At 49.4% G+C, this 71,705-nt stretch overlaps 2 long non-coding RNA genes across 3 annotated transcripts; one reads left to right on the top strand and one right to left on the bottom strand.

Moving 5' to 3' along the window:
• Positions 1-34,117: 34,117 nt before the first annotated feature.
• Positions 34,118-44,886, bottom strand: LOC120393407. Of its 2 annotated transcripts, XR_005592026.1 has the most exons (4): positions 44,765-44,886; positions 38,298-38,380; positions 34,597-34,686; positions 34,118-34,180 (listed from the first exon to the last, which is right to left on the bottom strand). It is a non-coding gene; the product is annotated as an uncharacterized LOC120393407 (long non-coding RNA). The 2 variants fall into 2 exon arrangements; XR_005592025.1 differs by lacking the exon at positions 44,765-44,886 and having other exon boundaries at positions 38,298-38,651.
• Positions 44,887-45,586: 700 nt separating this feature from the next.
• On the top strand, positions 45,587-50,559 carry LOC120393467. The gene is made up of 3 exons (XR_005592048.1): positions 45,587-45,673; positions 49,735-49,844; positions 50,506-50,559. It is a non-coding gene; the product is annotated as an uncharacterized LOC120393467 (long non-coding RNA).
• The last annotated feature ends 21,146 nt before the right edge of the window (positions 50,560-71,705 follow it).

Below are 71,705 nucleotides of genomic sequence, written 5' to 3'. Positions count from 1 at the left end.
TCCTTAGTCGCTCCATTAATAAAAAATTAAAGGAGGGTAATATAATTAATGCCAGTCACCATTGAGAATAAAATTAGAATAATCAAAAATTATTTATGGAAAACAGATCCTGTCCAGTGTGGCTGATAAAGGGATTAGTGTTGATGTAAGACTTAGATTTTTGTAAGATGTTTGACGTGGTACCACACAAAATTTGGTGAAAAAACGAGAGTGATACAAACTGAACATGGCACACATTAAATGGATTAAAAGCTGGCTAAGTGATGGGTTTCCAAATAGAATTGTAAACAGGGAATCGGAACCAAGTGGTGTGTTTCTAGATGTGTTTATAAAAATATAAAATAACTTACAGACCAGGAGTATTCCTAATGGCACAGGTGTGCCTGCTTCTCCTGGCACGTTTTTTCCAGCTGGGGACATACGTTAGAAAGACTCAACCTGATCTCGTCTTCAATTTTCAGCCTTTCAGCCAGCTGTGCATCATCGGTGGACAAAAGACTTGGTTGATTGCTCCCACCCACACACACACACACAGGCAGCGCACGCACAGCTCATCAGCACAGTTAACAATGCTGTCTCCTGAGAATCGAAAAAGAGCCCCAGCATGGACCGCTCGGGAGGTAATGGATCTGATCACTATATGGGGAGATGATTCAGTGCTAACAGAACTGCGTTCCAAAAGACGAAATGAAAAAGTATTTGAAAGAATTTCTAAGGCGATGACGGATAAAGGCCACAGCAGGGACTCCGTGCAGTGCAGAGTGAAAGTTAAGGAGCTCAGACAAGCCTACCAGAAAACCAAAGAAGCAAACGGAAGGTCCGGGGCAGGTCGAAAAACATGCCGCTTCTATGCTGAGCTGCACGCAATTTTAGGGGGCTGCGCCACAAGTACCCCACCCCTGACCGTGGATTCCGAGGTGGGGGTTGTAATCTCTGCCATGTCTGAGGATTATGCAGACGGGGAAGATGAAGAGGAAGAAGAAGAGGAAGACCTCGCAGAGAGCACAGCACTCCGTGAACCCCAGCAGCCAGGAGCTTTTTATCACCCTGACGGAATTACCCTGCTCCCAGCCCTCACAAGCAACTATTCCAGAGAATGACGCCCTGGAAGGGAGCTCTGGTGAGTGTACCTTTGCAAATAGCAAACAGTGTTTTTTAAGCAAGCCTTTTTTAATGATTGATTTGCCCAGAGGACTTGGGATGCATTCGCAGACAGTATAGTTACTTAGAAAAGTTTGTTAACATGTCCGGGATTGAGAGGAAATCCTCCAGGGACATCTCGATGAAGCGCTCCTGTAGGTACTCCAGAAGCCTTTGCAGAAGGTTTCTGGGCAAGGCATCCTTGTTCCGCCCACCATGGTAGGACACTTTACCATGCCATGCATGTAGCAAGTAATCAGGTATCATTGCGTGGCAAAGCATCGCAGTGTATGGTCCCAGGGACTGCTGGCATTCAAGAAGCATCCGCTCTTTATCTTGTTCTGTTATCCTCAGCAAAGTGATATCGTTCAGGATAACCTGGTTAAAAATCAGGAATTTAAGTAAGGGGTGGCCATTTTTCTACTGGTTTTGTGGAATGCAGCAGCTTAAAAAGACACTTTCCTGCACGTAGCGAAGCGGGGAGGAGGAGTGAAATGCCGATGATCTTTTCTGTTTGGTCACCGGTGGGTGGGGAGGGGAAGGTTGTTGATTAGCAGGGAGCTAGCGTGGTATTAGCCATGCGTGGGGGGGGAGGGGTACATCACTGAGACAGTGGCTTACCAGGGCCGCATGCAAGCTGACTTCTGATGCCTGGACCTGATGTGTCTGTGAGATCTGTAAACCCAGAGCTGCAAGCGGTCACTATTAAGATGAAAAATGCGACCTTGTAGGGAAATCACATGTGCTAGGTGAATAGTGATGTTCACTGTGAAACAGTATAACCATTGTTCTGTAAAATGTATCTTTCTAAATATTTATCTCCCTCATGCAGCTGCAAATTTTTCAACCATCCCTCCTCCATCCCAAAGGCTAGCACAGATAAGGCGGAGGAAAAAGAAGACGCGAGATGAGATGTTCTCGGATATTATGGAAGTTACACGCAATGAAAGAGCTCATCTGAATGAATGGAAGGACGTGGTTTCAAATTACAGGAAAGAGGCCAGTGAACGTGAGGACATAAGTAAGCTGTACTCGAAGGGGGAGGGGGAGTTGCTTACAGGGACTGAGTCAATCAAGGGGGTTGGGTGTTCATCAACAAACACAGCAGTCACACTGTACCCTGGCCATTGATGAAGCTCGTTTTCAAAGCTTCTCTGATGCGCACCGCTTCCTGGTGTGCTCTTCTAATCTCCCTGGTGTCTGGCTGCGCGTAATCAGCGGCCAGGTGATTTGCCTCAGCCTCCCACCCCGCCATAAAGGTCTCCCCCTTACTCTCACAGAGATTATGGAGAATACAGCAAGCAGCAATAACATAGGGGACATTGGTTTGGCTGAGGTCTGAGCGAGTCAGTAATGTGCGCCAGCGAGCCTTTAAACGGCCAAATGCACATTCCACCACCATTCTGCACTTGCTCAGCCTGTAATTGAACAGATCCTGACCACTGTCCAGGCTGCCTGTGTATGGCTTCATGAGCCATGGCATCAAGGGGTAGGCTGGGTCCCCCAGGATAACGACAGGCATTTCAACATCCCCAACTGTTATTTTCTGGTCTGGGAAGTAAGTCCCTTGCTGCAGCCGTTTAAACAGAGTAGTGCTTCTGAATACGCGAGCGTCATGAACCCTCCCTGGCCATCCCACATGGATGTTTGTGAAACGTCCCTTGTGATCCACCAGTGCTTGCAGCACCATTGAAAAGTACCCCTTCCGGTTTACGTACTGGGTGCCCTGGTGCTGCGGTGCCAAGATAGGGATATGGGTTCCATCTATCGCCCCCCCACAGTTAGGGAATCCCATTGCAGCAAAGCCATCCACTATGGCCTGCACGTTTCCCAGAGTCACAACCTTTTGTAGCAGCAGCTTAGTGATTGCTTTGGCTACTTGCATCACAGCAGCCCCCACAGTAGATTTTCCAACTCCAAATTGATTCCCGACTGACCGGTAGCTGTCTGGCGTTGCAAGCTTCCACAGGGCTATCGCCACTCGCTTCTCTACTGTGAGGGCTGCTCTCATCTTGGTATTATGGCGTTTCAGGGCAGGGGCAAGCAAGTCACAAAGTTCCATGAAAGTGCCCTTACGCATGCGAAAGTTTCGCAGCCACTGGGAATCGTCCCACACCTGCAACACAATGCGGTCCCACCAGTCAGTGCTTGTTTCCCGGGCCCAAAATCGGCGTTCAATGGATAGAATCTGCCCCATTACCATCAGGATCTCCAAAGCGCAGGGGCCGTGGTTTGAGAGAATTCTGTGTCCACGTCCTCATCACTGTCATCGCCGCTCGTCCGTATCCGCCTCTTACTCGCCTCGGTTCGAAGGTCCTGGTTCAGCATATACTGCACGAGAGTGCGCGAGGTGTTTAAAACATCCACGATTGCGGTATGGAGCTGAGCAGGGTCCATGCTTGCTGTGCTATGGCGTCTGCACGGTTCACCAAGCAAAGCAAAAAAGGCGCGAAACGGTTGTCTGCCGCTGTCAGGGAGGGAGGGAGGGGTGAGGCTGTACCCAGAACCACCCGCGACAATGATTTTTGCCCCATCAGGCACTGGGATCTCAACCCGGAAATGCCAAGGGGCGGGGGAGGCTGCGGGAACTATGGGATAGCTACGGGATAGCTACCCACAGTGCAACGCTCCAGAAATCGACGCTAGCCTCGGACCATGGACGCACACCACCGATTTAATGTGTTTAGTGTGGCCGCGCGCACTCGATTTTATAAAATCTGTTTTACAAAACCGGTTTATGCAAATTCGGAATAGTCCCGTAGTGTAGACGTACCCTGGTACTGGGGACCTGTCTGCAACCTCCTCGAAGCTCTCATTTTAAGACGGGTCTGGACTGCAGAGTATGTAGCTGTCTCCCATAAACTGTGAAGAAATAGCTTTACACTCTAATGCTCTAGGTAAGGTCAGTTCGGTGATGGGGTTAGTGAGGGGTTCAATGCCATTTAACTAACCCACTTTCAAGGCACACATTTTGCTAATCAAAATTCATTTTGCTGACTGTCCCTCTGTAGGCAAGCCCTGAATTCTATGCTCTGATCCGTCTCTTCAGTGCCCGGGGGTTGTGGTACAGAAAGGGCAGCAGGCCAGAGCCCGGGCAGTGTCTGCCGCGGGCTAAGCAGGCACTTCTAGGCAGTGGGGCTCTCTCACTTTTTATAGCAGGGGTGCTGAAAGCCTGTGAACTGTATCCAGGTGTGTTCACAAGCAATGTGAAAACGTGCAATTCCCGCTCACACTACACAGGGGCAGCACAGCTCCGGGGTTCTCCGGAATCATACAATAATAATGTTGGCTTTGTTCCCACAGCACCTGGAGCTTTTCACAGTGAGACATGGGGGTGCTGCAGCACCCGCCGCACCCCTCGTTCCCGCACCTCTGCTTCTCTGCAGGGAACTTGTTATGCCACGAGGGGGTGCAGGGAGACTGTACAGGAGACCCAGGCCCACACCCCGAGCACTGCAGCTCCAGTGCTGTGTTCGGGATTCATTTCTGCTCTCTGATAAAACTGCCCCAGGTTCCTCTGTCCAACTAATATTCGTCCAGGCTTCCCGGCGCTGTTAGTATCTGTCCAGAGCTTTCGCCAGCCCTGCCCCAGGAGAGCTGGGCACTCGCCCTGCTCTAGGAGAGCCAGGCAGGCCCTGAGCGGGGCGGCAAAGGGCACTAGAAGGTGACCCTAAGCCAATGGTGCCAGAACAATCTGTATAGTGGGGGGGAGGGGTGCTGAGCCACTGAACCAACTGTAACCCCTGGGTGTGATGGAAACCATGTCAAGCCAGGGGCTGCTACAGCACCCCCAGTTCCAGCCCCTCTGCCCAGGCAGCTCCCCCAGCCTGACACACACACACAGCCCCTGCACCCGCCCTGCCCCAGGTCTCTTCAGCCCAGAGGTGAGCCCACCGGCTGAGTGGGGAATCAGAACCCCCTGAAATTACCCTGGGACCTGCATGATCTGCCTCCGCCCTGCCCTGCTCCACATGTATTTGGAGTGAGTCAGTTTCCCTGTCCCAACATGTGTCCTGCCATGTGTCTCTTCTCTTCCCCAGTTCCTTCCAAACCACCCCATTTCCCCTGCACCCCGGGCTGGGTCTCTGCCAACCCCCCTTCTCTGCTCCTGCCCCCAATATCTCCCTACCCCTACAGGTCTATAGGGCTGGATCCCTCCCCCTTCTCCCCTCATTTCCTGCCTCTGGGGGTCTATGGAGATGGGTGTCTCCTCTGCCATCCCCTCTCCTGCCCCCACATATCCCACTGCCTCTAGGGGTCTATGAGGCTGGGTCTCTCCTCCCTCCATCCCCTCCGCTGCCCCCAATACCCCTCTGGGGCTCTGTGGGGCTGGGTCTCTCTCCTTGCCCCTGTGCTCGCCCCTGCACAGCATGTCCTGGGAGTGACTCAGATTCCCTGGACCATTTCACAACCCTCACCCCCCCACACACATGTCTCTTCTCTCCCCCAGCTCCCTCCACCCCACCCCATTTCCCCTGCACCCCAGGCTGGGTCTCTGCCAACCCCCTCTCCTCTCTTCCTGAGCCCAATATCTCCCTGCCCCAGGCTGTCTATGGGGCTGGGTCTCTCCCTGAAGCCCCGCCCCCAGCACGATGCTCACAGACAATCCCCGCCCAGCGGCTGTGTGCTGGGGCTGTGACGTGCGCTGGGGTTGTGACGTGTGGTGACGTGCACACTCCCCGCAGGCAATTCATTCACTTGAGACCAAAATGACAGAAGGTGTCGTGTGTCCATGGGCGGGGCTATGCAGATGAGCAGTGTCTGGTGGCAGTACGGAGAGCAGCGAGATGAACCAAAGGAGCCTGGCAGAGAGAATTCTCTGAATGTGGACAGAATCCGGTGTGGGGAGTTTGTGCTGTGAGTGCCTGCACTGGAGTCACTTCAGGGCAGTGATTGCCACTGAGCTACATATTGACCAAAGGCATGTGAATGGGGTGTGGTGCCTGGTGGGGAGTAGCTCATGGTGATAAGGAAAGCAGTGGGAGCAGCAGATCCTGTCCTAGCAGGGGCTTGTGGGGGTGAGGTTTCTTTGAAACCATGGGTGGGTGTCTTGTGGGTGCAACTAGACCCCCCTTCTCTGGTGGGGTGGTGCTTCTACTGTCTGCCTTGGGGAGGTTCTGTGATGTCACAGCCCATGGGGGAGAGGTATGAAACATGACTCTGAAGTGGGAGAGCAACTTCCCTGCTCCCACTCACTCTCCACTAGGGGGCTGGGCAGGGCTCTCTAGGGAGGGAAGCACAGGAAAAAACAGTCTCCCCTATGGAACCCAGGAGTCCTGGCTCCTGCTCCCCCTGCTCTAGACCCCCTCCAGTCCCAGAGCCAGGGATAGAACTCAGGGGTCCTGGTGCCTAGCCATCTCCTGCTCTGACCACTAGACACCACCCTCCCAGGGTGGTGCAGGGGTCACTGGGTCTGTGTCCCAGCTCTGCTAAGGGACTTGACTGATTTTCCCAAAGTGCTTCCTTCTGAATCCAGCACCTCTGCCCCCCCACATCCGGTCACTGCCCACCCCCATGTGGGGGCATCAGCACTGTGCCGGGTCGTGATGGGAAATTGTCCAAGCTGGCCCAGGAGAGACGTGTGTGTCCCTGCTGCCCCCTGCTGGTGGGGCTGAGCCCCACTCTGTGTGTGTGTGTGTGTGTGTTGGCTTTGCAGGATTTTGTATCCTGCAGCAAGTGACACACACACACTCAAAGGGACTCACACAATCCCAAGAACACTCACACACAACACACCCAGCGGGGCATGCTAGCCCAACCCCCAAAGAGAGAAACTATCACACACCCCCAGCCACACTCACAATCACACACATCAGAATATTTGCAATTGTGCTCAGAGACACAACCGCATACAGTTCACTCCCACTGCTCCCAACACAAGGCCCTCCTGCTCCACACAGCATGTGCCGGGGCCTGTGGAACTCACTGCCACTGGACAGCTACCAATGAGAATGGACCTTTCCAGGAGACCAATAGACATAGCTGTGGTGACAGAGGGGGCTGGGCTCCCAGGGTCTGACCCGGGCTGAGACTGGTTCTGACCTAGAGGGGTCTAACCAGCAGGGGGCAGCGTGACCCACACAGAAAACCACCAGAAGTGCCTTTCTTAGCGGGTCTCCCAGACCATCCCCCACCCTGCCCCGGGTTGGGTAAGAAAGGGGCAGTATGGGACTCTGGGCCGTGTCGCAACCCGGCCCCAGCCCCTCGCTCCCACATGCTGGCGAATTGGATAACTGCTGAGGGATTGCATGAGAGAGTGAGAGCCAGGGAGAGAACCCAGGAGTCCTGGCTCTCCCGCCAACACGCACTCTAACCACTGGACCCCACTCCCCTCCCAGGACTGGAGATAGAACCCAGGAATTCTGTCCACTAAACCCACCGCCCCCTGACCACTAGACCCCACACTTCCCTGTTAGATTTTAGGCTCGCTGCCTCTTCTATCCACGCACCCCACCTGTCCATCCCTTTGCTGCAGATTTTTGGGGTGTCACCCCTGCTCTGCACTCCCCCAGTGCAGCCCAAGGCTTTTCCTCCACCCAACCACATATCCTCTCCCCCTCGTGCTGGATCGTTTGCTTGGTCCCCTGCCCCCTCTCGGGGTGCGCTGTGCAGCATGGCTGGGGATTGTGCAATGGCCCAGCACCAGGCAATGCGGAACGGACACCACACGCCCTGCCCCACCTCATCTGAGCTGCTCTCCAGGTGCATCGGAGCCCAGTGCCCCGCACTTGGGCTCTCCTGCCCCACAGGGGGTGAGCTGCAGCCCCGCCACACTCCGCAGAGGGGAGAAGGGTCAGGCCAGCCAGCCCTTGTAAGATGGGGAAATCACCACCAGGGTTGATGGTATGGGGGCTGTGACATACAGAGAAACTGTTGTTGCGCCGGCAGAGGGCAGCAGAGCATGCACAGACACACACACACACACACACACACACAATTGCAAATATAGAGAAACACCTGCAGAAATCCAGCCAACATCGATACAACTGCTAAGAGATGCAAACATATGAACAAATCCAGCCACATGAATACACACACTTGCACAGCCACAAACACAACCCCCACAGCTGTAATAACACCCCTCCACACACACAAAACCCTTGCAGAACCCCACCCTGTGCACACACTTTGGGTCACTGTGACACTGAATACTTCAATTGGATGGGGAGCCCAGCACCATGGCTATTCCCTGCCCCACAGGGCTTGCAGCGGGGCAGAATGGGAGCACAGGGGCACAATCCAGTGCCAGCCAAGGGGGTGTCAGAGGTGAGGATGGGGCTGTGGTTTCTGTACCACCCAGTTCCTGGCACAGGCTCCTTCAAGGATTTGCATTTCTTGGTAGTTTTTAAACCCCATCACCGCTTCAGGCCCAGCCCCCTCCTGCTGTGCAAGATGGTTCAGCAGGGGATGGGAAGAACCCAGGAGTCCTGGCTCCCAGCCCCACCTGTGCTAATATACAAGACTCCACTCTCACCTCAGTGCTGGGACTGGAACCTAGGAGTCCTGACACCGAGCTTCCTTTCCTCTAACCACTAGACCCCACTCCTGCCCTTTTGGGGAGCCAGGACTCCTGGGTTCTACTCTCAGTGGAGATATACCAATCTCCTAGAGCTAGAAGGGACCTTGAAAGGTCATTGAGTCCAGCCCCCTGCCTTCTCTAGCAGGACCAATTTTTGCCCTAGATCCCTAAGTGGCCCCCTCAAGGATTGAACTCACAATGCTGGGTTTAGCAGGCCAATGCTCAAACCACTGAGCTATCCCTCACCCCCTGTGCTGCTGTGTGACACTGGGCCTCTAAAAGGCGTGGCAGTGCGTGAGTGCACCACCATTGCCATGCAAGGGCTAAATGTGATTCTTATCCCTGTGACCTCCCATGCACCCTTTCCCCCCCCCCCGATTCTCCACCCTGAGCCCCTTGTGCCGCTGCCCTCATCAATGGCAGTGCAGAAAGCCACCCAGCCCTAGCCCTAAAACAAGAAGATGACAAAAAAAAAAAAAGCAGCAGCTCACACCAACAGGAAACCAGCCCCAGCAGTTTGTGACTTCACTTCCCAAAATTAGACGCGCACACACACATAGCCCCGCTCAAGCAGCCCCCTTTGCCAATGCACCACCTCACCTCATCCAGGGAGGTCTAGGTGGGAAGCTCTGTGTGGGAGCAGCAACGGATGGCACCATCAAGGTAGGTTCTGGAGATGGTCCTCCAGGTATGGGCATCTCGGCTCCAACTGGCACTGGGCTGCGTTCACTTCCTCTCTCTGGTGTGTGCCCCAGCTCCACAAACGCCCCCGCCCCCTGCTCTTTCCTTCTGGTACAAAAAATATCCTCGTCCTTTGCTCCAAAGAGAGAAACCCACGGTGCTCAGCACACGCCTTCCCCCACATTCCCAGGAGAGTGCGTGAAGGGGATCAGGATTGGGGAGAGCCCGTGTCCCAAGGGGAGGGTATGGGGGAGGCTTGCCCCCTCCTCAGAGCATGGTGGTGCCAATAGGCACCTATGGATGGTCCCCCCAAGCAGGACCAGGATGGAAATGGGGGGCCTGTTCCCCCAACATGGAGAATCTGGGATGCAACCTTGCTTAACGGGTCAGTCTGTCCTTTCTCTGACTCTCCCATTCCAGCTTTAACTAGAGCTGTGGTTCATTCGTTCTTTTTCATTCCTTTCCTTCTCTAGCTTGTATGTTCTTGCTTTCTTTTTTCCCCTCTACCTTTCCTTCTTTTTTCTCTCCCTTTATTTCTTTCTCTGCCTTTCACATTCTTTTCGCTTGCTCTCTAACAAGTTATTTTTTTCACTTGCTCTTTTTCCTCGCTCCTTCCGAGCCAAGCGGGTTCTCCTCACAAACACATTTTGACAGGTTTTCCTCCTGATCAGCAAGTGGATTAAGCACCTCTTCAGTGGGTGTTTACCATGCCAGGGAGCAGGGTGGCTGGGTGTCTTTGTGACCATCTGCTGGCCACACATAGGCATGGTTCTCCCCTCCTCTGGCCCTGACCTCGGTTGCTCTGTAGCTTTTAAGCCTTCCCTTGGAGCTGTCAGCACCAGCCGCCTCTGCTCTAGGTGCCCAGAGGAGAGGTGTGCTGGGCTCCAGCCTGGGACTCTGCCTCCCTCCTGCCTATCAAGCCTGACCCTGGCACTGCTTTCTTCAAGCACCATGTGGGCAAGAGGAAAAGCACAGCAGCAAACACAAGGGCCAAACTTATGGGCAACAGGTGAAGCAGTGAGAACCCCAACCACCAGGTTAAACCACAGACATCAGCAACCAGGGTAGCAAGTTCTAGAGCCCTAACCCATTGTGGCCATCCTGACCAAAGACCTGGCCTCAGTGGGTGAGTCACCCAACAGGAAGGGAAAGATTCACTCTTGCACAGCTGGAGACAGGAAAGTTGAGCACTTTTAGCTCCAGGGCTTTACCACAAGGCCCCCCTAAGATTTGAACTCAGATTGCAGGATTTAGAGTCTTGAGTGCTGCCCATTACACCATGGGACCAGCTCAGGCTGCCTTCTCTGGACATCGGTGACCCCCACGGGGCTGGCTCGTATAATGGACTGTTGGCCCCTTACTGAAACTTAGTGGGGTTTTTGGTTGGCTAGAAGGGGGAAGGGTCAATGGGAAATCAGGACTCTGAGACTGACAGTCCCCAGGGGCAATGGGGAGAGGCCAAAGCTCCAAGTTAGCCGCACTGACAGGCCAGGCAGTGTAATGAGGGATGTGACGATGCGGTTCTGGCGGGACCTAACTGAGAGTGCCAATTCAGGACCAATTGCTCAAACAGGGCAGTTAAAGCCCTAGGCTGGGGTTTTTCCACCTCTAAGGCAAACCAAACCAGCCAGACAAAAAGGACTTCGGTCTCACCCCACGGGCAAACCACAAGTCACACAAGCAATTTCCTTAGACACTCCAGTTTCCCAGTATCGCCACCAGTCTCACTCGTCCTGGGGATGAATGGTTATGAAAACCAACACCCCAATAAAAGAAAACGGTTCTCTCGATCCCAAAGAATCAAGCCCCAGACCCAGGTCAATATACACATCAGATCTTACCCACAAATCACGCTGTTGCCAATCCTTTAAAATCTAAAATCTAAAGGTTTATTCATAAAAGGAAAAAGATATAGATGAGAGCTAGAATTGGTTAAATGGAATCAATTACATACAGTAATGGCAAAGTTCTTAGTTCAGGCTTGTAGCAGTGATGGAGTAAACTGCAGGTTCAAATCAAGTCTCTGGAGAACATCCCCCGCTGGGATGGGTCATCAGTCCTTTGTGCAGAGCTTCAGTTTATAGCAAAGTCCCTCCAGAGGTATGAAGCAGAATTGAAGACAAGATGGAGATGAGGCATCAGCCTTATATAGGCTTTCCCAGGTGTAAGAACCTCTTTGTTCATACTGTGGAAAATTACAGCCAAATGGAGTCTGCAGCCACATGGGCAAGTTCCTGCATACCCTGCTGAGTTACAAGGCGTATCTGCCTCCTCTCAATGGGTCAGTTGTGTAGCTGATGGTCCTTAATGGGCCATCAAGCAGGCTAGGCAGAGCTAACACCAACTTGTCTGGGATGTCTCCCAGAATCACAGCACAAAGTTGAAATACAGACAGTATAGCGCTAATACTCATAACTTCAACTACAAAATGATACATACATATAGAAAGCCTAATCATAACCAGCAACCCATAACCTGATCTTAGACACCTTATATGACCCCCTTTACATAAGATTTGGTGCCACTACAGGACCTTGGTTGCAAATCATGTTCTATATGGTCCCAGTTTATATCAATAACGTCACACCCCCAATGCAAAATTGATGCAGGAAGGGATGACACAAACATCACTGACTGCATCCCAAGAGCTCCTCATCCTTGGGTCTGTCTCACTACAGCTAGTGTTGGGCTAGAGGCCGTACCAGTGTATAACAGAAAGGGTTTCTCAAAGTCATGTTCAATAACATGATTGAATCTCTCTACAAACTCAAGGTAAAACTTGGTTTGAACAACAGTGGATTGGATCTGCTTTTGCCTAACAGAAGTCACTGGCTGATGGGGTGGGCTCTCTGTGCTAACAGCTATTAGCAAGTCTTTCTTTTCCCAGCCAGGCAGGTAATTTGCATTAACACAAACACTAGCTTTTAACTTCTTAGCTGCTACCAATTCCAATGATGGACTCTGTCTTACAGAGATACCACACAAATCCAAAGAGTCTGAGGGTGAGCATTTGGTTGCTCTCCCCTGCATCCTCAAGTGTTCATCCATAAAACTATTCTGCTCTGAAACACCAGTAACCGAATCTGTCCTCAGACCCTGAAGCACAGACTGCTCACTCACAGAATCAGCATGGAGACATTCCTGTTTTAACACCATTGTCTTCCCAACAAGCTGGCCACACACAGCCATTTGGTTATAGGGTTGCTCCACTTTCTTAACAGCTTCTACTCCATTTGAGACCTTTTCAAAGCTACCCACACTGGATCTTTCAAAAGGAAAGTCAGTGGATCCATTTACAACAGAAAATTTCTGGCTGTTAGGAACTGAAACTTCCTTGATTAAATCACTTTCACACCCTTCAGTTGCAGTAAACTGCTTGCACAGATTACCATGAGGATTCCTTTCCCTGGCTTGGCTACACTGGAGAGTTGCAGCGCTGGTGGTGGGTTTACAGTAGGGTGACCAGATCACCCAAGTCAAATATCGGGACGCGGGGGGGCGGGGTGGGGGCAGAGCAAAAAAAAAAATCCCCCACCCCCGATTCCTTCTCCCTCCGCAAGCGCTGGAGGGAGGCCTGGGAGACTCAGTGGAGCACAGGGCCGGGGTGAGTGTGAGTCAAGCCTGGCCCCGAGCAGGCAGGACTCAGGCACGGTATCTGGAGGGAGAGTACGGGGTGGCCTGCGGGGCCAGGCAGCTGCTGTTCTCCCCACCTGGGCAGCAGGACTCGGGAGCAGCTGCTGCTGCAGCTCTCACTGCCGCGGGGGGAGGAAGCGGCCACTGGCCAAGCTCGGCAGCTGCAGCTCTGGCGCCCATGAACCCCCCGAGCCCGGGCCCGCTGCGGGGACCCAGCGCGCACGCTGCGCGTACCCAGCCCCTGGCCACTCGCGTCTGGGCTGGCTGCCCAGCTGGTGCAATCCTGCAGGTGGCCTCGGAGTGGGGGCAGCAGGCCCCAGCCCCCCGCATCCCGCTCGGGTCCTGCAGGGGAACGAACGGGACTGGGCTGCCGATGCCTCCACCACGGGATTGCACCAGCCGGGCAGCCAGCCCAGACGCGACTGGCCAGGGGCTGAGCGCAGTGTGCACGCTGCTGGGTCCCTGCAGCAGGCCCGGGCTCGGGGGGTTCGGGCCCGGGCACCAAAGCCGCAGCCGCTGAGCGCCATGTGCTTGGCCGCTTCCTCCCCCCGCGGCAGTGGGAGCTGCAGCAGCGGCTGCTCCCGAGTCCCCTGCCCAGGTGGGGAGAACAGCCGCCGCCTGGCCCCGCGGGCCGCCCCCCTACTCTCCCTCCAGGTACCGCGCCCGAGTCCTGCCTGCTCGGGGCCAGGCCAGACTCACACTCACCCCGGCCCCGCACTCCCCTGAGTCTCCTGGGCATGGCATGCTTGGAAAGAGGCGGGGATTTGGGAAGGATCCAATGGGGAAGGAGGGGCGGAGTCGGGCAGGGAGGCGCGAGCCCTTCGGGCTCCGGAGCCTTTGCTTGTTTGTCCAGTGTCCCGACCTAACATTGGTCGGGACGCGGGACAAACAAGCAAATATCGGGACAGTCCCGATAAAATCGGGACGTCTGGTCACCCTAGTTTACAGCGCTGCAACTTAGTCACCGTCCACACTTGCAAGCCACATACAGCGCTGCATCTCCCTGGCTGCAGCGCTGGCTGTACTCCTGCTCTGCCTGGGGTATAAGGATTGCAGCGCTGGTGATGCAGCGCTGCTCCGCAAGTGTGGCCACCAAAAGTGCTGTAATTGGCCTCCGAGGTATTAGGAGGTATCTCAGAATGCCTGTTCAGCCACTCTGCTGTTTTGTTGTGAACTCCAGGCTCCCGGAGCTGCTTATCTAAAAAACAAACACAGCCACTGTTTGCTCCAGCAGAGGCAGGCAGGGGGATTCTTTTGGAATGTTCACAGCTAGTGTTTGCTTGAGGAGAGAAGCAACACGGTGAGGGGGGGAGGGAGGAGTCCGTTTTGGAGCAGCTGCTTATCTGGTCTGAAGGCTATTTGCATTTAGTGAATAAGAGAGGGTGGGGAAGCGGGCCAAACTTTTAAAATGATTGAAGGTTGGTGCTGTGTATCTTCCAGTCCTTAGAACTTGCAAGGCAGGGAGCTCACACAGTGTCAGCTCCAAAAATCCACCCTCTCTGTCTCCCCCACGCTCCCTGTCACACTCCACCCCACCCCCCGGTTTTGAAAAGCACGTTGCAGCCACTTGAATGCTGGGATAGCTGCCCATAATGCACCACTCCCAACAGTGCTGCAAATGCTGCAAATGTGGCCACACTGCAGCGCTGGTAGCTGTCAGTGTGGCCACACTCCAGCTTTCCTACACAGCTGTACGAAGACAGCTGTAACTCCCAGCGCTGCACATCTGCAAGTGTAGCCAAGCCTAAGCAGGAATTCACTCCTCTCAGAAATTCTGCCCGTACCCACTTCACCTAGGGCTTGCTCTAAAGGAACATTTTCCTGAGTGACCACAGACTCTTTCTGGGTCTCATTTACATTCATAATCACCTCAGGCCCATCAAGCAGATCTCTACACAATCCCCTTTCAGGCAAACTTACAGACTTTCTAGATAACAGGTTAGAAGCATTGTCCTTCCCTTGGCCATGAACAAGTTTAGGAATCTTTTCCTTCTTGCTACAAGATATCAAACTGTCAGTAGGCAACACAATTAAACCACCTTTCTGCTCTCTTTGTGCCCTGGCTAGGGTATCACCCTGATCAGACAGAGTTGCTACACCCTTTTCCAACCACACATTAGCAACTGGCAAACTACAAGCACCAGAATTGTCTGATCTCTGGGATTTTGCTACGACACTAACTAGATGCAACCTAGTTACAGTGCCATTCTCCCCAGCAGACACAAACTTAGGACCATTCCCTTCCTGGGCTTTAGCTGTATTTACAACCAACTCTGAGACAACTGCACTATTCTCAACCATCACAGGCTGAAAGGCACCTTCTGTCTGCTCCACAGACAAAGAAAAGGCGGAGACACCTTCTCCTTTACCAGACACACAGCTTAGAATCTCATTTCCCTTGTCCCAGCACACAGGGCTTTTCACAGACAACTGCTTGGAGGCCGAGGTAGCTTCCTCCATAGGCAAGTCAATACCCTTGACAGACACAGGCACATTCCCTTCACTGTCACATTTCTCCACACAGGAAACAGGTAAGGGACAGGGACACTCATCTTCCACTATCCTTGTCTACCCAAACTGCTGACTAGACAAAGCCATCAGCTCACAAGGCTGCCTAGGCTCCTCCAAACTTTTCCTACCAGGCACATTGCCACTCCCAACAGATAAGCTGCTGCTTTTTTCACTACACTGAGCTACTTCCAGCAAATCACAGTTACCCATTTCAGGTTCACTTTTACAAGCTGAACTAGCCAACAATCCATCACCCATCACAAATTTACCCTCTCCTTCCTCAGTTAGGGCTTCTACCTGACCATTTACTTTAATTTGCTTCTGAGAAGCATTTTCCTCACCAGTGAGATCTTTCTGCTCTTGATCTAACTCCAGATTCACCTCTGAGATATTAGACAGACATTCAGAAACTCCATTCACAGACACACTGCTATTACCCACCAGGTTAGAATCCCCCTCTCCATGGCCATAGCAAAACTGGTTAAACACAGAAAACAGCCCAGAGTAACACCATATAGCAACATAGTTATAAACTGGATTTTCAAGAGGATACAGTTTTTGCTGATCTTCCCTTGTTTTTTTGACTTGGAGCTGGAGTCTAGCAGTTTCTTGTTGCATCTGTCGAGTTTTCTCCTCAGCAGCCAGCAGCTCCTTATGTGTTTTTACTTCTCTCTTAGCAGCTTCTTTCTTTCTTTCTCTTAGCAGCTTCTTTCTCTCTCTCAGCAGCCTCTTTCTTTCTTTCTCTTAGCAGCTTCTTTCTCTCTCTCAGCAGCCTCTTTCTTTCTTTCAGCAGCCTCTTTCTCCAGCTGGGCCAAGGCTTGCTTCTTTTCCATTCGAATTTCTGCAAGTTTTTGCTCATGTTCAAACCACAGGCTGTCCATCGGGGCTTGCAGTTTCATTGCTTTTGCTGATGCTTTCTGACTCATGGTCAATGATCTTTAACCAACCAAACTCTCTACCCTAAATTTCAAATTTGGATAGCGTGGGGTTCTGACCCAAAGCTTAATTGACCTGGTTCTGTGGATCCTGCCAACTACGCCACTGTGACAATGTGGTTCTGGCGGGACCTAACCGAGAGTGCCAATTCAGGACCAATTGCTTAAACAGGGCAGTTACAGCCCTAGGCTGGGGTTTTTCCACCTCTAAGGCAAACCAAACCAGCCAGACTTTGGTTTCACCACACTGGCTAACCACAAGTCACGCAAGCAATTTCCTTAGACACTCCAGTCTCCCAGTATCACCACCAGTCCCACTCGTCCTGGGGATGAATGGTTATGAAAACCAACACCCCAATAAAAGAAAAAGGGTATCTTGATTCCAAAGAATCAAGCCCCAGACCTAGGTCAATATACACAACAGATCTTACCCACAAATCACGCTGTTGCCAATCCTTTAAAATCTAAAATCTAAAGGTTTATTCATAAAAGGAAAAAGATATAGATGAGAGCTAGAATTGGTTAAATGGAATCAATTACATACAGTAATGGCAAAGTTCTTAGTTCAGGCTTGTAGCAGTGACGGAGTAAACTGCAGGTTTAAATCAAGTCTCTGGAGTACATCCCCCGTTGGGATGGGTCATCAGTCCTTTGTGCAGAGCTTCAGTTTATAGCAAAGTCCCTCCAGAGGTACAAAGCAGGATTGAAGACAAGATGGAGATGAGGCATTAGCCTTATATAGGCTCTTCCTCTTTGTTCTTACTGTGGAAAGTTACAGCAAAATGGAGTCTGCAGCCACATGGGCAAGTTCCTGCACACCCTGCTGAGTTACAAGGCATATCTGCCTCCTCTCAATGGGTCAGTTGTGTAGCTGATGGTCTTTAATGGGCCATCAAGCAGGCTAGGCAGAGCTAACACCAACTTGTCTGGGATGTCTCCCAGAATCACAGCACAAAGTTGAAATACAGACAGTATAGAGCTAATACTCATAACTTCAACTACAAAATGATACTTACATATAGACAGCCTAATCATAACCAGCAACCCATAACCTGATCTTAGACATCTTATATGACCCCCTTTACATAAAATTTGGTGCCACTATAGGACCTTGGTTGCAACCATGTTCTATATGGTCCCAGATTATATCAACAACGTCACAGAGGTACAACCATATCTGTTCCAACCCCTCAGACAGAGACCAACACCTACAAGATATTCACCAAGCATTCTCAAAACTACGATACCCACAAGACGAAATAAGGAAACAAATCAACAGAGCCAGAAGTGTTCCCAGAAGCCTCCTGCTGCAAGACAAGCCCAAGAAAGAAACCAGCAGAACTCCACTGGCCATCACATACAGTCTCCAGCTAAAACCTCTCCAACGCATCATAAGTTATCTACAACCCATCTTGGACAATGATCCTTCACTTTCACAGGCCTTGGGAGGCAGGCCAGTCCTCGCCCACAGACAACCCTCCTACCTTAAGCATATTGTTACCAGCAACCACACATCGCACCATAATAATTCTAACTCAGGAACCAATCCATGCAACAAACCTCAATGCCAACACTGCCCACATATCTACACCAGCGACACATAGTGAATGGCTAGCCAATTACAAAAGCAGGTTCTCCTCCCTTGGTATTCACACCTCAACTGCTAGAAGAGGGCCTCATCCTCCCTGATTGAACTAACCTTGTTATCTCTAGACTGATTCTTGCCTGCATATTTATACCTGCCTCTGGAAATTTTACTACATGCATCTGACGAAGTGAGTATTCACCCACGAAAGCTTATTCTCCAAAACATGTCAGTCTATAAGGTGCCACAGGACTCTTTGTCGCTTTTACAGATCCAGATTAATACAGCTACCCCTCTGATATATGATCAGAGCGGCTGGTGGGAGAAGTGTATGTTAGAAGCCCTCTGTCAACTAAGCTGTGGTTTTATAAGAACATAAGAATGGCCGTACCGGGTCAGACCAAAGGTCCATCTAGCCCAGTATCTGTCTACCGACAGTGGCCAATGCCAGGTGCCCCAGAGGGAGTGAACCTAACAGGCAATGATCAAGTGATCTCTCTCCTGCCATCCATCTCCATCCTCTGACGAACAGAGGCTAGGGACACCATTCTTTACCCATCCTGGCTAATAGCCATTTATGGACTTCACCACCATGAATTTATCCAGTTCCCTTTTAAACGCTGTTATAGTCCCAGCCTTCACAACCTCCTCAGGTAAGGAGTTCTACAAGTTGACTGTGCACTGTGTGAAGAAGAACTTCCTTTTATTTGTTTTAAACCTGCTGCCTATTAATTTCATTTGGTGACCCCTAGTTCTTGTATTATGGGAATAAGTAAATAACTTTTCCTTATCCACTTTTTCCACATCACGCATGATTTTATATACCTCTATCATATCCCCCCTTAGTCTCCTCTTTTCCAAGATGAAGAGACCTAGCCTCTTTAATCTTTCCTCATATGGGACCCTCTCCAAACCCCTAATCATTTTAGTTGCCCTTTTCTGAACCTTTCCTAGTGCTAGAATATCTTTTTTTGAGGTGAGGAGACTACATTTGTACACAGTATTCAAGATGTGGGCATACCATGGATTTATATAAGGGCAATAATATATTCTCAGTCTTATTCTCTATCCACTTTTTAATGATTCCTAACATCCTGTTTGCTTTTTTGACCGCCTCTGCACACTGCATGGACATCTTCAGAGACCGATCCACGGTGACTCCAAGATCTTTTTCCTGACTCGTTGTAGCTAAATTAGCTCCCATCATATTTTATGTATAGTTGGGGTTATTTTTTCCAATGTGCATTACTTTACATTTATCCACATTAAATTTCATTTGCCATTTTGTTGCCTAATCACTTAGTTTTGTGAGATCTTTTTGAAGTTCTTCACAATCTGCTTTGGTCTTAAATATCTTGAGCAGTTTAGTATCATCTGCAAACTTTGCCACCTCACTGTTTACCCCTTTCTCCAGATCATTTATGAATAAATTGAATAGGATTGGTCCTAGGACTGACGCTTGGGGAACTCTACTAGTTACCCCTCTCCATTCTGAGAATTTACCATTAATTCCTACCCTTTGTTCCCTGTCCTTTAACCAGTTCTCAATCCATGAAAGGACCTTCCCTTTTATCCCATGACAGCTTAATTTACGTAAGAGCCTTTGGTGAGGGACCTTGTCAAAGGCTTTCTGGAAATCTAAGTACACTATGTCTACCGGATCCCCCTTGTCCACATGTTTGTTGACCCCTTCAAAGAACTCTAATAGATTAGTAAGACACGATTTCCCTTTACAGAAACCATGTTGACTATTGCTCAAGAGTTTATGTTTTTCTATGTGTCTGACAATTTTATTCTTAACTATTGTTTCGACTAATTTGCCCATTACCGACCTTAGACTTACCGGTCTGTAATTGCTGGGATCACCTCTAGAGCCCTTTTTAAATATTGGCGTTATATTAGCTAACTTCCAGTCAGTGGGTACCGAAGCCGATTTAAAGGTCAGGTTACAAACCTTAGTTAATAGTTCCGCAACTTCACATTTGAGTTCTTTCAGAACTCTTGGGTGAATGCCATCTGGTCCCGGTGATGACTTGTTAATGTTGAGTTTATCAATTAATTCCAAAACCTCCTCTAGTGACACTTCAATCTGTGACAGTTCCTCAGATTTGTCACCTACAAAAGCCAGCTCAGGTTTGGGAATCTCCCTAACATCCGCAGCCGTGAAGACTGAAGCAAAGAATCCATTTAGTTTCTCCGCAATGACTTTGTCGTCTTTAAGCACTCCTTTTGTATTTCGATTGTCAAGGGGCCCCACTGGTTATTTAGCAGGCTTCCTGCTTCTGATGTACTTAAAAAACATTTTGTTATTACCTTTGGAGTTTTTGGATAGCCATTCTTTAAACTCCTCTTTGGCTTTTCTTATTACACTCTTACACTTAAGTTGGCAGTGTTTATGCTCCTTTCTATTTGCCTCACTAGGATTTGACTTCCACTTTTTAAAGGAGGTCTTTTTATCTCTCACTGCTTCTTTTACATCGTTGCTAAGCCACGGTGGCTCTTTTTTAGATCTTTTACTCTGTTTCTGAATTTGAGGTATACATTGAAGTTGGGCCTCTATTATGGTGTCTTTAAAAAGCACCCATGCAGCTTGCAGGGATTTCACTTTAGTCACTGTACCTTTAACTTTTGTTTAACTAATCCCCTCATTTTTGTATAGTTCCCCCTTTTGAAATTGTTGGGCTGTTGAGATGTTCTTCCCACCACAGGGATGTTAAATGTTATTATATTATGGTCACTATTTGGAAGCAGTCCTGCTATAGTTACCTCTTGGACCAGCTCCTGCACTCCACTCAGGATTAAATCTAGAGTTGCCTCTCCCCTTGTGGGTTCCCGTACCAGCTGCTCCATGAAGCAATCATTTAAAGTATCAAGAAATTTTATCTCTGCATTTCGTCCTGAAGTGAAATGTTCCCAGTCAATATGAGGATAATTGAAATCCCCCACTATTATTGGGTTCTTAATTTTGATAGCCTCTCTAATTTCCCTTAGCATTTCATCATCACTATTACTCTCCTGGTCAGGTGGTCGATAATAGATCCCTAATGTTATATTTTTATTAGAGCATGACATTTCTATCCATAGAGATTCTCTGGAACATGTGGATTCGCTTAAGATTTTTATTTCATTTGAATCTACATTTTCTTTCACGTATAGTGCCACTCCTCCCCCTGCATGACCTGTTCTATCCTTCCGATATATTTTGTACCCCGGAATGATAGTGTCCCATTGATTGCTCTCAGTCCACCAAGTTTCTGTGATGCCTATTATATCAATATCCTCCTTTATCACAAGGTACTCTAGATCACCCATCTTATTATTTAGACTTCTAGCATTTGTGTACAAGCACTTTAAAAACTTGTCCCCTGTTTATTTGTCTGCCATTTTCTGATGTGCCAGATTCTTTTTTATGTGACTGTTTATCATCTGATCTGGCCCTTACATTATCCTCTTCCGTCCTCTGCTCCCGACTATAACCTGGAGATTCTCTATCATCAGACTCTCCCCTAAGAGAAGTCTGTCTCCGATCCACATGCTCCTCTGCAGCAGTCGGCTTTCCCCCATCTCCTAGTTTAAAAACTGCTCTACAATCTTTTTAATGTTTAGCGCCAACAGTCTGGTTCCACTTTGGTTTAGGTGGAGCCCATCTCTCCTGTATAGGCTCCCCCATTTCAAAAGTTTCCCCACTTGCTAATGTTTTCTGTACACGGAGAGCCAGACACTTCAAGGTCTGCAAGTCTTGAGGGAAATGGGGAACATCTGTACTTTGGAATTTGAAGGTGTTGTCTTAGACCATCAAGTGGCACAATTGCACCTAAAAACTTGCAGCAGGCACTATGGCTAAAGCACCTGTCTAGTAAACAGAAGATCCTGGGTTCAACTCCCAGTAGTGCCTGTGTCACTTCTGTCTCCTCCGCTCACATTTTCCTCTGTCTTTCTAGGAGACAGAAGAGACTTCTCTTGGCAATCCAAATAATTGCTTGCTAAGGAAAAGGCTCTTTGGAGAGGAGCATTGGAAAGAATCAAATCACAAGCCTGGAGCTGATGAAAAGGCTGCTGTGATGGGCATTGCCAAGATAGTTGCTTTGAGTACAACTGCTGCAACACGAGCCTGGGCCACAGATCTTTGCAATTTGCTGGGGATGCCTGCACGATCTCTGCAGGTTGTGCAGGAAATGGAGAGTTACTCTCCTGTTACCTTCCTTTTGATTGTCACTGATGAAAAATTGAGCAGTTAGGAGAAAAGTCCCAGAGATCAGTATCGGATTTACCATGGCACTAATGGCTCCATAGCACCGGGCCCACGCTCAGAAGGGGCCCATAGCACTCACTTCCTCCCCTCTCGCAGCACTGCAGGAGCAGAGCCTCAGGGATCCAGCTGAAAACCCAAGGGGCCCTGGGAGCTGTAGTTCCTTGGCCAGATCCCTGCCTATAGAGCCGGCCCTGGAGCAGGGAAGGAACTACATTTCCCAGCATTCCCTGGCAGCTATCCACAGGGAAAGGGGGGGGGGCACTGAGACCCCATGCACCGCAGCTTGCTGTGGATGAGGAGCTGGCTGCTAGAAGGAGGTGGCAGTGTGAATGGGGAACAAGTGTGCCCAAGGAGTGGGCGGCTTTGGCCCAGATATCACCCTCAGGAGACTTCGCCAGGCTGGATTAGGGATGCTGGTGTGACCCCAGCTGGTAGCCCCCAAAGACGGAATTGGGTGGACTAAATGGACAGTACCCCCTCCCTATCTGAAGCCTAGTGAGGGAGGTACATGGATCCCACCAGAAGTGAAAATGAAAAGTAAAGGAGGGGAGGCTCTACTACAGGGGTGGACAAACTTTTTGGCCTGAGGGCCACATTGGGGTTGCAAAACTGTAGGGAGGGCTGGGTTGGGAAGGCTGTGCCTCCCCAAACAGCCTGGCATCCACCCCCTCCCACTTCCCATCCCCTGACTGCCCCCCTCAGAACACTTGACCCATCCAAACCCCTCTGCTCCTTGTCCCCTGACTGCCCCCTCCCAGGCCCCCCTGTCACTAACTGCCCCCAGGACCTCACCCTCTATCCAAACCCCCTCCTCCCAGTCCCCTGACTGCCCTGACCCCTATCCACACTCCCACCTCCTGACAGGCCCCCTGGGACTCCCAGGCTTATCCAACCCCATCCTCCGACCCCTATCCACACCCCCACCCCGACAGGCCCCTCGGGACTCCCAGGCTTATCCAACCCCTCCGTTCCCGGACCGCCCCCCAGAACCGCCACCCCATCCAGCCGTCCCCTGCTCCCTGTCCCTTGACTGCCCCCCAGGACTCCCCAGCCCTTATCCAACCCCCCGGCCCCAGACCCCTTACCATGCCGCTCAGAGCAGCATGTCTGGCAGCCGCGCCACCTGGCCAGAGCTGCTTGGCAGGAGTGCATAACCTCACCACCCAGAGCGCTGCCCGCGCAGCGGTGTAGCTGCAGGGGAGGGGCCAGTGGCTAGCCTCCCTGGCCAGGAGCTCAAGGGCCAGGCAGGACGGTCCCGTGGGCCGAATGTGGCCCGCGGGCCATAGTTTGCCCACCTCTGCTCTACTAGAGGACCTGGGCAGCTTTAGATACAGTACCGGCACGTAGGAGGATTTCCACATCTGAGGCATGGAAGCAGAAATTGGCTTTTCCTTTCCAGATTTATCCAATATTCAGAAAGGGAATCTAGCACGTGCCTTCCAGATTTGAACACCTCAACATTCAGAAGTGCTCAAGCTCAATTTGGGCAGCTGGTACTTCATTTCTCCCAAATCAAATATGCTGATTCACTGTAACTTGCTGTAGAAAAAGTAGGATAAAATTGAGCAACAAATGCTGGGGTCTCCCCGGTGCTAACTAGGACTGGAATTGCTATTTTCAACAGCCATTGCCATTTTGTTTTAGTTTGGTTTGTTGAAAAGGAAGACAGTGATATTGCATTGGCCAGTTCTCCACAGAAATGAAGAGTGGAACAAAAGAATAACAATTGCACCTCAACTTTTCCTCATTTATGAGGATAGTCTTATAATATGGATCCAGATACCCTCCAATCACACAAGCTGAACATTGTTCCACTTCATTGCAGTTCTGTAGCCATGTGGGAACCAGTCCTGTCTGTGTTCTGTGCACATCCAAAACTCCTACTGAGCTCAGAAGTGCCTTGCTTTTGTGACCATCCCACCTAATATGTTCAGCCCTTGTAAGTGAAACAGATTCATATTTAGTAATTGGGTGGGAAGCCTCTCAGAAAGCGTTAGGTGCTGTAGGAGGTGTTGCTTATTCACTAGGTAATGTGAGACCTTCCTGTTATGCTAGTAAACCAGTGCCACACAGAATGCACTTTGCTCCTAGAGTCTAGAATGGGGCCTTTGCTTCTTTACACAGCCCAGTAAAGACAATGAAAAGACTCCCACTCACTTCAACAGGCTTTGGACAGAACTGGTTATACACAGGGTAACTCCACTGTCTTCAGAGGGTCCTGGTCCCACAGCAGAGGCGGGGCATGTGAGCTTGTTGAAGAGCTGCTGCTCAGGGATGGGAGCCTCCTGGCACCCTGTGACGATGCGGTTCTGGCAGGACCCAACTGAGAGTGCCAATTCAGGACCAATTGCTCAAACAGGGCAGTCACAGCCCTAGGCTGGGGTTTTTCCACCTCTAAGGCAAACCAAACCAGCCAGGCAAAAAGGACTTTGGTTTCACCCCACTGGCTAACCACAAGTCACACGAGCAATTTCCTTAGACACTCCAGTCTTCCAGTATCACCACCAGTGCACTCGTCCTGGGGATGAATGGTTATGAAAACCAACACCCCAATAAAAGAAAAAGGTTATCTCGATCCCAAAGGACCAAGCCCCAGACCTAGGTCAATATACACAACAGATCTTACCCACAAATCACGCTGTTGCCAATCCCTTAGAATCTAAAATCTAAAGGTTTATTCATAGAGGGGAAAAGGTAGAGATGAGAGCTAGAATTGGTTAAATGGAATCAATTACATACAGTAATGGCAAGGTCTTAGTTCAGGCTTGTAGCAGTGATGGCATAAACTGCAGGTTCAAATCAAGTCTCTGGAGTACATCCCCCGCTGGGATGGGTCATCAGTCCTTTGTGCAGAGCTTCAGTTTGTAGCAAAGTCCCTCCAGAGGTAAGAAGCAGGACTGAAGACAAGATGGAGATGAGGCATCAGCCTTTTATAGGCTTTTCCAGGTGTAAGAACCTCTTTGTCCTTACTGTGGAAAATTACAGCAAAATGGAGTCTGGAGTCACATGAACAAGTCCCTGCATACTTTGCTGAGTCACAAGGCGTGTCTGCCTTCTCTCCATGGGTCAATTGTGTAACTGATGGTCCTTAATGGGCCATCAAGCAGGCTAGGCAGAGCTAACACCAACTTGTCTGGGACATCACCCAGAAGCACAGCATAAGTTTGAAGTACAGACAGTATAGAGCCAATACCTATAACTTCAACTACAAAATGATACATACACACAGACAGCATAATCACAACCAGCAACTCATAACCTGGTCTTAGACACCTTATATGACCCCCTTTACCTAAGATTTGGTGCCACTACAGGACCTTGGTTGCAACCCATGTTCTATATGGTCCCAATTTATATCAATAACGTCACACACCCCAGCCTCCAAAATCATTCAGGCTGCACTTTCGGCATCACTATGTGCTAGCTGAGGGGTGCGTGGGAATTGGTGGCCTCTGCTGCAGGTGATGGGCATCTCAGGTACTTAAAGCCATGGCCTAGAGGAGGGAAGTGCCTAACTGCAGAGTCTGCAACTGCCCAGGGCCAGGGCTGAGGATTTAGAGTCCCTAGTGTTGCAGTTGCAAGGTTCAAGCATGCTAAGCCTTGGCATTGCCACCCCTCCTGCGGCTAGTAGCTGCAGCTGTCTAAGGCTTGCCTCTGGCAATTGGCCCCATGGCTATAGCCAGGGAAGCTACAAGTGGTTCTGTAACTACTGGGGGCCATTAAGCTAGAGCAGCTAAAGACACTGGAGTTAACCTCAAGGAACAGAGGTCACCAGCAGGAAAGGAATGTCAAGGGGAGCAGGGAAAGAGGGAGCAGGTCAGGCTTGCAGAGGGAGCTTCCAGCTGGTTGGGGAGCATGTCCAAAGTAGAAAGGAAACAAGCATGGGGAGAGGTGGTGGTGACCAGGTAGCAGACTAGCATGTAGGTGGGAGCAGAGGGAGAAAGGCTGGTGTCTTCAGATTCCCAAGGGCTAAGTCCTCACTTTGGGGAAATGGTGTTTGCAGGTGGCTTGCTCACATGGCAGGATGAGGGCTGAGGGAGGGATCTGTCAGAACTGATCAGGTATCTGCTGGCTTTAGAACTCTGAGCTGAGACTAGGACCACATGCCGTGACTGGTGACATAGGGAGGTACTGGAGACATGGCTAGAGAGGGTCTGAATGAGGAAGGAGATAAATCTGTGGAGAGTTTCCTTGGTCACTGTGAAAGTTCTTCTCCCTGTGGACACCGGTAAACCCACATGGGTGTACAGCTCAATAAGAAAACCCGGGGGCTGAGGGAGCTGTGTATGGCAATGCATATAGTCATATAGGGGTGTGTGATCAAAATGAAAAATGTCTCTGAGGTTCAGTACCGTCTATACTATGGCACCAATGGCACTGCCCCACCAGGCCCACACTCGGAGCCCACAGTGACTATATGAGGGCCCACAAATACGTTTGGTGCCGGGGCCCACAAAAGGTTAATCCGGCCCTGACTGCCCGAGCACTATTTCAGCCCCACATTTTTGGGTGGACCTCCCACAGTGGAAGCTGCAGAGCACTCCTCCATCACACACACACACACACACACACACACACACACAGCTCCTAGTGTTGGGAGGGGAACAGGGGAAAGGACAGAAGAAGCAAGAGACAAAGAGAAAGGAGGGAGGGATGGAGGAAGAGGTGAAACAAAAAGGACAAACCCTAATGTCCCCAGTGATTCTAAGGGACAAAATCCCAAGTGCGGAATAAAATTCTGCCTCTTTAAAATCGTGTTTTCCATGCCTAGAATTCAACTGTCACCAAATGGATCAGACTGAACAGGTTTCAAACCTCGAGGAGGCTCTTACCTTCTAAACAGGGACGGCTCTTTTCTAGTAAAATCACTAAAAGGGAAGGAGAAAACTCAAAAGAGGTTCCTCCTGGCGCTCACGTATGTGAACCCGAATACTCTCTCAGTCCTCAAAGAGAGACCTGGAGAAGGAGACTTGCTGAAGCAAAGCCACAGGGGTCTCTGAGGTTTCTCTGGGCCCTTGCCCCTCTCCTGCCTGGCTGATGTCAGCATCTCTCTGTGAGGTCACCACCTCCCCACCACCTTTGACCAATAGTCTGAGGTCCTGCAAAAGGCCTTTGTGATGTCACTGCCACACCCCTCCCTTGCTGTGCCAATGTCCTGACCCTGGCCAGGACCTTTGGAGGTTTGAGCTACTCCCTGTGGATCACCCTACTCAAGGAGCGTTCGTTCTAGGAAGCAAGCCGGCTAGACAGGAAAACATCAGACGCTGCTCCTAATGCTACACTCAGTTTTTCAGAAATTAGTTGACTTTATGGCCAGAAGAGACCATTAGAGCATCTAATCAGACCCCCTGCATATCACAGGCCTCCTGTATGACATAATAGCTACTTTTGGGGAAAACACATTCCAGAAAGGCATCTAGTCTTCATTAAATGACATCAGGAGATGGAGAATCCACCACTTTCTTTGGTAGCTTGTTCCTGTGGTGAATCATCCTCGCTGTTGAATATTTGTGTCTTATTTGTAATATGAATTTGTCTCTTTTCACCTTCCAGCCATTGGGTCTTGTTATGCCTTTTTCTGCTAGATTAAAGAGCCCTTTAATAGCCAATCTTTTCTCTCCATTAAGGCACTTCAACACTTCAATGAAGTCACCTTTCAATCTTCTTTTGATAAGCTAAACAGGTTGAGTTCTTTCAATAGCTCACTAGAAGGCATTTTTCTCCAGCCCTCTGAACATTTGCTGGCTCTTTGCTGCCCCAGCTCCAATTTCACAACATCTTGTTCAAATGAGGACACCAAAACTGGAGGCAGTATTCCAATATCAGTCTCATTGATGCCGTGTCACCTCCTGTGACGTTAGTGACATAATCTGTAACTGTATAGATCACCGTTGTGACCACTGTTCTATATTTGCAGCCAATATTGTAGAAAGGTTGTCGTGTAAGGGGTCTATGGAGAGGTTCTGACTTGCTGATTATAATGATGCTATCTCTAGATGTGTATTATTTTTGTAGCTGACGTTATGAATATTGGCTCTATGCTGTCTGTTTTTCAAACTTGTGCTATGCTTCCGGGGAACAGCCCAGCCAGACAAGTTGGTGTCAGTTCTGCCTAACCTGCTTGATGGCCCATTAAGAACCATCAGCTATACAATCGACCCATTGAGAGAAGGCAGATATGCCTTGTGACTCAGCAAGCTACGCAGAGACCTGCCTATGGACAGAACTCTAAGGTTTTTCTATGCCATGTACTTAGGGAGATGTATTATCCATGCTCTGGTTCCTCGCTGACCCGGAGAGAACAAAGGAACACGAGAACAAAAACGTTCCCCCACAGATTTGAAAGTATTTTCTTCCCTTATTAGTCCTTTTGGTCATGTGCCAACTAGGTTATCTGAGCTTTTTAACCCTTTACAGGGTATTTTATGCTACCTGTAGCTATATGTTTATGACACCCTGTAAATAGCAATCTGCGGAATCTGATTCTGAGTAAGGGCAGGGGGAAGGGAAGTGGCTTCAGCAGATTTACTGAGTATTTTCAGTTAATGTGAGCATGCTCAGTTCACCATAAGTAGCAAATTCCTACAGATAGCAGTTTCTCACACTACACCTGAGGCAGCATGAGGCAGGGGCTCCATCGCTGTCCACACCCCACCCAGGAGCAGATTCCCAGGGGCTGCGAGACCCTCAGCTTCTGGAACCTTTGTGTGGAGTCTCTCTTCTGCCCATCCAGGGCTGCCCCAGCAGCCAGGGACTTTCTGAGGTGGGAACTAGCCCCATCTCTGCTCCTTCTCCTGCATCTGTGTGTCCCAGAGCCACTGCAGGGACTGTCCCACACCCAGGATCTCGATCCTATTAGCACTCACAGGGGCCAATCCAGCTACAGGAGAGTGAGCACCCCTGGGAGCAGGGAAGTGACCAAGTCTCCCTGCCAGAGGGTGGGGGAAGAAAGGGAAACAGGTGAGATTGAAAGGGGATAAGGAGAAATAAGTGGGGAAAGCAGCACCCAGCTCTTTTCTACTGCATCACCCCTGAGTAGATTCCTCATGAGCTCTGGGTACATAGCCCCTAGTGTCCAGGGTTTCCCAGATCCCCCTGCCTCCCTAGGGAATGCACGTAGACATCACCTTCCTGCCAGGCATGATTACAAGGAGCTACCTGTATGTGTCACCCTTTTGCCATGATTTGAGAAAGACAGCAAACCTTGGGAACATGCATTTGTATTTACAGTCCAGTGTGCAGGGCCGGCTCTAGACCCCAGCGCGCCAAGCGCGTGCGTGGGGTGGCATTTTGCCGGCACGGCGGCAGGCGGCTCCGGCGGACCTTCTGCAGTCATGCCTGCGGAAGCTCTACCGGAGCCGCGGACCAGCTGCAAGAGGTCCCGCGGAGCCGCAGGACCGGCGCCCGGCAGCGCGCCCCCTGTGGCGTGCTGCCCTGCTTGGGGCGGCCAAATTCTTAGAGCCGCCCCTGCCAGTGTGACAATCCCTGCTCCAGGAGGAGTTTGTTCTCTACTCCTGCTGGATGGGCACAGAATGGGGCAGCAAAAGGCTTGTGTCAGTTTTTGTTGCTGCACATTCCTTAACTTAGAACAGTAATGAAATGAAGAAAATGGAGATTGAATTAAATATACAAATAAAAGTTCCAGCCGCTGTTGCTAAACAATACAATGATAAAGTTCAGGCCATATCAGGAAATCAATGAGTTAACAAGGATATTGCGTTGGAATCAAGTCGTCAATTTAGTCCAACCATCAGATTAATACAGCTATAAATACAACCCCTATAAATCCTAAAAGAGCAACCCAAGAAGGCAGGTGCATAATTAGTGATGTCGAAACCCCAATCAGAGATTTTTACCAAGGCAGTGCATCCCAGATTAGGCCAGCTGAATATTTCAATACCGAAACCAAATTATTGCTTACATTTAGCCCACAATCTCAAAGCCAATTACAATTTCTCCTTAGATTTCACTCTTGTGTAGCTAATATTTCTTCTCGCCCCAAAACACGTACAGACCTTATAAAGACATTAGCAAAAGAAGTTCAAACAGCTCTCGTTGAACAATGTATATCTGACAGCTCAATTCCTTGCAATGCTTGCACAGGTGAGGATCGTGCATTCTGTCATTTCATGGGGCAGAGTTTTAAGGCTATTAAGATTTGGGGAACTATTCTTCCTAACATCTTCCCTTTGTAGATTTCAGAGGTGTTCACACTCTCACCCTCATTGAGCCGCACAGTTACACCGCAATCTAATAGAAAGTCTGGGAGGTCTCCAAGTTCATAAAAAGAAACAGACAAAAATTAGAAAAAGGAACAAAATGTTTCTAAGATTATAAGGGGTTGGATCTCTGCACCTCTCGGGCTTTGGTTCACATGGGGTAGGACCTGTAGCTCCAGTTTAGGAACCAGGTAATGGCACAGATGCTCCAGCATGTCGGGCTTTGCAGGTACAGGGAGACTAGTGAAGGCTGCACAGCCTGTCGCCATTGTGCTTCATTCCCCACAGGGGATCAGGCCAGGGATCCTGGCAGTCCGTTTCTCTGAGGCTATGTCTACACTGGCAGAGTTACAGCGCCGGGAGTTACAGTGCTGCTCAGAGAGTGCTGAAGGGAAACCGCTATTGTGTGTTCACACTGTCAGCTACCTGTGCAATAGTGTGTTCACATTGCGGCACTTGCAGTAGTATTCAGAGCGGTGCACTCTGGGTAGCTATCCCACTGAACATCTCTTCCTCTTCTGCTCCTAAGAGTTGTGGGAAGGCGGAGGGGGTCGTGGGGCATCCTGGGTCCTGTCCCAATCCAGCGTGATGCATTGTTTTGCATCCCAGAAATCTCTGTGCTTCTGTCCGCATTTGGTGCTATCTTTCAATGGCTGGTGTACTGCACATTCTGCCTCTTTGGGCTGCAGGAATGGATCCTGCACTATTGATCAATATGCTGCTCGCTCTTACTAGTAACGTTACAAATGGCAGTGGAGTTATTCCTTAAACTACAAAGGCAAGAGGAGTTCATTATTGATCTCGCCACATATAGTAGCTATGACACGAGATCGCTTGTGGCATTCATGGAGGTGCTGACCACAGTGGAACAAGTGGGCTTCCCTAACTGCGGAGGGGCGATAGATGGCACACATATTCCAATTCTGGCACCAGACCACCTAGTCATGGCATACATTAATCAGAAGGGGGTACTTCTCTATGGTTCTCCATGCACTTGTGGATCACCGTGGGCATTTCACAGACATTAATGCACGCTGGCCTGGTAAGACACACGCATCTTTTGGAACACTGGCCTGTTCAGGAAACTGGAAGCAGAGACTTTCTTCCCAGACCAGAAGATCACCGTAGGGGAAGTCAAAATGCCCACTGGGATCCTGAGAGACCCTGCCTACCCCTTAGTGCCGTGGCTTATGAAGCCATTCATGGAGCACCTTGACAGCAGCAAGGAGCAATTCAACAACAGGCTGAGCAAGGGCAGAATGACTCTTGAGTGTGCTTTTGGCCATTTATTTGTGAAGGGAAGAGTAAAAGCTTCACTCAGGGCTGGACCACTGAGGCTCAGCACCTGGAGGCTGAATTTGAACAGCCAGAGACCAGGGCTATTAGAGGGGCGGAGCGCAGGGCCATAAGGATCAGAGATACCTTGAGGCAGCAATTTGAAGCTGAAAGCCACTAATATTTGTTGCTATGCATGGGAGTGCAGTGCTTGTAATGCTAGGAGGTGATTGTTATTGGTGCAGACAAAGCACTATGAAGGCTTAAGAAAATTGCCTGTTGCTTTGCAGGGCTCTGTTTGCTTTCAATTAATGGAATAAAGATTGCTTTCAAACCAAAATGATTCTTTTATTAAAAAGCAACCACCGGAGGAGAGACAGACAAACCAACAAACAAAAACATATCAGTACTGTACAGGATGGGTAAAAGGTTGCACATCTTGTCTCAAGTAATTTTCTTCTTAACAGAAGATTTATTTTAAAATTTATCAAAATAAATTCCATTTTAAATAGAAATAATTACAGGCCGTACTGGGTCTCTCTTCTCGTGCATGCTATTTCTCTCACATATTCCCCCACTCTAATTCCTTTGCAGTGAGGTTTTAATTTCAGGATTAGCCACCATTTCCAATAGAGTAGGAGGGGGCAGGGAGAGAACTAGAAGAATACCTGAATCATACTGTAACACTGAAAGTTATCACAGAATCAGCCTCTTACGTTACACTAATTAACTTCACATTTAATTTCATTGTCACTGATGACTAACAATTGCTTTGAAATGGGGGGACAGTGTAACCGTGATGCTCAGGGTTTGTTTAGACTAGGAAAGGTGATGGAGTTTAGGTCAGGTCAAGGGGAAAGCTAATACCAACCACTGCACCTGGGCTGCAGCTTCTCTACAACTATAATTATCTGTTTACACCAAGATCACTAACTTGAGCAGCCAACGCCATGTGCAGCCCTAGTGGATGTAAGGCCCAGGTAGTTTTTACCTCAGTGTAGCTTGTTGGGATCCAACCTCTCTCCCCCACCTCTTCTCCCTGTGAAGAACATTCCTGGCTGGAGGGATACACACTCCTACAACTCAAAAGGAAAAGAGTTGACAGGAAAAAAAAATCACAGGACGGATCCCAAAGAACGGGGAGCTGCAAAAGGCAGAAGCAGGCAATTCATCTAGGGGAGCTGAGAGACCACGCTGAACATGGTGCAAAGGTCGCTCTGTGGGAATTCGCATTTGTGATCTTTTTAAAAACAATCTTTGGCCAGCCGGAATCAAGGCATTTATTACAGTTATCTCACATGTGGATTTTCTGATGTCTAATAAGGCTGGAGCTCCGACTGAAGCTTTTCCCACACTCAGAGCACGTGTAGGATGTCTCTCCTGTGGATTCTCTGATGTGAGACGAGGGCTGAGCTATAACTAAAGCGTTCCCCACACTCAGAGCACGTGTAGGGCACCTCCCTGTGTGGATTCTCTGATGTGTGATCAGGGCAGAGCTCTGCATAAAACTCTTCCCACACTCAGCGCATGTGTAGGGCGTCTCTCCTCTGTGGATTGTCCGATGTCTGATAAGGTTTGAGCTCTGATTGAAGCTTTTCCCACACTCAGAGCACATGTAGGGTCTCTCTCCTGTGTGGATTCTCTCATGTGTGATGAGGGCTGAACGATCCATGAAGCGTTTCCCACACTCAGAGCATCCATAGGGTCTGTCACCTGTGTGAATTCTCTGATGTAAGCGAAGGGCTGATCTATAACTGAAGCATTTCCCGCACTCCGAGCATGTGTAGGGTGTCCATCCAGTATGGATTTGCTGATGTCTAATAAGGCTTGAGCCCTGGTTGAAGCTTTTCCCACACACAGAGCACGTGTAGGGTGTCTCTCCTGTGTGGATTCGCTGATGTGAGATGAGGACTGAGTTATAACTGAAGCGTTTCCCACACTCAGAGCACGTGTAGGGTTTTTCTCCTGTGTGGGTTTTCTGATGTCTAATAAGGCTTGAGTTCCGATTGAAGCTTTTCCTGCACTCAGAGCACGTGTACGCGTCTCTCTCCTGTGTGGATGCTCCTATGTCTGATAAGGTGTGAGCTCCGATTGAAGCTGTTCCCACATTCAGAGCACATGTAGGGCTTCTCTCCTCTGTGGATTCTCTGATGTGTGAGAAGGTCTGAGCTCCCACTGAAGCTTTTCCCACACTCATGGCATGTGTAGCGTGTCTCTTCCAAGTTGATGCTCTTGCACGTAATAAGGTCTGAGTGGCTACTGAAGTTTTCCTCTGGCCTGTGCTTAATCTCACAGGCATTTGTTCTTTCTGGGAGTGCACAACTCCCGGAAACATTCCTTTGGGTCTTCCTGATAACGTCCCATGTGGTTCTACTTGCTCAGCATCTTCCTGCTGGGGTGTCTCCTCGTTCTCACTCACCATCCTATCACCTGATGGGAGACAGAGAGAATCCAGACATAGGTCACTCCCTGCACCACAAAGAAAGGAAATCTCAGACAGAGGAATGGAAAAAGGTGTGAACAAACCAAAATAGTGCGGGAGAGATCAAACCTATCAGGAGCTGATTTTCCCCAAACCCTTCCCCAAAGGAGAGAGAGGAAGGGATCCGTTCTAGGTGTGCATCTCACCAGAACTCTCAGGGGAAAGTGAGATTGGGGAGGGACCTGCTGCCAACTGTCAGTCAGGAAAGGTGGGAAGCCATGAATGACATCTGCCTAATGATTCCACATCTGCAGGGAACAATCCTGAACTTGGAGTGCTTACAACTTGGAGAGTCTTTGTAGGGCATCCCAAATGTTTCCTGTATTCACGGACAGTTTTTGAGAGGGTTCACCCAATTCCTCACCTGTGCAGACAGCTCTCGGGAGATCTGAGACCCACAGCTGTTCCCCTTATTCCAGGTGCAAGATCACATCAGGTTTGGAAACTGGAAACCCTGGGAAGGGAAAGAAAACAAGGAAGGTCCATGGAATTTGTGGGATACTTGTCACAAGGAATATTCCATGGTTTTAACCCCAGCTCATTTTTAAGACGTAACATCCCAAGGCCGGCCTCCTTGGCTCAAAGTGGCAGAAAAGATTATTATTATTATAAATCATATTAATTACCTTAGTGCCTAAGAGCCAACGAACCGTGGGCCCCTGCTGTGCTAGGCACAGCACAAACCCAGAATAGAAGATGGCCTATGCCCTGAAGAATTTACAATCTAAATAGACAAGACAGACACAGATGGGGGAAGAGGTGGAACCCACCAGCAAAGTGAACTATGTGAAGGCAGAGGGACAGATCTGATGAACACAGGTATAGATCTTGAGACTACTCTATTTAATGTTATGACTAGGGCCAGTGTTTTCCAGAAATTGCTGCTATTCCTCTGGCTTCAACACTCCTATTTCAACCTGTGAGCTCTGACAACAGGCCCAGCTGAATGACACTCCTGTTCAGAGACAGTTCCTCATTCAACGCACAGAGCAAGTTCGTGCTGTGACACTGGGCAGACTTTTAAAACATAGCAGGGTTTATTAGTCAACTGAAACACAGCATGGAAAGTCTTTAGATTAGCATAGAGAAGCAAAGACGACAATGTAGTCCATAATGGCCAATGCCCTTGAGCCATGCTGCTGTAGAAAGTAGTTTGGTTTCCTTTCACCGTACCTGTCCATTTGTCTTCTCTCCAATAGAGCTTCCTGCATCTGGGAGCCCAGTTCTTCCTACTCCCAAAAACATAACGAGTTCATGTATGCTTCACTCAGCCAAGGGGAGATCCTCCCGTGGACAGGTGACAATTATTCCCTTGTCTCTGTCGGGTATTCCACTGATGTAGGTTGGTCCCAGCCAGTCCTTAATGACCCATTCATATCACCCCATGACAGCTACGTGATGAAACACCTCATGTCTCCTGCTCTTTCTAATCATAGCAATACGAATCACAGAGGGAAACTGAGGTGTGTATTGGCATCATAGAAATATCACCAAAATTCCCACCTCTATCACACACACACTGCTCACAGCCCTTGGAGAGACAGCAAAGCACAGGAACTGGAGGTTAGTCCAGTGAACACAGTGTAGGAGAAGCTGCAATCCTCAAACCTGGTCAAAAAGGAGAGACATGTGGGTCCCTACCCACAGAGAAGGGCTGGCTAGAGGCCTGATACCCGAGAGACCATTCCTTGAGCACGTCATGGAGGCAGGTCAGAGGCTTAGCTGTCCCAGAACTGTGATATTGCAAAAGCACATTCTGGGGAATTAGGAAATCTAGTGATTCAGGTGTAATGGGAGGGAGAATTAAACTCCCCCAGTGTGTGGAGAAGGCTGGGGAATTAAACACTGAAATTCAGGAGCAACAGCCTCTAATTCTTCCAGAAAAGGAGAATGTAAGAAACAAGAACTGGGCCACGCAACCTCAGGAGGGACAGACTCGAAGATCCCAGGACCCCGGAGGGAAGACAGCTTGTGGCTGCTGCCGATGGGGAGTGGGGGGCCAAGAGTCTCTCCAAACTCTCACCCCTGTTGACCCCGACCTGATTTTATGACCTTTGACCTAGTCTCACGTCTCATGGGAAATTTTATACTCGCTAGAGATAAAATGTCATTATCAGAGAATTCCTTATTAGCTTGGAACATGAATGGAGGGGCAAGGAGGTGAACATAGATAAATGGGCTATTAAGGGCAGGTCTACACTACAGCCAGGATCGACGCTCTGAGATCTAATTCAGACCCGCCAAATCAACTGCAGACTGACTGCAGATGGCTCTCCAGTCAACCCCTGTACTCTACCCGACTCTACCCCCGATGCTCTCCCGTCGACCCCCCGCAGTGCACACCCGGCAGTAACTCAACCTAAGTTATGTTCACTCCGGCTACATTATTCACGCAGCTGGAGTTGCGCAGCGTAGGTCAGCTGGCCACGGTACTGTAAACACAGCCTGAGCTTGCTACAGTTAAGGGCTTTATATTAGGTTGAGGCTTTGTGGGAGTGATTCTGCTGAAGTCTGGGATTTACCTGAATAGGCCTCAGGATAAGGAGAGAATCCCAGGTGAGATATTTTGACTCCACATTTTGAAAAACTAACAAGTAATCACCAAGAGGTGCAATACCCCACAGGATTCTGAACGAAGGGGTGGGCTTTAGCAGTTAGGTTGCTATGCAGTATCTCAGCAGTTGGGCCGCATTCATATATTAGAATTATTAATAAATAAGTGATGTAAATCATGAGTATTAATCCTTGATGCTTAATTATGGACTTCCCAAAGGCCACATATGTGTTGGGGCAGCTATTGACATTGCTGTAATCAGAGTAAAGGAGCAGATATGGTATGTAGCCATCCTATTACCATAAGGAAGTGGATAAAACACCTCTGTTAGTTACCATTTTTCCATTTTGTCAGGTCACCGAGACAGTGTAAACTGAAGGAGGCCTTCTTCTGATGGGCTCCCTTGCCCCTCGATCTTTGTTTCCAGTGGTGTCCATAACTTGTAAGTATGCACAGTGCAAGACTCTCTTTACTATACTATGGTGACCAGACCACATGACACTGAATTCCATTTTGTTACCTGTATTTTTCCACAAACTGGACTGGGACTTGAGTTTGGAACAAAGGGTTCCTGCCATATGGAAAAGCTACGTAAGGTGGGGTGTGACATCATCTCTTGGCCTCATTCCCCACACAAGAGAACTGGAAACACCTAAGGAACAAAGACTGAACTGGGGGAAGTGCTGGTCCCAGGGTAAACAAATTTCTAGCTTGTGTATGGAAACTTGGTGGACTGCTTGTATCATCAGTCAGGGTGAGAAATTACTAATTCAAATTCTATCCATCTAGTATGTTAGGCTTAGTTTGAGTTTCTGGTTATTTGCTAAGTAATCTGCTTTGATCTGTTTGCTATCAGTTATAATCACTTAAAATCTATCTTTCTGTAGTCAATAAACTTCTTTTATGCTTTATCTTAAGCAGTGTATTTTGAATGAAGTGTCCAGGGAAAATCTCAGCTTGGTTTGCACAAGCTTGTTGTGCATATCTTTCCCATATTGAGGGGAAGGTGAACTATATTAATGAGTTTACATTATACAGATCCTATGCAGTATAAGATGGTATAATTCTGGATTTCTACTACAGCAGGTGTGCAAGGTTGGGGAGCTGGGAAATTGGCTGTTGTCTTCTATCTGACCTTGAGTGGCTTAGGTAAAGCACTCAGGTAGCTTAGTTGGGTGTATAGTGCCACCTGCTGTCGTGTTGGGTGATAACAGGGCCTACAGAGGCTGGCTGAATCTCCAGCAAAGCAGCATGAGAAGGGGCAGCCCAGCTTGAGGGTAAGAGGGCACAGCGGTTCCCAGAAGCCCCCCAGACTGCACCCCGGAGGTGACAACCAATCACACCCTAGATTACACAAGTCTCAGCAGGTTTGTCACGCCCTGTCCCCTCCCTTTCTCCAACCTCGATATTTCCTGCCTCCCACCATCTCCAGCACCTCCCACCCTCCTATGCATTTACTGTTCCTCTCCCTCCAAGCAGAACCCACCACCAGCTCCCTGATAATCCCTTACCTGAGCCAGCTCCATTGCAGACATTTCCTTCCCCGTGGGAGGATGGGTTGATCTGGAGCGAAATGTGGATGTTATTCTGTAGCCTGCCAGGGTTAGAAGGGCAATGGGAGAGCATTCCGATGGGGCTTTTGTCCATTCCACAAGCTGATTCCCCCAAGGATTTTTCCCTGCTAATGGACATTCTAGGTTCTGCTACACTGTGAAGCACTGAGTGACCTTCTTCCAGTACAGGCATAGCCCCCTCCCCCAGGGTGTAACCCTCTGACACATGGCGAAACCCTCCCAGCAACAGAGTCGCTCTGTCACACTTAGAAAGTTTGCAGACAATGCCAAGCTGGGAATAAATTGCCTAGGGAGGTTGTGGAATCTCCATCATTGGAGATTTTTAAGAGCAGGTTAGACAAACACCAGTCAAGGATGGTCTAGATCAGGGGTCTCAAACTCATTTTACCTTAGGGCTAGTGCCAGTCCTCAAATCCTCCCAGCGGGCCAATGTCACTCATGTCGCCCAGAACCTGCCCCCCAAAAAACTCCACCCCCACCTGCCTAAGGCTCTGGGACGGAGTTTGGGTGGGGAAGGAGGTCTGGGGCAGGGGATTGGGGTGCAGGCTCTGGGAGGAGTTTGGATGCAGAAGGGGTGAGAGGTTGGGCTCTGGGAGGGAGTTTGGGTGGGGGAGAGGGTCTGGGGTGCAGGCTCTGAGATGGAGTTTGTGGGATGGGGTGTGTGGGGAGGAGGTGCAGGCTCTGGGAGGGAGTTTGGGGGCTGGGGGTGTGGGGAGGGGTGTAGGTAGGGGTGCAGGCTCTGGGCGGGTGTGTGCGGGGGGGAGGGGGTGTGTAGGATGGGGGTGCAGGCTCTGGGTGGGAATTTTGGGGCTGGGGTGTGGGGAGGGGTGTAGGTAGGGGATGAAGGCTATGGGAGGAGTTTTGGGACAGGAGGGGTATATGTGGGGACGAGGCACAGACTGGCAGGGAGTTTGGGGTGGGAGGAGGTATGTGGGAAGGGGTGCAGGCTCTGGGAGGAGTTTGGGGGTGTGTGAGGAGGTGGGGGTGCAGGCTCCGGGAGAGTTTGGGGTGGGAGGGGGTGTGTGGGAAGGGGGTGCAGCCTCTGGGAGTTTGTGGGGAGGAGGTGGGGGTGCAGGCTCTGGGAGGCGGAGTGCGGCTCTTACCTGGGGCTCCAAGGCGGGGTGGGTCGTGGGGCAGTCCGTGGGGCCTCCCCACGCTTCTGCCCCCTAGCACCGCCCACACAGCGTCCCATTGGCCGCAGGGGCCCTCAGGGCAGGCAGCAGCACGTGGAGGCACAGCCCTGCCTCACCCCTGGGCCCCAGGGAGGGGCAGGCAGCCACTGGAACGAGCAGGCATACGCTGCTTAGCTCCACTGTGCTGCCGGGGGCCCTGACGGGGGAGCGCCTGGGGGCAACAGGTGGGGCCAAGGGAGACCCAGCCCCAAGACTGCTGGAGCCCCACGGGCCACACTGGGGAGGCCCACGGGCCAGGAGTTTGAGATCCCTGGTCTAGATAATACTTAGTCCTGGCTTGAGTGCAGGGGACTGGACTAGATGACCTCTCAAGGTCCCTTCCAGTTCTGTGATTCTATGAACCAAAGGCCAGAGAAGAGCAGAATCAAAGGAATCACTCTGGGAGATTCTCCTGTCATTGTCCCCAAGGCAGCTGTCTCAGGTTTACAAAGTTGTTTGTACAAAGGCTGGAGCATCAGTCTCTCCTGGGAGTGCCCCCTTTCATGAGCGGGGCTCGTTTTAGCTTTTGGCAAGCGTGAACCCGGGCGGTGTGGGGCGCTGAGACTGGGCCTTCTTGCCTCAGCACATCTCGTTTCTTTCTGTGGCTCCCCACTGAGTCCAAATGAGTAGATACTCCTGATAGAGACTGTGCACATAAGAATTGCCCATTGTCAGACCAACGGTCCATCTAGCTCAGTGGCCGATGCCAGGCACCCCCAGAGGGAATGAACAGAACAGGGAATCATCAAGTGATCCATCCCCTGTCACCCATCCCAGCTTCTGGCAAACAGAGGCTAGAGACACCATCCCTGCCCATCCTGCCTGTGACACTGGCAGATGAGGTGTTAGCTCTTGCAAAAGCCCCCATGTCTTAACTGAACATGGACAAAGGCATAGCTGGAATCCGTCTGGCTCATCCATGTTAGTATTTTAAAACAGGTATTAGAATGATAAGATGTTTAGTGTTTAGACTTTATTGAATGCTTGTGAGTTGCTGCCTCGGTTAACATCTGACTAGTTGCATTGTGAGCCTCTGTGGCTACATAAATCACCAGACAAGAGAGAAACTTTACCTAGGTGAAGTGCTGATTGGCAACAGAATGCATTACACCCTGTCTGGCAGGAAAGGTCCATCAACACCAGATAGAGTATTATGGGATGTTAAAGAAGGCAAAAGACCATTGTTGTGCTCTTGACTTCCCATTAGCTGAGTCTGCAGCTCAGAGCACGTGGCAGGAAGGGGATAAAACCCCCATACAGAAGGAACTGATTATCTGTAGCTGCTTGGACTCTGGGGGGCAAAGTTTCTAGGCATAAGCAAGAGATCCTCAGCTGCTTAGCCAGGGTTAGTCCTAAAGAATATGTAGAGCTTGCTTATTATAGCAGCTTCTATTACCTTTTAAATTTAAGACTAACTCATCTGCATCTATAGGATTACCTGCTTTAACTTTGTAAACAACTCTAGTTTCCCCTTAAATAAATCTTAATACAGGTTATGACAGGACTGGCTACAAATGTTGTCTTTGTTGTGAGATCTAGATTCAATTGACCTAAGTAAGTGGCTGGTTCTTTGGGACTGGCAGTAACCTGAACATTGCTGGGATTCGTGGTGTAAGGCAGTGGCTCTCAGCCAGGGGCCTGGGGACTACTGGGGAGCCACGAGCGGGTTTTGGGGCGGCTGCCAAGCCAGGTCAGCATTAGACTCACCGAGGCCCAGGGCAGAAAGCTGAAGTCCCAGCACATAGGGCTGAAGTCTGGGGCCTTGATCCCCACCATCCAGGGCTGAAGCCAAAGCCAAAGCCTAAGCAATGTAGCTTTGTGGGGGCCCCTGTGGCATGGGGCCCCAGACAGTTGCCCTGCTTGTTACACCCTAACACCAGCCCTGGCTTTTGTATGCAGAAAACCAGTTATTGTGGCCCACGTGGGCCATGGAGTTTTTATAGCATGTTGGGGGGGCCTCAGAAAGAAACAGGTTGAGGACCCCTGGTTTACGGGACCATCTGTCACACAGGTGAGCTCCCCTGCGTGGTGAGATACATGGGATGACCCAAGGGGCCTGTCTGTGATCCCATGTTAATGCTGTTACAGTGCCTGAAGCGTTTACACTGGATACTTGGTTGATGAAATCTCCATACAGACCTCACAACCCGTTCGGTGTTTGTGCCCTGTTTCTCACCAGTCTGCCTGAGGTTGGTGCTCATGCTCTCGAGTCACTGGAGACAGCGTGACAGAGACTTACGGGCGCAACACCACCAGCAGCAATTTGCAGCACTGCAGAGCAGGCTTTACAGTGACTCAGTGTGGGCCAAATGGTCCATGGACTCCGTCAAGCCCCAGGTCTCCTCCAGTGCACGTCAGCATCCCAGCAACCTTCTAGGGGGTCAAGGCTGCTGCCCCTTCAGTGACGGTGGATCCCCAGCACAGCATCACCCGCGCCCCAGGACCCACCTTGTCTCCAGAGACAGAGGTGAGTGATGGAGGGTGCACGACGGATCCTGGGGGGCGGGGGAGGGAAAGGGATAACAAAACCCACCTTCTGGGGTCACCCCTCAGGAAGTGAAGGTGACAGGCATTGTGGTGGCAGTAAAGGGGGAGGGGAGGGCGTGGGAGCAGGAGGGAGCAGCACCCTCAAGGGCAATGCTGCCAGTGGGTCACCCCATCACACCAGGCATGGGGCTGATAGGGGGCCATTCCCTGGGCCTGGGTGCCTGTGAAGGGCTATATAAACCCCATGCTGGCACAGAAGGGGTTAAACTGCTGCTTTAGTCTGGACTGGCCCAGCCCCTCCACACCTGCAAACCATGCCAGGACTGGAGCAGGAGTTAACAGGCGAGACCTACTCTTCTCAGAGGGGGGCCACCCTGGAGAGGGAACAGTCTGTGGAGCATCTCCAGCCCCAAAGAGGGATGGCAGCATCCGGGGCTCTGGCCTTCACTGAGGGCGGGTGGGGATCCCCGGAGCTCAAAGCAGGAGCAGGCTGAAACTTGCGCTGGAGACCCAGTAAACTCTGAAGGGGACTGAGACATTCCCAGGGCCCCCAGAAGTAAGAGGGGCCCATATCCTGATGGGACTTGTCCACAGTTCCCCCCCTCCACCCATTTCTTTTCTTTTCTTTCGTTCCTTTATTGACCCTTGTTTGCCGACAATCGGCTCTTTTGCTGTTTCACCCGGTGCCCCGAGAGAGGAAGAAAGTGCCCCGAGGCCTCAGCCAGAGGGTTGAGCCCTGACACACCCCTGGCTTAGCGGTTCTCTGCCAGTAGCAGCGAGGGAACCAGTGTGGGCAGAATCTCTGTCAGGGTCAGTGAAGTGCCCAGTAGAGTGGTGGAGTGTGATCTGGGTCAGGGTCAGTGCAGTGCCAGGCCCAACGGGGACACAGATCTCAGTCGAGGTCTCTGAAGTGCCCAGCACAATGGAGGCAGAAATCTGTGCCACAGTCATGCGCTGCCTGGCACAAGGGGGGCCGTGATCTCAGTCCAGGTCTCGGTTTTACCTGGCACAATGGGGGGTCTGATGTCAGACGGGGTCTCTGCAGTGCCCAGCACAACAGGAGCACAGATCTCACTTAGGGTCTCCCCAGCACCTGTCACAACAGTGGAGTCTGACCTCTGTTGGGGTCTCTGCAGCACCTGGCAGAACAGGGCCCAGATCTCAGTTGGGGGTCTCTGCAGCTCCAGGAACAACAAGGTCCCTGATTTTATTTGCCATTTCTGCAGCACCTGGCACAGTGGGAGCCTGATTTCACTTGGTGTTGATGCAGGGCCTGGCACAACAGGGGCCCGGAGCTCAGTCAGGGTCACTGTAGCACCCAGCACAACAAGGTCCCTGCTCTCTGCAGGGCTCTGTGCAGTTCCTGGCACAACCAGTGCCCCAAATTCAGTCAGGGTTTTGTGCAGTGCCCGGCACACTGGAGCACCTGATCTCAGGCAAGGCCAGTACCACGCTCAGTACGATAAGAGCCCTGATCTCAGTCAGACACCTGGGCAGAAAAGCAGGAAGATTTTCAAGAATTTGATATCAGTATTTCAGAACTGAGGAGAAAATGGGGCACAAACTAAATATCTGGCAACATACGAGAGAAGCACCAACATCTGGGGAGATTTTATGTCACCATTCAACAGTTCAAGAAAAAAGAGGGGAAATTTGAGGGGATTATACAGGAATATTCAATCAACAACAGAATGGGATGGATTCTTCTTGCCTCGCATTCACACGGCCAGCAGGGAGTCCTAGGTGATGTGGCTTTCACAGGAGAAAGGAGTGGGGCTGGAGCCAGGAGATCACTGGCTGTGGGGAGGGGCTGGTAGTGGGGTCTGGGAATGTGACTAGCAGGCGGTGGCAGGGGTGGGGGGCCTGCTAGGTTGGGCAGTTGGGGGAGGGGAAGTAGCTAGACTGGGAAACCTGGGGCTGGGCCATCTGGGGACACTTGCTCCTCCCTTCCCTTCCTGGGCCTTCCCATGCCCTGTTACCAGCAGAGAGTGGCCCCCCGCAGCCCAGCCCAGAGGTGTCCCTGTCTCAGGGCTCCCCCAGCCTCTGCCCATTAACCCTCTGCCCAGTTCAGGAATCACTCAGGGGAACGATTTCCCACCTAAATAAGGACAAATCACTGCAGGTAAAAATGGGGGGAAACACCCCAAACCTGAGATTTGAACTGGACATTGGCTAAGTGCAGAGAAAATGGGGCACAATTGTGGGAGAACAGGGAACTTCTCAGACATTTGGGGGAAGGGGGGGGTCACCCTGGGTGTTGCTCGTTGCTCTGTAGAGAGAAAGGAGGCAAGACGGGAGAGGATGGGGGAGGTCCCCACAGGAGGGGGCAGCGGTAAATCCATTGGGATCTCAACCCCCCCTTCCTCTCCCCGCTCCTCGGGGGTCACCGGCTCTTCTCCCCGCCCCCACCCCGGCCATGTCCGGGCTGCAGAGACATTTTCCATCCGCCCCTTTTCCCAGGTCTCCCCCCGCCAGCCCGGTCTCCCCCCCCCCCCCTCGGCCCCCCCCCCCCAGCCCCCCGGCGGGACCCCAGTGGGGGCTGGTCCCCTCCCTCCGGGGCCCCCCGTCGGGCCCCAGGGCGGAGCCTGGCCGGGCCCGGGAGCGCTGGGCTCCGGCGAGGGCAGCAGCTCCGAGCCCCCAGCGGGCGCGGCCCCAGGGAGCAGATCCCGGCGCTGCGAGATGCCGGGTCCCCCCCGGACACTGGGGCAGAGTCACCGCCCGACCCCCCCGGGCTCGCTCCGGTACCTGGAGGCTGCAGCTCCGCAGCGGGGGCAGAGCCCAGGGCGGTTCCAGCGGGAGCAGGGCCCGGGCCAGGCACGGGAGGTTAATGGGTCTCCCCGGCACAGACCCCGCTGCTCCGCCCGGACTCCCAGCTCACAATGGAGCAGCTGATCACACTCCGCCCCGCCCTCCCCCCGATCTGCGCATGCCCAGAGACGGGAAACGCAACCCGGAGAGTCAGGAACTACATTTCCCAGCCTGCGCCGGGGCGCTTCTGCTCTCTCCAGCCCCGGTAAGGGGGGGGGGGTTCAGCAGGTGAAGTTGCGCATACTCCGTGCGAGCCCCGGTGGGGGCGGGAGAACAAAGCTGCTGCTGCCGCTTCCGTGTGAGCCGGGGACCGGGCTGAGCAGCTGCTGCTCCCGGGTCTGTGCGGGGGGCCCTGGCATTAACCCCTCCGTGCCCGGCCGGGGGGGGGGCTTTTTCCAGCTGGGATCTGCCCCCTGGGCAGCCCCGGCCCGGAGCCCCCGGTGAGTGAGAGACCCCGGCGGGGGCGGGCAGTGTATTAAATTGCGCCCCATAGCAATGTGCTACGCCCGGGCACTGCGCATGCTCAGTAACAGCTGCTGAAGCCGCTGCCCTTCTCCCTGCCCGTATCAGCCGTAACGTTCCGCGGAGCGCTCGTTCCAGGGGCTGGAAAGGGGCGATGGCTGCAACAGGGAGCGGGGGGCGGCCAGGGTCTGAGCAGGAAATTGACTGGTCGGGGATCAAGCAGCTGGAGGCAGGATTAGGAGGGGGCTAAATGAGGACGCGGGGGAGAAGCAGGAGTTGAGCTCGCGGGGCGGAGGGGGTGAGTCGGGGTTGCACAGAGGAGAAGGTCTTTGGGGAGGGAAATTCGAACTATTTCTGTGCAGCCAGGAAACTCCCATGGGGGAGGTAAGTTCACTGAATCCTTTCCTGTTTGTGTCACTTCCTCCCACATACAAAGTCTCTCAAGTTTTTTCCCTTTTCTCTCGTTATCGTACGTGACTATAAAATCTAGGGAGGTTCCCCCCAAATGATCAGCTCTCTAATCCCCCCCGATATTGCCCTCTCCGTACTTCTCAAGTGTCAATTTAAAATCTCTCCGATGTGGCAGTTTTCCCACCCATTTTATCTGCTTTGGTTTGTCCTTGTTTAGGTGGGAAATTGTTGCCCCGAGTCATTCCCCAGAACATGGCTGCCCCTGGAGTGGGAATGGGATGGGATGCCCATTCTCTGCCAGGGCCGGGACGGGAAGAGCATGTGTCCCCCATGGAGACTGCTCAGACCCCAGTTTCCCAATCCCACCCACTGGCCCCAAACTACCAACACAGTTTGCCCCAGCCCTCAGTTGCCAATCACTTGTCCATCACCTGCTGCTCCCCCTTCCTTTGTCCAGGGAACCTTCCAGCCCCACCCCCCTTTTAAATCAGCTCCATGGGATAGCTCAGTGGTTTGAGCATTGGCCTGCTAAACCCAAGGTTGTGAGTTCAATCCTCAAGAAGGCTACTTAGGGATCTGGGGCAAAAATTGGTCCTGCTAGTGAAGGCAGGGGGCTGGACTCAATGACCTTTCAAGGTCCCTTCCAGTTCTAGGAGATTGGTATATCTCCAATTATTACCTTATAAAGGGCTCCCTGCTGCCCATGTGAATGGTGGCAGTGGGGGGAACCATCACTTTGTGTTTATGTATTGGACAGTCACATAAAATCCAGTCAAACAGTCCCCCCTTTTCCCTTTAGTTATTTAATAGCAATATAAAATCCCCTCAGATCTTGGTGTTTTCTCTCATGTTGTCAATTGCTTACCTTGTGACATGTTTTCTCTGCAAATCTCAAAGACTGATATAAAATACCCTAACATTTGCCCCACTTCTCTTTAGTTTTCTATTTCTAAGTGAATATGCCCTGAGATTTTTTCTCTGTCTCTCTAATGATAAAATACAAAGAAAATCTGAGATTTATAGCTTTCCTCAGATTCATAGATATAACATGTTTGCAAATGTTGCCCATTTCCGCTCTATTCATTTATCAGCTATTGATGTGAAATACACTCAGATTTTACCTCATACCAACAATTGATATAAAATCCCTCTGATTTTTCCACTTTCCTCTCTATAATTGGTAAAAATGGATCCAAAATCTCTCAGATTTCCACCCTGTCTCTTTTATTTCTGAACATTGATCTCAAAGCTCAGGATTTCCCTCTTTCTACGTCATTATCAAATATCAATTAAAAATCCTTTCATGTTTGGGGCTGTTCTAAATCCCAGCAACTTTTCCTTCCTTGGAGGCAACATGTTGCCCTCAGTCATTGTCCATCCTGGAGGTCACAGGAGGTTAAATTGCCCAGTGATCATCTTTCCCCTCTCCTTTGAGAATCATTTGTTCCCTCCTTAAAATGTTTGCCGATGAAAGAGACCAGCCGCACATTTAAGATTTATCAAAGCCAGAGGCCTCCCCCTGTTTGGGGATCAGTGGTTCCCAGCTGGTAACGGGAGAGGTGGCTGGACCCTTTTCTTTTCTCCAGTTGGCATGGGATGAGGAGGTCACTCTGAATGCAGCGTGGGTCCAGAAGTATCCCAAACCCCATAACAAATGGTCTCTCTGAGGGGCTGCTTCCCACATTGCTAAGATGTAGCCACCTTGGGGTGGATCCATGGTGACCATTATTTGCTAGCGACAGGGCATGGACATGACTTACCTTTTTGCTGAAGGGCAGGCAGGGGTCCTAGGCAGGCAGTGAGTTCCCAATTGGGGTCCCTGGCTGGTGTGGGGAACCCTTTGGGATTCCTCGCCTGGCACTGAAGATCTGGTGGGGGTTCTCTGGTTGGTGGGGCTCTGAGGGGTATCTGGGGTCTCTGGCCAAGGATTCTGGGGCTTGGGTCCCAGGGAATATATGGTGGGACCCTGGCTGGGGGGGTCTGGGTTCTGGGTACTGGGGGTGTTTGGGGGCCCCTGGATGGAGGATCTGGGGGCTGCTACTAACCATGCTCCTTCTATCTCATCAGCTTGTGCCAGAATCCTGGCTCCAAGCACTTCCTGGCATTCCCCAGCCAGGCCCAGTCACCATGATAACTTTCTATCCACTTATCAAACACTGTGAGGTGAAATGACAGATTTTGCTTTTCTCCTCTCTTGAAAACTGCAGGAACTTCAGGTTTCATAGGGAAAATTCCTGCCCCAATTCCTTGTCCTAGATCTGCGGGGTGAGGGAGGTGGGAAGGGGTTTAGCACTGACACACTATGGCACTATCTTCCACAGCATTGTGGACTCATTCTTTCTGAAATCTGGATTCATTGAGAACATTGTTAATCCAGAGTCACTGTATGGAAAGACAAGGAGTGACTCCAGATGGACAGTGGGGCAAATGAGATTCTCCCTGTGAGGAGGGGCTCTCATTAGCTGGTCTCCCCAGAGAGCTAAAGGAGGGAAGCTGCTCAAACGCTCTGTCCCTCTCTGCTCAGGATATTGGGGTTCAGCTTCCTGGGTCAGACGCTGCAGCCTCCATTGTGATCTGGGAGACCAGGCTTAGCAGCTGCTGCTCCCCCAGCAGGGGTTCTGTGCTGGGAAGTGACCTTAATTAAAGCTGCTTCTCTGCCCGGCCCCGGTGACGACTTTCTCCAGCTGGTACTAGCAGACCTGGGCTCTGTTAATACAAATTCTGAGCCACAGACTCCAGGTAACAGACAGACCTCAGAAAAAGTGCTGGGGATTGGCAAGAAAGTGACTCTGCACAAACAGACACACCCCCCCCAAATTTCTCCTTCCATTAGTAGTTGCCAGGAGAAAATCCAGCCATGGGAGAGCAAAGAACCAGGAATGGACTTTCCCAGCCAGAGGGGCAGGGAGAGAGGACAGAGGAAGGAGAGACTGAAAGGGGCAGTGGGAGAAATGAGTGGGGAGAGAGATTTCCAGCTCTCTAGTCCACCCAGACACATGTATTGCAGCATCCCTGGGCAGAACCACTTTCCAGTGAACAAGAAAAGGATCAGACAAAGGAAAAACCAGTTCCTGACTCCATATTCCCCCTGCTGGGGTGTGGCTGCCCTGGGGTCAGAGTCCGAGGGAATCCCCCACAATGACTCTTTTGGTTCTGCTCTTTTCTAGCATTGTGTTCAGAGACAAAGGGCAGGTCTACACTACCACCGGATCGGCAGGTAGTGCTTTCCCATCAACTCCAGTACTCCACTGCCTCAAGGGGCAAATGCAGAGTCGATGGGTTAGCAGCAGCAGTCGGATGCTGCAGTAAGTCAATTGAAGTCGGCTTACTTAGGCTACGCTATTCTCATAGCTGAAGTTGAGTATCTTAGATCAACCTCCACCTCCAGTGTAGACCAGGGTTTTGTTATGGGATAGAGGAACGGAGAAGGGAGGTTAAAAATCTCTCTCTGGTCTTAGCCTGGCAGGAGGGGCCAGGTCTACACTGTGTCGAAGAAAAACTCAGTTCTCGCTTTTATGTTTGGGTGCAGCAAAAACAAATACTTTATTATAATACTCTAGTGAACACAAGAGGGAGAGAGTGTCAGGAACTGGGTTGCCCCTTGTCCTGGACGGATCTCTCTCAATTAGTAAACAATCATAATAATTTTTATACCTTCTTAACAGACAGTGGCTAGCAAACCTGGAGACAGTAAAAGTAAACATTTGCATTTGTTTATACATAAGCCTATTCGTTATCTTATTTGTCTGCAATACTAGAACAGAAAACAAGACTGCAATTCACAAGGTCGTAACAACTTTTCACACAATTCACTCTGCACCAGATACAGGGTAACATCTTAACCTCTGCTAATTAGCTAACATACATTAAGATCCCTTCAAACCTTTATTAATTAATTCTTGGCCTCCACAACTGTAATAAAGAGATCGAGCATTTTCTCAGCATGGCAGAATCTAGGATGTCTGTCTGCAGGGAAAGGGCCTGGGGGAATCGTGATGTGAAACTAACTAAAACCTGTTTTGAAACCTCCACAGCTGCCCTTCTCGCCCTGCCAGGCTGCAGAATGACGTCCATGTTTCGTTCTAGCTCATTCCATCCTCCAATGGGACATAGGAGAGAAATGGCTGCAGTGGAGCCAGCTCAGGTAGGGATTATTGGGGGGTTGCTGGTGGGTTCCTGCTGGAGGGAGAGGGACAGCAAATACACCAGAGATGGGAAGGTTTGTGCAGTCTGGTCTGGAGGCTGAACCGGGGCAGGAAATTCACAGGGTGGGGAAGGGAGGAGGACAGATTGCGGCAAACCTGCTTGCAGTTGTTTAATAAATGGCCTAGACTCTAGGAGCAGACCCATGAGATTAGGAGGTTGAAATGCCCTCGTTTCTGGAACAGAAAATAACCCACCTACATGGGGCTAGGAAAACTGACCAGACTCCCGATGCTGGAGCCTGACCCGACTAACCACTGGCTGCTGTGAGATATGAAGGGGGCACCCACCTGTCAGACATAGGGGAGATTCCCCTCCCTTCATATCCAGCTCCTCACAATGAGGAGGGTGTTGGGCTTCCTACCAGGGAGCTCTCCCTGGACCCTGCTAGGGGCTCCATCTCCTGTATCAGTCTGTGGCTAGTAGGTGTGTGATAGATCTGCTAGAAGAGACAAGGGGCTCTTTCTTCACCCTGGTGTTTCCAGGATTCTCTGAGCGGGGTGGGGGTGGGACTCTGTTGACTATCATCCACCAGAGCTTCCATTTGATTGAAAGTGTGAGTGGTGCAGTAGGTACTGAGTGCTGGACTCTTGCTTTTTCAGAAGCCGGTGACCTTCGAGGCGGTGGCTGTGTATTTCACCAGGGAAGAGTGGGCTCAGCTGGACTCTGCTCAGAGAGCCCTCTACAGAGACGTCATGCAGGAGAACTATGAGAATGTGACCTCACTGGGTAAGGATTCCCATCCCCTCGGTTCTTGGAAGGGGAAATGAAGAGAGATGGTTCATGCCACCCCCCAATGCCATTCCTATTCTGTCTTGTTTCTGCATCACTGCAATATGCCAGTGACACACACACTACCAGAGACCCTTCCCTGCAGCAGAACACTTTGGGAACAGCGCACAGGAGCAGTATCGCACAGTGTCAAATATCTCCTGTTTGCTCAAGTAAAACTGGGGCCTAGGTCCAGCATAACATAAGAACATAAGAATGTCCGTACTGGGTCAGAGCAAAGGTCCATCTAGCCCAGTATCCTGTCCGCTGACAGTGGCCAACTCCAGGTGCCCCGGAGTGAGTGACCCAACAGGCGATCACCAAGTGATCTCTCTCCTGCCATCCATCACTCCCCTCTGACAAACAGAGGCTAAGGACACCATACCTTACCCGTCCTGGCTAATAGCTATTAATGGAGTTAACCTCCATGAATTTATCCAGTTCTCTTTTAAACCCTGTTATATTCCTAGCCTTCACAACCTCCTCAGGCAAGGAGTCCCACAGGTTGACTGTGCATTGTGTGAAGAAATACTTCCTTTTGTTTGTTCTAAACCTGCTTCCTATTAATTTCATTTGGTGATTCCTAGTCCTTGTGTTATGAGGAGTAAATAACACTTATTTACTTTCTCCATGCCAGTCATGACTTTATAGACCTCTCTCATATCTCCCCTTTGTCTCTTTTCCAAGCTGAAAAGTCCCAGTCTTTTTAATCTCTCCTCATACAGAAATTGTTCCATACCCATCATCATTTTTTTGTCCTTTTCTGAACCTTTTCCAATTCCAATATATCTTCTTTGAGATGGGGAGACCACATCTGCATGCAATATTCAAGATGTGGGTGTACCATGGATTCATAGAGAGGCCATATGATATTTTCTGTCTTATTATCTATCCCTTTTTTAATGATTCCCAACTTTTTGTTTGCTTTTTGACAGCCACTGCACGTTGAGTGGCTGTTTTCAGAGAACTATCCACAGTGACTCCAAAATCTCTGTTGAGTGGAAACAGGTAATTTAGTCCCCATAATTTTATATGTATAGTTGAGATTGGTTTCCAATGGGCTGCACTATGTGTTATCCTGACATCTACTACTGCTGAGCTCCTGCAATCAGTAATATCCCTGCCCTTCCTGTTCCCTTTCTCCCCTGAACCCCACCAGCCCATGGTTACGGTTCCCAGCTTCCCCAGGACTCTCTCATTGTCTCTGGACCTCTCTGTCAGCAAGAAGCAGAGCCAGGGAGACTTGGCCTCTGTCCGGAGTCTTCGATTTCTGAGACATGGATTTACTTTCTCTGTGTTTGAGGAGCCTCTTTGAAATTGAGTGTCTGTGACATTAACCACAGTACAATCTGGACTGTTGAACAGCTGTGTCCCCTCAGTTCCCCAAGCTGGGGTGCCTTTTACACTGCTTTACTATGAGAACAGCCACTCCTGGGCAGTTAACATACAGTCTCCAGCATGTAACTCGCTCCCAGCTTCACAGTATTGAGGGCTGCTAGTCAGTGGCTCACAAATTACAGTACCCCACAGGAGAACCCCAGAAAATTCTCTGGTCCCAGACTTCCCCCAGAAATGTGCATCTTGCACTGTCCAGCACACTACTGAACAACACAAGCTCATATGAAATCTGTCATTTCATCAGTGGAAAATGACATGCACCAACCTTGTCATTCCAAATGGAGTTTCCAACACACTTGAATCCAAACACACTGGTTAGGTAAAACAATAAAACGAAATTGTTAACTGCCGGAAAAAAATATTTTCAGTGACTACAGGTAATGAGGCATAAAAGTCAGAATTGTTTACAAAAGAAATGCAAAGATAAAACAACAAACTAATGTCTAAGTTAACAAGCTAAAATGGATTCAAAGCAAATGTTTCTCTCACCATATGCTGGGACAGGCTGGCTTTCCTTTCAGCCAGGACTCCCCCTAACCTGTCTCTGCTGCCCAAGTTCAGTTCTTCAGGATTTGTCATGGGCAGAGGGAAATGGGGGGGGAGAGAGATTTTCCTCATCTCTTTTTTATAATTCAGTCCTTTCTATTAGAAACAACTTCAGTTCTCAGCTGAGTCATGGTGCCAGGCTGTCTGTTGTAGATATGAGCTTCAAGTGTCCCTGTGATGGAATGAAAATGTCTTCTTCACACCTTCCCCTTGCCAGTGAATGGCTGTTTGACCAGCTATTTGCCTTGCTGTCTCTGAGGAACTGGTCTGTGGGTGTTCCCCAGAATTGTAACTTTTTGTAATATCATACTGTAAAATCTCATCACTTTACATACAGTGTTGTTACACATTTTAACAGGAGGATAATATTCAGTAGATTATGCAATTTCAAGTGATATTTCACAAACCATACTGTGTACAAAATTGATCATAGTTTTCCAGAAGAGTGAACATAGGATTACAGACTGACACAATGTCTGTGTGTGTGTGTTCCCAGCAGATATGTGGGTATTTCAATCCCTCCTAAGCAGAGTGTTCTGCATCTTCAAGGACCTGGGCAGCTGGTTCTGGGAATTCACTGGTTTACTAAGTGTGACACTGTCTGGAATTGTGAGACACTTTATATTATTATTACTTTATTATTAATACCACTATGATAAAATTGCAATGAATTGTGCTAGATATGTCATGTTAGGTGTCAGGGAAAATGTTATAATTTTCCAAGTATTATCATTTTGTTTGTTTGTATCACCTTTGTAGTGTGAGATATAGATACATAGGGTATATCTGTATTCCACACTGTGGTCTGTGTTTCTGGGTGACACCCCCAGCTCTATTGGCACCAGCACTGCCTACCCTGTTTGATGGCCCATCCAGGGTCATCAGCTGTACAATGAATCCATGGAAAGGATCAAGGGGCTACACCTATTGAGTCAGCAAGACATGCAGGGGTATGCCTGTGTAATGAGAACTCCAAGGCTTTTCCATGCCCTGTGCTGTGAAGCTTGTGTTTGGGACACAGGAAGTACAAGCCACATGGCAAAAGGAATTTAAAGGGCAGCTGCATCATCTGCACTTTGTCTTCAATCCCTCTTCCTACCTCTGGAGCAACTTCTCTACAAACCGACATCGGCCCCGACTCTGTGGGGGCTCTGCACCCACTGGGGAGCTCAGCTGTTGGCAACTCCCAATCAGCTATTTAGCATGCTCAGCAGCCCTCATCAGCTCTTTGGCTGGCTGTGGCCAATCAGCTGTTTGGCGCCAACACCTGCCTATCAGCTGTTTTCCCTGCAGCTGCTGTAGCTCCCAGCTCCACTGCAGGCATGTGTGAGTCCTTTGAATTTTCAGGGCTTGGCAGCTTCTGGGCTAGGGGTGGGGGGAATGGGATGGGCAGCTTCTCAGCTTGCCCCAGGGGGCTGATGGGGGTAGTATGGGCTGGGGGGGAGTTTCTCAAGGACTGAGCCAGCCATTCTCAGCCCACTCTGGTGTCTCCCCCAGGGTCTGTGCTCCCCCTCCAGCCAGGAGAAACCAGCGGTGGGCCCCCTTAGTGCTGGGCGGCAGGGGGACAAACTGAAAGACATTGCTCCTTTAAGAAAAGTTTGCCCTGGTGTCTGATGAGTGAACTTGGCCTGAGGCCAGCTGCTCGCCCCCTCCCCGTGCTCCAGCCAGCCAGCTGGGTGCACCGAGCCATGGCCAAAGGTGAGAAGGGCTTCACTGCAGCCCTAGCCCCAGGTGCAAATGAGCAGCCCCCCTTCCCAGCCCGGACCCTGCCTGTGCCCAGACTCTTCCCATGTGGGCTCTGGGAGCTCCCAACCCCTACGGTTCTGACCCAGGTCCCGGGGCTCTGCATCCATTTCCCCCATGTGTGGGGGGACAAGAGGGGCCTACCCACGACCAGTGCTTCTAGCCGCAGCCTCCCCGTGGGCTCTTCTCCATGGCTGGCTCTCATGCCTGGGAAAGTAACGCTTGCTCCCCTCAAAGCTGTCTCCCCCTCCCCTGCCCAGATCAAGCTTGGCTGAGGGGCTTTTCCTCCCCGAGAGGAAGTTTATCCCTTCCCGCACCGATCAGCATCTGCATCAGGAAAGATTGATTTCCTTCCTCTGGATCCATCCACCCCCCATCTCCTCTTCCCTGGGAGCTGCATTCCTTTTGCTGCATTCATCCCCGTGTATGAGCTTCATGTCAGGAGACACTGCCTTGCTTCACCTTGGGACGCCTGAGCTTGTCTTCCTTCGGGGTGCTGGGCTGCTGCAGCCCGGGGGAGGAAGCAACCCCTCCCCCCCGCCTTTGGCCATGATCCCACCGGGGCTCCCCACCCACAAAAGTTGCAGAGTGGGTGAGGGAGTCAGCGAGCGAGCTTCAAAGTGGGGGTGGGCTGCAGCCTGGGGGACTGGGAGGAGCTGGAGTAACACAGCAGCCATACAGCAGGATGAATAAATGGGCCATTTCTATGCTGGGCTGTTGAATTAAATTTCTCTCTCTGGCTCAGGGTGTGCAGTTTCTGGGCTGGCCACAGTGGGTGGGGTTTGGGGGAAGACAGAACTGCTTTGAGTGCATGGGTGGGAGCGGGCACTAAACAGAGGCACCAGGAGGTGGGGAGCAGAAAGAGAGAGTGATGGGAAAAGAGACACATGTAGAGAGCAAGAACTGGGAAACATCAGGAAGGGGAGATACTAGTTATAGACACAGTTTCAATGAGTACACTGAAAGTGTATAAATATGCTGAAAATAGCCTCCCCTCAAAACTGGCAGAACACCCCTCCAGCACAAGAACCCTCGCCCTTACGGCAGGAGGGGACGGAAAGGAGTGAGCGGTAGGTGGGAGGCATTTAGGGCAGAGGGTCGGTAAGGAGGTGGCATTCAGGAGAGTCTAGGGAGATGGGGCAGGAAGAAGTACAGTGGGGGCGGGGCTTTGGAGAAGGGGGCGGAGCCAGGATGGGGCACCCACCAGCAAAACCAAAAGTCAGCACCTATGCAAATTGAAGCCTTGAACAAAGGACTGAATGACCCATCCAAGCTGTGGCTGTGTTCCAAACAGACTTTCAAGCCGGCAACTTACCAATACTGCTAAGAACCTGATATATAGATTTCTGAATGTATCTGACTGCTTTCCCATTTAACAACTTTCTTTCTGTTTCTGGTTTTCTTTCTCTTTCTTATCTAAACTTTTAGTTTAGATGCTAAAGTATTGTCTGGCATCATGGTATTTTCAGTAAGATCCAAACCCATACTGACTTAGTAATGTGGCTGACCCTTTGGGGTCAAAAGAACATTTTGTTTGTGTGTGCAGAGTTTTTAAATAACCTCTCACTGTACCGGACCTAGATGCTGACTGGGAGTCAGAGAAGTGCAATGCAATAAAGGGGGCTGTGTGATTTCTTTTTTCAGCTTCTCAGTAACCAGTGTGGGGTGATCAGAAGCACAGTTTGTGACTGGTCAGTGAGTTTAACTTCAGTGTTAACCACCAGTTTTGGGAGCATCTGCCCTGACCTTGGCATTTTCAGTGTGGACTGCCCCAGGCACACCAGGTCACACTAAGCACTGAAGATAAATTAATAGAATGTTTTTTATGACCAAATCTTAAGAAATCCACTGAACTCCTTTTGTTTTCTTTTATCTGAGCAGGGTTTCCAGTTTCCCAACCTGATGTGATCTCCCAGCTGGAACAAGGGGAAGAGTCGTGGGTCCCAGACCTCCAGGGTTCAGAGGAAAGAGAGATCCTGAGAGCTCCCTGCACAGGTGAGGAAACATTAAACCAACTCAGAATCTGTAAGTGTGAAGGAAACATCTGGGATACCCTACAAAGCCCTTGGGAGCTCTCTCAGTTTCTTATTGTCCCTAGCAGAAGTCATATCCTCAGGGTAAATAAAGTTCATGGCTTCCTGTAGATCCTAGCAGACCCCAGGAAGTAGCTTCCTCCCTTCCCCTTGCAAATTTGGATGGGATGAGGAGGCTGAATTGATCCCCTCCTCTCTCCTATTTGGGGGAAGAGTTTGAGGGAGTTCAGTTCTTGATATTTATTTGACCTCCCTCTAGCACTTGTTTTGGTTTGGTCTTCCCTTTTCCATCCCTGTCTGAGGTTTCTGTCTCTATTACAGCAGGTGATGCAATGGTATGTGAGAAAGAGGAGCAGAATTCTCAGCAGGAAAATGTTGAGCAAGTGGATAAACACAGAGAATTATTGCAAAAATCAAAAAGGAAATGTGTTGAAGATTCATGAGCAGGGAAAATCATGCGAGACTCAGCCCACACCAGAAAGAGAGCACGAAACCAGCCAGGAGAGAAAATGGGTAAATTTATTTCCTGTCGGGGAACTCAGAAGAGCGTCAAGGAAACCACAACACATCAGGAAATCCTCATGGGAAAGAGGGAAAATACATGCAGTGAGTATGGGAAAAACTTCACTCGAAGATCAACCCTTTCTGTTCATCAGAGAATCCACACAGGGGAGCGGCCCTATAAATGCCATGAATGTGGAAAATGCTTCACTCTAAGATCAGCCCTTTTTGATCATCAGAGAATCCACACAGGGGAGCGGCCCTGTAAATGCAGTGAGTGTGGGAAATACTTCACTAAGAGCTCAGCCCTTTCTGCACATCAGAGAATCCACATGGGGAAGATGCCCTTTGAATGCCATGAGTGTGGGAAAACCTTCAGTTGCAGCTCACATCTTATTAGGCATCAGACAGTCCACACAGGGGAGAGACCCTTTGAATGCAGTGAGTGTGGGAACACCTTCAGTTGCAGCTGGAACCTTATTAGCATCAGAAAATCCACACAAGTGAGAGAACCTATTGTGAAAGTAGAATGAATTATATTGTAAAAATAAGAATGGATTAAAGAAATGTTGTATGTACCTTTAAGCAGAAATAAGAAATGTTGAAATATAGGTGCCAGGAAAAGAAACATTAGGCATAAACAGTGGTGCTAATGGCGAAACATTAACAGAAGATCGGTAATAGTTAGTAAGGAAATAAGATATGCATGCCTAGCCCAGGTAAACTTATCTGATTCTGCTTCCTTTGTTATCTTGTTAAGTTCTCACCCTTTTATCTGTATAAATAAGATAGTTTGTGTCTTGCATGGTGCTCACATTATCTGGGTGTTATTAGCAGAGCGCTGTGCTAATAAAACAGAGTGGTCTGACAAACTGTGAGTCCTGAGTCTAACTTTGACAATTTGGAGGTTCCACCGAGATGGCAACCGTCTTCACTGGGGCTGTGTGATTCCTGACCGTTTTTGTAGGACGACCGTGGCAGCCAGCACCTGGGCATTTGGTCCGAGCGATCCTCCACCAGAACAGAAAGGCGCACGACCACAGTGAAGTCTACGCCATCGAACCTGTTGGTTCCCACTCTGTTCTGGTAGGGATCCCGGGATCTGACATCAGGAATCTGGTCAGGTAATTATTTCTGTGTTTTGTCCGGACTGAGGACTGTCCTGTCTCTGTGTCTATCCGTCCTCCTGTGGAGTGTTTGAGTCTGGGTGCCGTCTCCGTCCGGGGATTGGCCGACCAAGGGGTTCCTGTCCCTGCGGTCTGAGTGAATGGAATCTGCACAATCGCAGCCGCACTGCACTTTGGGTAAAACCCTTGGTGTGAAAGCAAGGGCGATTGAGGCAGTAGCCTGTGGGCTCCTTTTGTGTGTTGCACCAGGCATCGCTCTGACGAACCCGAATTTCCTTCTTGTGCGATTGGTGTGTGAAGTCCTCCTGTATGGGTAACCAGACGTCTAAGTCGAGACAGTTCCCTAAACGAACGCCGGCTCATTTTATGTATTTAGGATGGGTCCAGACTCCTGTAAGAAGGGTCCGAACTCCTGTAAATTTCTGGAAAAATGGTCTAGGCTAACTCAGGGGGATCCCAAAACTCAGTGGCCACTGTTAAAATCTTGGAACAAAGACCAAGTGGACGTCTTAAAGGACAAACTTGGCCAACCTAAAACTAAATTGGCTAAAGAAGAGGTTAATTGTTTCATTCAGTGGTGGGAAGAGGCAAATCGTAGCTGGACAAAATCAAAACTCGCGCCTCTCAAATATTCAAATAATAAGTTAAAAGCTTTATTAAAAGCCTCCTCTCTCACCACCAGACCGAGCGCTCCCCTTTACCCCGTTCTCAAAAAAACCCCACCCCGGATCGATCCAACTCCCTTCATATTTCCATCTCATTGTAAAAAGGACAAAAAGCCCCTTGTTCTGTTCCCCTTTGTTGTCTGCCTCAAAAACTGATTCTTTAGTGTTCCACTACCAATTCAGCAAAGAGGGTGGGCTCCTCAACTAGCCCCCACCCTTCCTGGTCCCTTTCCTTAAACATTCCTTTCCAAATTGTGACGTGTCCACAATATCACTCACAAACGGTTCATTGAAAAAAAAAAAAAAAAGCAGGATCGGGCCCAGAAAAGCAGGCAAGCAACAGATAAAGAAACTGAAAAACAGGCTGGAAGCCCTAAGGGCATAGTGTTGGGAGTAAGAAAAGCAGTAAGTGCAGGCATGAACCCCTGGAACAATACTTAAAATGGTGAAATCTGAGGTGATACAAGTGTCATTTTGGGAGATAAGTGATTTAAGGAAAGAGAGTGAAAAGTTAACTCTACAGAGACTGGAGAGTATTACACAGTTAAACTTTGTGAAAATGTTAAAAAGGACCATGTTAAAGAGAGAATTCTTGGTTTCTTTGCAGCCATTCTGAAGGGAAAATGGGCCCTTTTCCAGAAGAATGCCTGTAAATAATCCAAATATATATACAGCTATGTAAAAACAAAGCAGTGTAAAGGAATGTTAAGGAAAAGAAAATGTGTATGTATCTATTTGTCTGTGTAAATATGTAAAGTTCTAAGAATCTAAACCAGCACATCTGGTTTGTAAAACTCCTGTTTTGTAGGTGTAAGATAAATTGGTTTTGTTTTTGTTTTTAATGCCACTAAAAATTCATTTGACTCTTTAATTTAAAGTTTCAAAACTGATAAACCTTTTTGCAAGACACAGGTAATTAGTGTTGTTTGGCTTTGGGATTTAACATTTAACCCTTAAGGGGTAACTTGATTCTTTATAAAATTTAAAATGTTTTTAAATAAAGACCAAGTCATGGTTGCAATAAGGCAGTCAAAATCAGGAGAATAGGGAGAGATTCTGGAGTCTTTTTGTTTGGTTGGTTGTTTTTTTGTAACAATAGCAGATAAGAGCTGTAGTGAAAGAATTAAAAAAAAATTAACAGTGCCCCTCTGAAGCAACAGCAGAGGTGAGGTGCACAAAACAAAAAGAAGCAATGTTAAAAACACTGAGGCTATGGCTACACTTGCACTTCAAAGCGCTGCCGCGGCAGCGCTTTGAAGCGCTAAGTGTAGTCAAAGCACCAGCGCTGGGAGAGCTCTCCGTACTCCACCTGTCCATACTCCACCTGTCCGTATTCCACCTCCCTGTGGGGAATAACGTACAGCGCTGGGTGGGGCTTTGACCACACTGGCGCTTTGCAGCGCCGCAATTTGCAGCACTGGAGAGGGTGTGTTTTCACACCCTGCTGCAGCGCTGCAAATTTGCAAGTGTAGCCATGGCCTGAGCCTTAAAATGGCTCTGTGTAATCAGACTGTCACTTTGATAAGGGTACATGAAAACTCTGTAAGAACAAAAGAAACAGTTACACCTATGTAAAAATTGATATGGCTAATGTTTAAAAAAAAAAGTTGTAGTATAGAAGGAATGCGCTTTTTTCCTAGGACATGTGCAGTGTATATGGTAGAAAGGGGTAAAAGAAATACAAATGAAATGTGCTACTGAATTAAAATCATATTAGGGCTCCAAAAAGAGCCGCAATAGACTGTGTTTTCTTTTACAGATCTCTGTGTGTTTTGTAAGCAGGAGTTGAAAGTGGAAAGAAATCAAAACTCTGGTGGAAGTTGATTGTGTCCCTTTTAAGACAGAGTCTCTGAGCTCTGCGGATGGCTTTGAATCCAAAAGCCAAGCCTGTGTTGTTGCAAATTACCTAACTGATAAAGGAAGGTGAGAACTGCCAGCACAAAAGAAATTGCCTAAAAGACATGGTATAACAAGATACCTTTAATAGATTTGACGCTAATGTTATTGTTAATATTAAACATTGAAATAAATGTAATGTTAGTAAGTACCCCTGTAACAACGTATAGTGTGTATGATTTTTGGAAAAATCCTTTAAGGTAATATGGTAATGATGCTTCTTAGCTATTACCTGTGAATAAACTTAAAGCTTAACACAGCAGGAAAAACGTTACAAACTTGGTCTGCTATATAAGAAGAAAAACTTGAGGTACACCACCTAATGAATTTAATAACTAAACAGTGGAATAATTTCCCCATAACCCTTAAAAAGTAGAAGCCATTAAAACCTGGCCTGCCTATAGAACAAAAAGCACAGGAAAATATGGGGGTAATTCCTCTGTTTTGCCTGCAATCAGCAAGGGTATTTGTAAAAGAAAGGAATCTTTTAAGTGATGATCAATGCCACCCTGAAAGGGGTAGAAAAATATTATTTTTGTCTTTCAGAAAATCAGAAAAAGCTAATACCAGCTACAGAACAACCTATTACAAAAACAAATAAAAGTTAAAAAAACATACTGCAATAGCTATGGAATGTACTGAAATGCAGATATTTAGAACATAAGATGTTTTGGGTAATATCAGAGAATATTAAGGTTTTGATACATCTGTTAAAGCAAAGAAAAAGATAATTGTTTAATACCTATCAATATAACTGGATGCAGTATGTCTCCAGTACAGTAAGACAAAATTTGTTAAGTGAAGAAATTGTTGTTAAAATCGCACACCAACAGGCTCTGGAAGCAAACATATGGAAAGTTAGCCCACTCCCCAGATGCACCTGGGATCCTTCTGGCTACCCCAGACCTCAAGCCAGTGGGCTGGGAAGGAAGGGAAACTATTGGACACTAGAGGTTGTACCAAGTGGACTCCTTAAAAGTGGGTATGCTTATCCATGCCCGTTGCTCCAAAGCCCTGTAGTAAAGACATCTCACTAGGATCCTGTATGTGGGATAAAATTAATAATTAGACCAAAGTATTGTATAACAGGCAATGTGTGTGTTAATTCTTGGAAGTAAGTGTTTTAAAAGGATAAAAGTGTTAGCAACCCACCAGTAGACAAATGTACATGTAATGTAAGTACTGTGTTTACCAATAATCACATTTACTATTTGCCACAACCAAAAAGTCTCAGCTTACTGTAAGCACTGATTTAGCTGAGTTCTCTATCAATCTTGGCATTGAATGGCAAACAGTTACCAATCATCTGTTTAAAAAGGTAAAAGGTAACATAGTTCCTAAAAACAAAAAAACAACGACAAAAAAAACAATGTGGGAAACAGAACCATTCATATTATACACGCAAATGGGGACACGTTAAGAATTGCCACTGCAGAAAGACATAACAGCTTACCATTGGTATAACATTTTCTGAATAGTCTCTCACAACTACTGGCATACTAATGATACTACCCCTAACTGTTTGGTTTTAAATTGTATGTGTTTAATTGAAATACTTGGAATGTGCTGTTGGATAAAACAAATGTATGCAAAGCTAGAGCCACAGGCCCAAATCACCTCCCAGTATTTTCTATTATGTGGACTAAATAAGAAGTGACACTGGCGATTAATAATCTTAGTGTCAAAAGGGGGATATGTAGGAGCTGGACTTTATAATGTACTATGAGAATTAATGTATAATTTGATTTCATCCTGCTAGCCACCCTTTTTAAATAGCAGAAAGAAATGACCCTCTGGGACTATATGAGATTCTGTTTTCCCATATGCATTACAAATTGGGCGCTCTCTAACTCTTTGTTTTAAGATTTAGGTAGTAAGAGACAGGATTCTCTATTGTGTCTATGTTAAGTAAATTAGAGAAACATTGAAGGCCTGGGTCTCAATGTAAATTGTCTTGGTTATTAACTGTAAAACTTAGCAAGGTTTAATTTGCAATGCCTTTTTGCTGGATATAAAATACTGCTGTTTGTATTCTCAATCTGTTTGTGTGAATGAGAAATGTATGCATCAGGAAAAGATAAGGTGTGAAGGCCATTGTTATAGCCAGAGTCAAGGAAGAAGTAGTAGAGAGACTTAAAGAACATCAAAGAATCATCAGGCACTGCTTACTAGCCAGACAGCTGTTAAACTGTCTGGCATTGCAGAGTGGATACATGCTTCACAGTGTAAGAATGCACCACCCCCAGTGAACCAATCATCACCTCAGGACCACGCAGAGGCGCCTGTTCCTCGGCTGCTGGTGTCTTAAGGTCTGGGGAGTACACAATAACAATTCTTTTATCCAGCAGCAAGTGTGGATAGCTCAGACCCTTAATATTTCTAAATGCTGGGTCTGCAGCCCAGCCCACTCTCAAACTGGTGTTCCTGTCCTGGCTATCCCACTCAATTCCCCAGACCTCACTGGAGGACTGTAGTGAGGCGGCCTGGCTCCCGACGGCCCCTGAGAGAGAGGAACCAGAACAGCCACCTCAGTGGGCGGAGCCACCACCACCTGTTCCCGCCCCCCGGAAGTCAAGGGGCGGGACAGGAAGTATAAAAGCCCGGCCTCAGCACTCAGTTGGAGCCCAGCGGCCGGAGAGGACGGATGCTCCCGACCGGGCTCCTGCCGGACCGAGCCTGCCCCGAGCCAGCTACCCTGACGCAGACAGACCGAGCCTCCCTCGAGCCAGGTATCCCGACGCGGACGGACCGAACCTCCCTCGAGCCCGGTATCCTGACGTGGACTGCCCGAGCCTCCCTCGAGCCAGGTACCCCGAGGTGGACTGGCCGAGCCTGCCCCGAGCCCGGTACCCCGAGGAGCGGCCCGAGCGGCCCCTTGACCCGGGTCCGGAGGAGCGGCCCGACCTAGACAGCCCTCAGCACGCCGAGGAGCCCATGGTGTGGGACCCCGCTGCCGAGCCCAGCGATGAGCAGGTACCCATGGAGGGGGAGATGGGAAGTAGCCCGGGGGTAGCTGACCCCAGTCTGGCTACGACAGAGGAAGAGCCGATGTCGGTGTGTTTCGGTCAGGACCCCACCGACACAGCAGCAGACTGACTGCCGCTGTTAGGGCCCCGGGCTGGGACACAGTGGAGTGGGTGGGCCTGTGTCCCCCCTGCCACCCCACTCATGGGTGGCAGACTCCCCCTCCTACCAGCGGTCAGGCAGAGAAGCCTGCACTTACCTGCTGTGGCTCAGCGCCTAACACAAGGACCTGAGCCCCGGTATTGTTGTGACTGCTCAGCTCCTGCTACAAGGACCCTGAGCCTTGAACTATTGGTTACTGCCCCGCCCTGACTAAGGGCCTGGGCTCCCTGAACTAGTGTTGTCGCTCAGCTCCTGCTACAAGGACCTGAGCCTTGAACTATTGGTTACTGCCCCGCCCTGACTAAGGGCCTGGGCTTCCGGAACTATTGCCGTAGCTCAGCTCCTGAGACAAGGACCTGAGCCCCTGGGACTATTGTTTGTCGCCCCACCCTGACCTAGGGCTGGGGCTTACTGACTATTGTTGCTCAGCTCCTGGGACAAGGACCTGAGCCCCTGGGACTATTGTTTGTCGCCCCACCCTGACCTAGGGCTGGGGCTTACTGACTATTGTTGCTCAGCTCCTGGGACAAGGACCTGAGCCCCTGGGACTATTGTTTGTTGCCCCACCCTGACCTAGGGCTGGGGCTTACTGACCATTGTCGCTCAGCTCCTGATGCAAGGACCTGCGCCCTGAATTATTATTGCTGCTCAGCTCCTGCTGTAAGGAGCTGAGCCTAGAACTGCAGTGTTTGTTGCCCCGCCCTGATTGAGGGCCCGGGCTTAGCTTGTTAACTTTGACTGCTCAGCCTGCAGGAAGGATCTGAGCTCCCTGGACTCTGGTGTGCTGCCCCGCCCTGAGCTAGGGCTTGGGGCTTACTGACTTTGTAACGGCTCAGCTCCGGCTGCCAGGACCGGAGCTTAGAACTGGTTTGCTGCCCCGCCCTGAATGAGGGCCGTGGCTTATTGACTGTATGGGTGCTCAGCCTGCGGGAAGGATCTGAGCCTAGACCTAGTGTCTGCTGCCCCACCCTGACTGAGGGCTGGGACTCATTGCAGTAACCGTGTGCCTTCTGTTCAGCCCCTGCTTGAGGGGCAGAAACCCAAGACCTTCAGAACCCGGAGACTGATTTGGGCCGTGTAGTGAGGCGGCCTGGCTCCCGACGGCCCCTGAGAGAGCACGGCCCCAACACCGGACTATTACAAGGACCTTGTCCATTTAACACAATATGGAACAGTAATGACACCTGGGAAGAGGCTATTGGCAGTTTCTTTATCCCACTTTGGGGAGTAATACACCAGGCAAAAAGGCTCCTGAGGTTACAAGCAATAGTTAAAATAATGGCAAATAAAACTAGAGAAAGTTTAAGAGCCCTGGCCAAAGAAACAGGGGCGATCCGACAGGTGGCCCTCCAAAACCATCAGGCATTGGACATAGTGCTGGCAGCCAAAGGAGGAACCTGTGCTCTCATTGGAAAACAATGTTGTGTGTTTATACCTGACGATACCAATGAGGTAATAGATCGCTCTAGCCACTTAGAACAAATCGCATATCTTCCCCATGAAGAGCCAAGTTCTTTAAGGAAGTGGCTAAGTAACCTGTTCAATTTCTCTGGCATAGGATACTGGTTGTTTCAGGGAGCCCTGACTATCCTGTTTGGAATCCTAATAATTTTTGTATGTTTTCAGTTAGTCTCCTGTTGTACCCAAAATTGTGTAAGGCATGCCACCCAGGTGACTGCCCCAAAACAGAGTGCTAATATGATAATTTTGAATATTGCTTATGAACAAAGAAATAAAGAATGGTTAATATGTGGAACCCAGTAAAATTTTGGTCATGGCGTGAGCTTGACCAAAAAGAGGGATTGTGAAAGTAGAATGAATAATCCATTCTTATTTTTACAATATAAAAGAAATGTTGTATGTACCTTTAAGCAGAAATAAGAAATGTTGAAATACAGGTGCCAGGAAAAGAAACATTAGGCATAAACAATGGTGCTAATGGCAAAACATTAACAGAAGATCGGTAATAGTTAGTAAGGAAATAAGATATGCATGGCTAGCCCAGGTAAACTTATCTGATTCTGCTTCCTTTGTTATCTTGTTAAGTTCTCACCCTTTTATCTGTATAAATAAGATAGTTTGTGTCTTGCATGGTGCTCACATTATCTGGGTGTTATTAGCAGAGGGCTGTGCTAATAAAACAGAGTGGTCTGACAAACTGTGAGTCTTGAGTCTAACTTTGACACTATGAAAGCAGAGAGTGTGGGAAAACCTTAGAGCCCAAAGAAATTTTGTCCAACTCCACTTCCTAGTTCAGTGTGTCTCATTACCGTTCCAGAGGATACCAGGGTTAGATTGAGAACTATCATCTTCACCGTTTGGATCCAAAGAGAGAATGCTTCATAGGACAGTCCTTACCTGTGGATCCCAACCTGGCTGCCTGAGTGGGTAACAAGGACTTTCAGGCTGTAGAAATGATGGTAACCAATGAGGCAACAAACGTGTCAAGTTCCAATTTCAGACTTCTGGATACTCGCATGTTGAGTCCTGATTCTAAGGTTTTGTGTCTGACGCTCTGGCTACACAATAAAGCTGATGTTGGTGCAGCTGTAGCACTGCTGTTACAGATGCTCTCCACCAATGGGAGAAATCTCTTCCCTAGGACTTTATTAGTCCAGCCCCCACAAGTGGCAGTGGCTGTGTTGGCAGGCAAAGCTCTCCTGCTGATGATGTGTTATTTCACAGGGGCGGAGGGTTGTGTAACTACATTTCTCACCAGTGTGTATTTTTCACACACCTGAGCAATATAGTTACACCAATAAATATCTTTAGCATAGACTAGACCTTAGTTTTCTCTTGTTTTATGTAGTGTAAGGAGTTCTGGTAGAAAACCTCCCTCCAAAGGCTGGGATGGGAGGATGTGTGTGAGAAAGAGTGTATAAGAGAATATTGGCCCAGTATAGATTTAATTTTTTTGTATTTCAGTTAGAACTTATTTTGCTTAGCTTCAAAGTTAATTTCTATTAAAAGGAAAACTACTCGAGGAGACAAGTTGTATAACTTTTTACCCACTTAGCCTGTAAGGGTCACTGAGATCCCCACTTCTCTAATTTGCAAAGGAAAGGCATGACATCTGTCATAGGATGTGTCTAACAGGTAGGAAATCTGCAATCGTCAACCATCAATATCAAGGAAAAGGCTGGACTTCACTGCCTTTCATATCTAAAAGCCGGCTAGAGGCTGATCTACAATGAAAAGCTATGTTGGCATAGCCACATCTCTCAGAGGTGTGAAAAATCTATTCCACAGAGAAGTAGTTAATGTGAGCCCCAGTGTAGACAGGCTTGGGTTGGGTTGGACTGTCAGAAGACTACTTCCAGTGTTTGAAGTGTAGACATAGCCTTAGGGCTGGTCTACAGTATGTGGTTATTTCGGAATTAGCCGAGTTAATTCAAAATAAAACTGATTCCCTCCACATGCCCAAATCTTTTTTTTTCAATTGAAAGGGCTCTTTAATCTGGTTTCTGTACTCCATCTCGGCAAGTGGTGCTAAAATCGAGATTGCAGTTCCAGATTAGAGGTACTGTGGACACAATTTGACATTATTGGCATCCGAGAACTATCCCAGAATGCTTCCTTGTGACCACTCTGGACAGCACTCTCAACTCTGATGCACTTGCCAGGTTGGCAGTAAAAGCCCCAGGAACTTTTGAATTTCATTTCCTGTTTGGCCACTGTGGTGAGCTCATCAGCACAGGTGACCATCAGGACAGTCCACCATCACAGGCGACCATGCAGCGTCCATCATCATGAGAGACCACGCAGTCCTGGATTCACAGATGAGCTCCAGCATGGTCTGAACGGGAGGTACCTGATCTCATCGCATGTTGGGGAGACTAATCTGTTATGGGAGAACTACGTTACAAAAAAAGAAACACACATACACCTCTACTCTGATATAACGCTGACCTTGAGAGCCAAAAAATCTTACTGTGTTATAGGTGAAACCACGTTATATTGAACTTGCTTTGATCCACCGGAGTGCGCAGCCCCCGTCCTACCCACCCACCCTCAGAGCCCTGCTTTACTGCGTTATATCCGAATTCATGTTATATTGGGTAGAGGTATATGTACGCTAAAGTCTCCAGGGCCATGACGGAAAGAGGCTACTCCAGGGACACAGAGCAGTGTCATGTAAAAATCAAGGAGCTCAAGCAAGCATATCAAAAAGCCAGGGAGGCGAATGGGTTCTCTGGGTCACAGCCCTATACATGCTGCTTCTACCATGAACTGCATGCAATTATGGGGGGTGATGCCACGACTACCCCAACACTGTCCATGGACACGTGCAAGTTGGGAGTTGCACGGAGCAGAGAGAATGACTTTTGGAGGATGAAGAGGAGGAGGACAGTGCACAAGAGACAAGTGGGGAATCCGTTTTCCCCCATCAAGGTTCCCTCTCCACTCTGAACTTTAGGGTACAGATGTGGGGACCTGAATGAAAGACCCCCTAAGTTTATTTACCAGCTTAGGTTAACAGTAAGCTGCCACCAGCAAGTGTATTCCAAATCTTAGGGGAGAGCCACTTGGAACTCTGCCTTTCCCCAAATATCTCCCAAGTCCCTAACCCATCTTTTCCTGGGCAGCCTTGAGACTAATTCCCCCCCCAAGTCCCTACAGCCCTTTTCCTGGGTAGGCTTGAGAGTCTACCCTCACCAATTAGTCCTGGCAAACCTGGTGGCTGAACTTTGTGACTTTGTCCTCACCCATAATTATTTCACATTTGGGGACAATGTATACCTTTATGTCAGCGGCACTGCTATGGGTACTCGCATGGCTCCACAGTATGCCAACATTTTTATGGCTGACTTAGAACAACACTTCCTCAGCTCTCATCCCGTAATGCCCTATCTCTACTTCTGCTGCACTGATGACATCTTCATCACCTGGACCCATGGAAGAGAAGCCCTTGAGGAATTCCACCAGGATTTAAACAATTTCCATCCCACCATCAACCTCAGCCTGGACCAATCCACACAAGAGCAGTATCAACAGGAAAGGGAGGGGGGAAGCTGAGAGACTCCATGCGCTGCAACTTGCTGTGGATGGAGAGCTGGCTGCTAGAAGGGGGTAGCACTGTGAATGGGGAACAAGTGTGCCCAAGGAGTAGAAAGCTTTGGCCCAGATAGCACCCTCAGAAGACTTCTCCAGGCTGGATTAGGGATGCCGGTGTGACCTCTCCTGGCAGCCCCCAAAGAAGGAACTGGGTGGACTAAATGGACAGTGCCCCTCTCTATCTGAAGCCTAGCAAGGGAGGTATGTGGGTCCCACCAGAAGTTAAAATGGTAAGTAAGGGAGGGGAGGCTCTACTAGAGGACCTGGGCAGCTTTAGATACAGTACAGGAGGATTTCCACTTCTGAGCCATGAAAATAGAAATTGACTTTTCCTTTCCAGATTAACCTAATATTCAGAAAGGGAATCTAGCACCTGCCTTCCAGATTTGAACACCCTCAAAATTCAGGAGTGCTCAAACTCAATTTGGGCAAGTGTTACTTCATTTCTCCCAAATCAAATATGCTGATCCACTGTCATTTGCTGTAGAAAAAGTAGGATAAAATTGAGCAACCAATGCTGGGGTGTTCCCAGTGCTAACTAGGGCTGGAATTGCTATTTTCAACAGCCATTACCTTTTTTTTTTTTTTTAGTTTTGTTTGTTTAAAAGGAAGACAGTAATATTGCACTGGCAAATTCTCCATAGAAACAAAGAATGGAACAAAAGAATAATAAAGGCACCTCAACTTTTCCTCATTTAGGTAGGACAGTCTTACAAGATGGATCCAAACATCTTCCAAACAAACAAGCTGAAAATTGTTCCACTTTACTGCAGTTCTGTAACCAAGCGGGAACCAGTCCTGTCTGTGTTCTGTGCACATCCAAAATTCCTACTGAATTCAGAAGTGCCTTCCTTTTGTAACGATACCATCTGATATGTTCAGCCTTTGTAAGCGAAGCAGGTTCACATTTAGTAATTGGGTGGGAAGCCTCTCAGAAAGCGTTAGGTGCTGTAGGAGGTGTTGCTTATTCACTAGGTAATGTGAGACCTTCCTGTTACGCTATTTAACCAGTGCCGCACAGAATGCACTTTGCTCCTAGAGCCTAGAATGGGGCCCTTCTATACACAGCCCATTAAAGACAATGAAAAGACCCCCACTCACTTCAACAGGCTTTGGACAGAACTGGTTATACACAGGATAACTCCACTGTCTTCACAGAGTCCTGGTCCCATAGCGGAGGTGGGGCTTGTGAGCTTGTTGAAGAGCTGCTGCTCAGGGATGGGAACCTCCTGGCACCCCAGCCTCCAAAATCATTCAGGCTGCACTTTCTGCATGACTATGTGCTAGCTGAGGGGTGCGTGGGAATTGGTGGCCTCTGCTGCAGGTGATGGGCATCTCAGGTACTTAAAGCCATGGCCTAGAGGAGGGAAGTGCCTAACTGCAGAGTCTGCAGCTGCCTAGGGCCAGGGCTGAGGATTTAGAGTCCCTAGTGCTGCCGTTGCAAGGTTCAAGCATGCTAAGCCTTGGCATTGCCACCCCTCCTGCAGCTGCAGCTGTCTAAGGCTGGCCTCTGGCAATTGGCCCCATGGCTATAGCCAGGGAAGCTACAAGTGGTTCTGTAACTCCTGGGGGCCATTAAGCTAGAGCAGCTAAAGACACTGGAGTTAACCTCAAGGAACAGAGGTCACCAGTAGGAAAGGAATGTCAAGGGGAGCAGGGAAAGAGGGAGCAGGTCAGGCTTGCAGAGGGAGCTTCCAGCTGGTTGGGGAACATGTCCAAGGTAGAAAGGAAACAAGCATGGGGAGAGGTGGTGGTGACCAGGTAGCAGACTAGCATGTAGGTGGGAGCAGAGGGAGAAAGGCTGGTGTCTTCAGATTCCCAAGGGCTAAGTCCTCACTTTGGGGAAATGGTGTTTGCAGGTGGCTTGCTCACATGGCAGGATGAGGGCTGAGGGAGGGATCTGTCAGAACTGATCAGGTATCTGCTGGCTTTAGAACTCTGAGCTGAGACTAAGACCACATGCCGTGACTGGTGACATAGGGGGGTACTGGAGACATGGCTAGAGATGGTCTGAATGAGGAAGGAGATAAATCTGTGGGGAGTTTCTTGATCACTATGAAAGTTCTTCTCCCTATGGACACCGGTAAACCCACATGGGTGTACAGCTCAATAAGAAAACCCGGGGGCTGAGGGAGCTGTGTATGGCAATGCATATAGTCATGTAGGGGTGTGTGATCAAAATGAAAAATGTCTCTGAGGTTCAGTACCAGGTATACTATGGCACCAATAGCACTGCCCCACCAGGCCCACACTAGGAGCCCACAGTGACTATATAGGGGCCCACAAATATGTTTAGCGCCAGGGCCCACAAAAGGTTAATCTGGCCCAGACTGCCCAAGCACTATTTCAGCCCCACATTTTTGGGTGGACCTCCCACAGTGGGAGCTGCAGAGCACTCCCCACTCCCCCCGCCCCACACCTCCTGGTTTTGGGAGGGGAACAGGAGAAAGGACAAAAGAAGCAAGAGACGAAGAGAAAGGAGGGAGGGATGGAGGAAAGGGTGAAACAAAAAGGACAAACCCTAATGTCCCCAGTGATTCTAGGGGACAAAATCCCAGGTGCGGAATAAAATTCGGCCTCCTTAAGCTCCTGTTTTCCATGCCTAGAATTCAACTGTCACCAGATGGATCAGACTGAACAGGTTTCAAACCTTGAGGAGGCTCTTACCTTCTAAACAGGGATGTCTGTTTTCCAGTAAAATCAGGAAAAGAAGGCAGATATGCCTTGTGACTAAGCAAGGTATGCAGGGACCTGCCTATGGACAGAACTCTTAAGGTTTTTCTATACCACGTGCTGGATAGAGTGTCCTTGGAACAAAGAAAGCAAAGACCACATGGCAAGAGACTAGAAAAGGCTGATGACTCATCTCCATCTTGTCTTTAATCCTGCTTCATACTTCTGAAGGGACTTTGCTATAAACTGAAGCTCTCTATAAAGGACT

Source organism: Mauremys reevesii, unplaced genomic scaffold (assembly GCF_016161935.1).
Source record: "Mauremys reevesii isolate NIE-2019 unplaced genomic scaffold, ASM1616193v1 Contig2, whole genome shotgun sequence".
Lineage (NCBI taxonomy): Eukaryota > Metazoa > Chordata > Testudines > Geoemydidae > Mauremys > Mauremys reevesii.
This window is presented reverse-complemented; position numbering and strand designations above follow the sequence as displayed.